Source organism: Arachis hypogaea, chromosome 9, assembly GCF_003086295.3.
Source record: "Arachis hypogaea cultivar Tifrunner chromosome 9, arahy.Tifrunner.gnm2.J5K5, whole genome shotgun sequence".
NCBI classification, from domain to species: Eukaryota; Viridiplantae; Streptophyta; class Magnoliopsida; order Fabales; family Fabaceae; genus Arachis; species Arachis hypogaea.
This window is the reverse complement of record NC_092044.1, coordinates 15,157,106-15,229,194: the sequence shown is the minus strand read 5'-3', so window position 1 is coordinate 15,229,194 and position 72,089 is coordinate 15,157,106. Positions and strand designations below refer to the sequence as shown.

Genomic DNA, 72,089 nt, shown 5'->3' with positions numbered 1-72,089 from the left:
AATTTCTTTCTTAGCATGGATTGAAATGTGCAATTGAGGTTGAGTTTGGCCCCCTCGTTGTTCGAATCATCTCGTGAATCTCTCTTCAATCTAACTCAACGTGGTTCGGTGATGGATTATTATTCAGAGTTTACTGTCCTCACCAATCGCTCACAATTCGAACCACATGAAGTGGTAAGAGACTATTTTATCTTTGGGTTACATCAAGATATTTGTCGTGAGGTGAAAGCTCAATGTCCCCATAGCTTAATGCATGGAGTGAGCTTGGCTAGACTTTACGAAGATAAAAACACACTTTCTTTCCGTCCTAACCCTGCACCTAATATTCATGCTCTAATTCACCACAATCAAACTACTACTTCCGTTACTAAAACTGCTCCCTGAACATCATCACCTCCTTTACTAGTGACCCACTTTTAGACCCACCTTAAACCCCAATTAGAACTTGAAAAAGTAACTTTATCCAACTGAGCAGTAGCAACGCCAGGAGAAGGACTTGTGCTTTTGGTGTGATGAGTGATTTTTTCCAAGCCATCAATGCCTCAATCAACATTTCATGCTCTATTAGTTGGAAGAAATTGATGAGGCAGATTCTCCATCACAAGAGCAACCACCTGATAGTACTGAGGAGAACTCATTGTTGTTAGAATTGAAAAATCAGGTAAAGACATGTACTATTTATCCATGAATGCAATTAAGGGGAAATTTGGAATGATATCTTATGTTTGTCAGCTACAATATATGGATTACCAATTCAAATATTGATAGACGGGGCAGCTCAGATAGCTTTATTCAACCTCAAATTGCTAAGTTTCTTAAACTGCACATGGGACTTGCTCCAGGTTTTTATTTGATGGTCGGTAATTTTGCTGTGATAAATGTAGAAGGGTGCATCCCTTCAGTCCAAGTTAAAATGCAAGGCCATGAAATTATTGTACCTGATGTCTATATGTTACAAGTGGTAGGTGAAGACATGGTTTTAGGATATTATTAGGTTAGAATATTGAGGGATCATATTGCATATTATGATTCTCTTTTTATTCGTTTCTTACATCAAGAAAAATTTATCATAATTTATGGTGATTCATTGCCACCCCCAACCTAAGCTCAATTTCATCACATTCAAATATAGGTACAAATTGAAGCAGTTGATAAAATGTATTCCTTGCAAGTGACTGGGTCCAAATTGGGGGCTTTAGAGGAGTTTAAATGGTCTACTAATATGGATCTAGGGATGGTTGCATTTATCACATTATAATGATGTGTTTCAGATCCCTTTTGGGTTACCTCTTCCGAGGGAGCATGATCACAGAATTCCCTTGATCGAGGATGTAGGTCCTGTCAAAGCTAAGTCATATCAGTATTTTTATAGACAGAAAGAACAAATTGAAATCATGGTGCAGCAAAAGCTTAAGGATGGAATTATCCAGCTAAGTAAAAGCCAATTTTTCTAGTTCTATTTTACTTGTTAAAAAGAAAGATGGAACGTGGTATTTTTGTATGAATTATAGGGCGTTAAATGCTATCACTATTAAGGATTCATTCCCTATACCCACTGTTAATGAATTGATAGATGAGTTACATGGTGCTAATTATTTTTCTAAACTTGATTTGAGATTGCGATATCATCAAATTTTGGTGCATCCTGGTGATAGGCATAAGACTGCATTTAGAACTCACCAAGAACATTATGAGTGGCTTGTTATGCCATTTGGCTTGACTAATACCCTTGAAACATTTTAGTCTCTTATGAATGATGTCCTCCACCCTTATTTGAGGAGACTCGTGCTTGTTTTCTCTGACGATATTCTGATTTACAACCCGAATTGGCAAAGTCATTTGGTACAATTTGAATTGGTGCTTCAGCTGCTGTAAAAAGAAACCTTATTTGATAAGCTTTTTAAATTCTTCTTTGGCACAAAGGAAATTGATTATTTGGGACACACCATTTCAGGATCAGGAGTATGTATGGATAATGCAAAAGTGTTGGTTGTAACTCAATGGCCGGTTCTAATAAACCAGAAGCAGTTGTGGGAATTTCTTGGTCTTTCTGGTTATTATCGCCATTTATTAATAATTATGCATCCATAGCAGCTCCTATACTCCCATGTACTCACATTCTCTATTAAATCTATCATCCCAATCAGTGTGTGTTTGTGTGTATATCTGAAGAGGAGGATGGATTTCTCTCCTTCCTTTGGGGATATGTAGAAGGCTAAGTATCGTCCACTTCTCTAATGTGATATAATTTGCGTCACATTGCATGTTTTTCATTTAATAAACTTGTTAGATTTAAATTTAAATTCAAACCCATGACTAAGTTTAGTTTTTATATATTATTCTTTAGTTTACTTTTTATTTATCAAGTAGCACTTAACAATTATTTTAATAATCCCACTAGGTAATCAACTAGAGTACCTGCCAATTTAAATAATTTTTTCAGATTATTAAAAAATAAAATTTTAAATTTTGAAAAATAGGATTGTAAACTTGTAATAACTTTGTCTTCAACCATTTATCGCATTGCCGTTGTACCCTCAGCCGCATCAAAATATCTCAAGTTTAAAAAAAAAAAGAAACATCCAAAGTTTAATAAAAGAAACATCCTAACTTAACAATAGAAACATTCCAAATTTTACAAAAAAAAAATTCCAAGTGTAACAAAAAAATCCCAAATTTAAAAAAAAAACATCCCAAGTTAAATAGAAAGAAACATCTCATCTTACAGTTACTATAAAAAATATAATAATCAAGCAAATTTATATAAAACATCTCATTTCGCAGACACAAGCAGCGTTACCTTGCAATCAGCGGCAAACAACGGTTATAGCGTTGCTTGTTTTGTGCACCAGGCACGAGGGTGGGTGCCGACGGACGTCGGTTTGAGGTCAGCATCAAGTCGTGCGGCGCAATGATGCTGTCAAGGAGCTTCTGTCGTTTGTGTTGTGCATGACGATTTCGGTGCTAGGCGCGGTAGCCCTTTCGTGTGATAGAACCTTGATTTGTTCGGTTGGGTGTGGCGGTGATGTCTCTTGACAACGAAACTAACTGGAGAAAATAAAGTACGACATGGATGGAGATAAGAGAAAAAGGAGAGGTGCAACTGTGTTTTTTTATTTTGAGTAATAGTGAAAAATCAAATTAGGATTATGTTTGGATAATGTCATGAGATTTTTTTGTGTTATTAGACCTTTTTGTTGCGATCCACATTGTAGTTAATAAAATTATCTAATATCCTAGTTGATTTCCTAAACTTTCTCTTATTTTAATTTAGGGTGCAAACAAGCCTATTTGCAATTTACCTCAAAATGTAATCATTTAAAATCTAGCCATAAGAATAAAAAATTTAATAATCAAGCAAATTTATATTAAATTAAGCTTAAGTATTTTCTTTAATGAGAGTAAAAATATCACTAAGCCTGGTTAAAAGAAATAAATTTAAATTTTTATTTAAAATTATCGTTCTTAATCCGATCATGTAAAGACATATTCTGTTGTCTTCTAGCGCTATAAATACATCTAGTCGGTTGTATCATGCAAGAAAATAATATGATTCTAATCAAATTTTAACGGATAAATCAGTAAATTCTTTATTATGTATAAATTAAATAGCTGACTCATGAAAATCTAACACAGTAATATTATAAAAAAATTAATTCGATACTTATCAAATTTTAACATACAAATCTCTACCGTATAAATTATTTATAAATTAAAAAAGTCACATATAAAAGTCTAGTACATACATTAACAACAAAACTAATTCGGTTCTAATCAAATTTTAATAGATAAATCACTGAATTTTTAATTATTTATAAATTAAATAATTAACAGATAAAAATTTAACACATTACTTAAACAAAAAATTAATTAAATACTAATTAAATTTTAACATACAAATGACTATACTATAAATTATTTATAAATTAAATAAAGCACAGATAAAAGTATAACACATAAATTAACAAAAAAATTAATTCGGTACTAATCAAATTTTAACATATAAATCAACTAACGCCTATTTAATTTTTTATAAATTAAATCATTCAAAGAAAAAAGACTAACACATAAATTAACCAAAAAATTAATACAATACCAATCAGATTTTAACATATAACTCACCAACATCTTCAAATTATGTATAAAAATACCCTAATCACACATCAAAGTGACATAAGATATGAACGGAACAACAAACAACTAACACCTAAAAAAAATAACATATAAAGAACTAACCTCTTCCTTGATGCTTCCAGCCACGTGAGCAACACCATTTAATCGATACAAATAATCTTGGTTTTTCATGATCTTACCCCGCTAGAGTATCCCTGTCACTGGATTCTCTCCCAAATCCTCTCAATTCCAACTACTCTAACACCCAGAAATGCAATCCGTCCTTTGATCTCACGATTTATATATTTACTTAACTCCTTATAAACCGTGATAGGGGTTTCACGGTTTATGCATAAATCCACTTCATAAACCGTGGTATGGGTTCTATAGTTTATGTGTTTTCTTAAAAAGCAGTAAAGGTTTCCACGATTATATAGAATTGTAATATGACAAACATATATTTAGTTTTCAACTGTTACATTTGCGTAAATATGTCAATTGTTTTATTTAGATAAATTTCTCTTATTTACATGTTGATTTAATTTGCTATATATGCTACACCAATAGTAAATTTTGTGTTATACCTTAATTCGATTTATTACTTTTGCAGCATATATAGTAAATCAAATCAGTTTGATTCAATATACTACTTATACAATTTTTTAAAGTTAATTGTTTGTTTATTATTCTATATTAACTTTAAAATATAAATATCAATAAGAAAATACTTTTATTTGAATTAAAAAATATCAAAAAATCAAAATAAATAAGAATAGAAATTCAACTTTTATGTTTTAGTTCAAATTCTAGAAAATCTACTTTATAAACTTGTGAATTTAAATCGGAACAATAAATAATTTCTAAAAATTTATTAAAAAATAAAAATTATCATTTGATTCATTAGCATCTAAAAAAATTATTATCAAAATATTTTATGTTAAAAAAATATAAAATATAAATTTTTAAGATGACATAAAAGTTAAAATTTATTTATTGTTTTTAAATTTAGAAGTAATAAAAAGTTATATAATATAATATATGTGTATGTATAGTGTATCGTATTATACGAGTATCATTAGCTAATAACCTTTTTTTCTTGAATTATAAATTATTGTACTATTCTGTGTATGTATAGTGTATTATAGTACACGAGTATCATTTAATTTAATTATAAATTATTGTACTAATGTATATGTATGTATAGTGCATTCAAAATTTAAAGTAATAACTTTTATACTTAATTTTATAAATTAAATGATAATTTTGTTAATATAATATTTTAATTATTTTTTAAATTACATATTATATAAATATAGTTGATGATTTTATATTGTATAATTTTTTGTTATTTTTTATTCTAAAAATATTTAAATTTTAATTCTTATGTTATCTTACAAAATTATATTTTATATTAATTTTTTAACAAAAAAATTCTGGTAATAATTTTTTAGATGTTAATGAATTAAAGGATAATTTTTAATATTTTTTAGAAATCGTTTATTGTTCTGTTTTAAATTCAAAAGTTTATAAAAATATAAATTTTCTAGAATTTGAACTAAAACACAAAAGTTAGATTTCTATTCTTATTCGTTTTAATTTGTTTATATTTTATTTGAATCCAAATAGAATAATTTCCTTATTAATATTTATGTTTTAAAGTTAATATAGAATAAATAAACAATTAACTTGATTCGATTTACTATTGATATAACATATATAGATTTACATGTAAATAACATAATTGATTCAATTTACATAAAGATATTCCAGGACAAACATATAACGAAAATTGATTAGGATATTTGCATAACTTTAAACCCCATTCAGTTTATTAATATAAATTAAATTTATTAATATGTATGTGACGTTACGTAATTAGTTATTGAGTAAATAGCTAAATTAGTCCCTCAAAGATTACACGATCTTGAAATTGGTCCCCGAAAGAATAAATTAATCAAAATTGTCCCCCAAAAATTTAAAAATGGTAACGTTAGTCCTTCCATCTATTATTTGACTAACGGCGTTACCATTTACTTACCTGGCTGTTAGTGTGACATGTCAGCCAATGCTTAAACGACGTCGTTTTCTTTGCTCACCCCTTACAACGCTTCATTTTCCATCCCTGTTTTGTTACATCTTTCTAATTCCATCCTTCTTCTGAAAACAAATCATCTATGTAATTCCTTCGTCTTCGGTTCTCACCTCCACAAAGATGAAGCATTGAACGGTGACTATCAGCCTAGACCGACGACAACATTGTGTTGGAGTTGAAGGTGACCGGTTTGCGACAACCTTGGTCAACCGAAAAGGGTACACCATCGTTTTGCGTAAGAGGTAGGTTACCTTTTTTGTTATTTTCTGAGATTGATTGTGGTTTTATCTCTTGATGAATGTGCTTCTATGATCGTTGGAAATCTATTGTTACTGTTTGCAATGTTAGGGTTTGAAAAAATATGTTCAGGCTTAGGGCTTTCGTGGTGATCCATGAATGACTCTGTTTTTTAAGATTTGAGAACAATGTTTGCGCTCTGTATAGCTGCATGTGTGTGTTTTATTTTCTTTTTTTGTAGTTGATGATGAATCTGCTTTGCTTGTTTATGAAAAAAATTCCAATAGTTTAGTGTTTTGCTGTTTTGGTTGCAGATGGAAGGTTCCCCTATGACCTTTGTATTTCACCATGGTGGGAAGTTTAAAAAAGATGAATCAGGATATCTGTTTTATGAACCAGATAATACTGAAGTATTAATGGGTGTAAAAGCAGACACTCTAGATGTGTTTTTTGTGAAGGGATATTATAAGGAGTTAGGATATGCTGAGATGAACAATTGCTTGTGGAAAGTTCCTGAAACACTTTCGGATAATGGCTTGAGGAGGCTAGAAAATGATGTTGATCTGTTGGCATTGGTTAAGGACTGCAGGAGGAATCATCACCTCATAAACATCTATTTTGAGCATGTAGTTTCTAAGCCACACGTGGTTGACTGCATGAGCGAGGATGATGATGATGTACTACAGTTGCCAACCATCCCTGAACCCCCAGAGAAATTGAATAAGGGCCACAATGAAGCAATGTCTCAGCCTTATTGTAAGACCATAAAAAAATCACCTCAGTCAAAAAAGAACAAATCTCAGCCCACCAAGTTACCCTCTCCTCACCCCACACCTGAACTAACACCTAAGCCCACACCTGAACTAACACCTAAGCCCATACCTGAGCCACACCTAAGCCCACACCTGAGCCAACTCCTCAGCCCACACCTCAGACCACACCTAAGCCAACACATTAGCCCACACAGAAGCCCATTTCTCAGCCCACATCTAAGCCCATAAAAAGCTCATCCATCAGTCCAACCTTTGGACTAAACCCCAGGCTGCTAAAGTTTCTGCCAAGCCTACACCAGCCAATAAGATCAATAAGAAGGTGAAAGATACAAGCAAAACAAGATCTAGAAGACAAGTAAAGACAACTCCAGTTGATAATGATAGTGACTCTCATGATTCATATGAGAGTGCTGAAAACAGTTTGTACAAGCCTCCAAAAGTTGTAGGAGATTCTATATACAGTAGTGACAGTGACAGTAGAGTTGATGGAGGACAGTCTTTTAGGACCAAGAAAGTAGATCATAAAGAGAAGCATAGGCCTGCTGCTGATAAAGCAAGGGACAAAGCTATTGACACTGATGACTCTAGCTACGAGGATGTCGAATCTGATGAATGCTCTGATGCAGATATTATTTATTTAATTGTCTATGAGTTATTCAAATTGCTTGTTTTATAGATCTTTGTGAATTATTTGCTTATATTACAATTTTGTGGTGAATTGATGTAATTTCAGATTTAGATGATGATTTATTGTATGAAGAATCATTAGATGGAGATGAATGAAAGTCAAAAGATTCTGATCAAGAGTTAGACTTTGAGGACGAAGATTCAGTTGTGCATCTACAGTATAATGACAAGGCCAAATTTGGTGATCTGAAATTTGAGGTAAGCATGGTTTTCAAGTCCAAGAAACATTTTATGGCTGCCACTAGAGATTATACTATTTAATGGAGGTAGGAATATAAGGTTCTCTAAGAATGACAAGGTTAGAGTGAGGGCTGTTTGTAAGAGTGAAGACTGTCCTTGGGTAGTATACTGCAAGGTTGCAAGAACTGGACCGGTCAAGTGACGGGTTCAATGATTTAATGGTTCAATCGGAGTTGAACCGTGGTTGAACCGGTTTAATTAAATATAGAGTAAAATTACAAAAAAATTCAATACATAATTTTAAAAAGTTAAATTTAATAATTTTTAAACTAATAAGATTCAAAATTTAACAATTTCACAAAATGAACAATACATAATTTATCATTAAAAGGTCATAAACAACTTCAAATATCAAAATTTATAACTAAAGATATTAAAACGCACTTAAATGACAAACACAACGTTTTGCAACCAAAAGAAACAATATTCAACAAACAATACTTCAACTAAACAAAGACACTACTCATCAAAAATCATAATCATCATTAAGTGTTCCGATGTCTCCATCATAAACAGGTAATCCAAAGCCAGCATCTTCAGAAATACCACCAAAAGAAGTATTTGAGGATTCAATTACAACATCAAGCATATCCACTTCAACTTCCATGTCTCCATGATGAGCAGATAATTTATACGCTTTTTGGCATTGTTTTTAGGTAGTTTTTAGTAGGATCTAGCTACTTTTTAGTATATTTTTATTAGTTTTTAAGCAAAATTCATATTTATAGACTTTACTATAAGTTTTTGTATTTTTCTATAATTTCAGGTATTTTCTGGTTGAAATTGAGGGACCTGAGCAAAAATCTGATTCAGAGGCTGAAAAAGGACTGCAGATGCTGTTGGATTCTGACCTCTCTACACTCGAAATGGATTTTCTGGAGCTACAGAAACCCAATTGGCGCACTCTCAATTGCGTTGGAAAGTAGACATCCTGGGCTTTCCATCAATATATAATAGTCCATACTTTGCTCGAGTTTTGATGATGTAAACTGGCGTTCAAACGCCAACTTTCTGCCCTATTCTGGCGTTAAACGCCAGAAATAGGATAGAAGCTGCAGTTAAACGCCCAAACTGGCATAAAAGCTGGCGTTTAACTCCAAGAAAAGTCTCTACACACGAAAGCTTCAATGCTCATCCCAAGCACACACCAAGTGGGTCCGGAAGTGGATTTCTGCATCATTTACTTATTTCTGTAACCCTAGTAACTAGTTTAGTATAAATAGAACTTTTTACTATTGTACTCACATCTTTGGACGTTTAGTCCTTAGACCTAGGTCTTGGTTATTCTTGTTCCCTCTCTGGTGCCGAAGCCAATGAACACCATTATCACTTATGTATTTTCAACGGTGGAGTTTCTACACACCAAAGATTAAGATGTAGAGCTCTGCTGTTTCTCATGAATTAATGCAAAGTACTATTGTTCTTCTATTCAATTCAAGCTTATTCTTATTCTAAGATATTCACTCGCACTTGAACCTGATGAATGTGATTATCCGTGACACTCATCATCATTATCCCTTATGAACGCGTGTCTGACAACCACTTCCGTTCTACATGCTATGGCTTGAGTGTGTATCTCTTGGCCTCCTGGTTTATGATGCATGGTTGCCTCTCTTGACAATAGAGCTTCCATTCCATGAGATCAAAGTCTTCGTGATATAAGCTAGAATCAATTGGCAGCATTCTTGAGATCCGGAAAGTCTAAACCTTGTCTGTGGTATTCTGATGAGCGGATAATTTATACGCTTTTTGGCATTATTTTTAGTATGTTTCTAGTATGTTTTAGTTAGTTTTTATGATATTTTTATTAGTTTTTAGTTAAAATTCACTTTTCTGGACTTTACTATGAGTTTGTGTGTTTTTCTGTGATTTCAGGTATTTTCTGGCTGAAAATGAGGGACCTGAGCAAAAATCTGATTCAGAGACTGAAAAGGACTGCAGATGCTGTTGGATTCTGACTTCCCTGCACTCGAAGTAGATTTTCTGGAGCTACAGAAGTCCAATTGGCGCGCTCTCAACGACATTGGAAAGTAGACCTCCTGGGCTTTCCAGCAATGTATAATAGTTTATACTTTACCTGAGATTTGATGGCCCAAACTGGCGTTCCAAATCAGCTCAAAACTGCTCGGCGTTAAACGCCGGAACTGGCACAAGAATGGGAGTTAAACGCCCAAACTGGCACAAAAGCTGGCGTTTAACTCCAAGAAAAGTCTCTACACATGAAAGCTTCAATGCTCAGCCCAAGCACACACCAAGTGGGCCCGGAAGTGGATTTTTATGTAATTTACTCATTTCTGTAAACCCTAGGCTACTAGTTCTCTACAAATAGGACATTTTGCTATTGTATTTTTCATCTTTGGACATCTAGTTCTTAGATCAGATCTTGGTTCTTCTGGTTCCCTCTCTGGGGCCGAAGGCAATGATCACCATTATCACTTATGTATTTTCAACGGTGGAGTTTCTACACACCATAGATTAAGGTGTGGAGCTCTGCTGTACCTCGAGCATTAATGCAATTACTATTGTTCTTCTATTCAATTCAGCTTATTCTTGTTCTAAGATATTCATTTGCACCCAAGAACATGATGAATGTGATGATTATGTGACACTCATCATCATTCTCACTTATGAACGAGTGCTTGACAACCACTTCTGTTCTACAAGCAAACAAGGATTGAATGTTTATCTCTTGGATCCCTTGATCGGAATCTTCGTGGTATAAGCTAGAATTGATGGCGGCATTCAAGAGAATTCGGAAGGTCTAAACCTTGTCTGTGGTATTCTGAGTAGGATTCAATAATTGAATGACTGTGACGAGCTTCAAACTCCTGAAGGCTGGGCGTTAGTGACAGACGCAAAAGAATCACTGGATTCTATTCCAACCTGATTGAGAACTGACAGATGATTAGCCGTGCCGTGACAGGGTGCGTTGAACATTTTCACTGAGAAGACGGGATTGTAGCCACTGACAACGGTGATGCCCAACATACAGCTTGCCATGGAAAGGAGTAAGAAGGATTGGATGAAGACAGTAGGAAAACAGAGAGACGGAAGGGACAAAGCATCTCCATACGCTTATCTGAAATTCTCACCAATGAATTACATAAGTATATCTATCTTTATGCTTTATTCGTATATCATCCATAACCATTTGAATCTGCCGGACTAAGAATTACAAGGTGACCATAGCTTGCTTCATACCAACAATCTCCGTGGGATCGACCCTTACTCACGTAAGGTTTATTACTTGGACGACCCAGTATACTTGCTGGTTAGTTATGCGAAGTTGTGATAAAGAGTTGAGATTGCAATTGAGCATACCATGTTGATGGCGCCATTGATGATCACAATTTCGTGCACCAAGTTTTTGGCGCCGTTGCCGGGGAATTAAATGTCCTAACTACAGTTTCGCATTTGTTCCCTGCAATAACAGTGCCAAGTTTTGATCCGGCAACAACACCAAGTTTTTGGCGCCGTTGCCGGGGATTGTTTGAGTTTGGACAACTGACGGTTCATCTTGTTGCTTAGATTAGGTATTTTTCTTCAGAGTTCTTAAGAATGAATTCTAGTGTTTCAAGGTGATGTTTTTATCATCACCAAAGCTGATTGATTCTCATCAATTTAGCTCTTGAATGCAATGTCCTGCTGAAGCTTGGCTAGCCATGTCTAATTCCTTTAGACTGAAGCTTTAGACTAACATTGCATGAATCCTAGAATTTTCATTAAGAATTTTGATATCTTTATTTTCTTTTCCACTTAATTTTCGAAAAATCCAAAAAAATTACAAAATCATAAAAATAAAAAAATATTTTATGTTTCTTGTTGAGACACTAGTCTCATTTTAAGTTTGGTGTCAATTGCATGTTTCTATTCTTCTTGCATTCATGCATGTGTCTTCATTAATCTTCAAGTTGTTCTTGATGATTTCCTTGTTCTGATCTTTTAATTCTCTTGTCTTGAGTGTTTTGTTATTTTTCATATCCATTCTCATTTTGTTAGTGTCAATGGTATACAAACTGCTAAGTTTGGTGTCTTGCATGCATTGTTATTTGATTTTAGTTACATTTTGATTATTAAAAATCCAAAAAAATTTTTAATTTGTGTCTTTTCAAGTCAATACTACAGAGAATTGAAGATTCAGAACATTCAGTAGAGGAATTACACAGAAAAAGCTGGGCGTTCAAAACGCCCAGTGAGGAAGGCAAAACTGGCGTTTAAACGCCAGCCAGGGTGCCTGGCTGGGCGTTTAACGCCCAAAAGGGTAGTGTTTTGGGCGTTAAACGCCAGAATGGTGATTCTGTTTTTAATTCAAATTTTTTTCAGGTTTTCAAAATTTTTCAAAATCAAATCTTTTTCAAATCATATCTTCTCAATCACATCTTTTTAAAAACCATAACTTTTAAATCATATCTTTTTAATCACATCTTTTTCAAAATAGTTTTCAATCATATCTTTTTACTTTCTAATTTCAAAATCTTTTTCAAAAATCACTTGATTTCTTTTCCACTCTTGGTTTTCGAAAATCAATTAGTGTTTTTCAAAATGTTTTTAAAATCTTTTACTTAATTTTCGAAAATTTCTTCCCCTCTTCTCACATCCTTCTATTTATGGACTAACACTCCTCCTTAATACACAATTCGAACTCCATCTTTCTTGATAAGTTCGAATTCTTCTACCTCTTCCTTCTATTTTTCTTTTCTTTTCCTCTGACACTTCAAGGAATCTCTATACTGTGACATAGAGGATTCCATACTTTCTTGTTTTCTTCTCTTTCATATGAGCAGGAGCAAAGACAAAAGCATTCTTGTTGAGGCTGACCCTGAACCTGAAAGGACCTTGAAGCGAAAGCTAAGAGAAGCTAAGGCACAACTCTCTGTAGAGGACCTAACAGAAATCTTCAAACAAGAAGAAGACATGGCAGCCGAAAGCAACAACAATGCCAACAATGCAAGGAAGGTGCTGGGTGACTTTACTGCACCTACTCCCGACTTCTATGGGAGAAGCATCTCTATCCCTGCCATTGGAGCAAACAACTTTGAGCTTAAGCCTTAATTAGTTTCTCTGATGCAACAGAATTACAAGTTCCATGGACTTCCATTGGAAGATCCTCATCAGTTTTTAGCTGAATTCTTGCAAATCTGTGACACTGTCAAGACTAATGGGGTTGACCCTGAGGTCTACAGACTTATGCTATTCCCTTTTGCTGTAAGAGACAGAGCTAGGATATGGTTGGACTCACAACCTAAAGAAAGCCTGAACTCTTGGGAAAAGCTAGTCAATGCCTTCTTGGCAAAGTTCTTTCCACCTCAAAAATCGAGTAAGCTTAGAGTGGAAGTCCAAACCTTCAGACAGAAGGAAGGTGAATCACTCTATGAAGCTTGGGAAAGATACAAACAATTGATCAGAAAGTGTCCCTCTGACATGCTTTCTGAATGGAGCATCATAGGCATCTTCTATGATGGTATGTCTGAACTGTCCAAGATGTCATTGGATAGCTCTGCTGGAGGATCTCTTCATCTGAAGAAGATGCCTACAGAAGCTCAAGAACTAATTGAAATGGTTGCAAATAACCAATTCATGTACACTTCTGAAAGGAATCCTGTGAACAATGGGACAAATCAAAGAAAGGAGTTCTTGAGATTGATACTCTGAATGCCATATTGGCTCAGAACAAAATATTGACTCAACAAGTCAATATGATTTCTCATAGTCTGTTTGGAATGCAAGCTGCACCAGGCAGTACTAAGGACGCTTCATCTGAAGAAGAAGCTTATGATCCTGAGAATCCTTCAATAGAAGAGGTGAATTACATGGGAGAATCCTATGGAAACACCTATAATCCTTCATGGAGGAATCATCCAAATCTCTCATGGAAGGATCAACAGAGACCTCAACAAGGTTTCAACAACAATAATGGTGGAAGAAACAGGTTTAGCAATGGCAAGCCTTTTCCATCATCTTCTCAGCAACAGACAGAGAATTCTAAGCAGAGCCACTCTGACTTAGCAACCATGGTCTCTGATCTAATCAAAATCACTCAAAGTTTCATGGCTGAAATAAGGTCCTCCATTAGAAACTTGGAGGCACAAGTGGGACAGCTGAGCAAGAAAATTACTGAACTCCCTTCTAGTACTCTTCCAAGCAATACAGAAGAGAATCCAAAAGGAGAATGCAAGGCCATTAACATGACCCACATGGCCGAACTTGGAGAGGAAGAAGAGGCAGAGATTGCCACTGAGGAAGACCTCAATGGACGTCCACTGGCCTCCAATGAGTTCCCTAGTGAGGAACAATGGGAATCTGAGGCTCACACAGAGACCATAGAGATTCCATTGGATTTACTTCTGCCATTCATGAGCTCTGATGAGTATTCTTCCTCTGAAGAGGATGAGTATGTCACTGAAGAGCAAGTTGCTAAATACCTTGGAGCAATCATGAAGCTAAATGACAAGTTATTTGGTAATGAGACTTGGGAGGATGAACCCCCTTTGCTCACCAAAGAATTGGATGACTTGTCTAGGTAAAAACTACCTCAAAAGAGACAAGATCCTGGGAAGTTCTCAATACCTTGTGCCATAGGCACCATGACCTTCAAAAAGGCCTTGTGTGACCTAGGGTCAAGTGTAAACCTCATGCCTCTCTCTGTAATGGAGAAGCTATGGATCTTTGAGGTACAAGCTGCAAGAATCTCACTAGAGATGACAGACAATTCAAGAAAACAAGCTTATGGGCTTGTAGAGGATGTTCTGGTAAAGATTGAAGACCATTACATCCCTACTAATTTCATAGTCCTAGAGACTGGAAAGTGCATGGATGAATCCATCATCCTTGGCAGACCCTTCCTAGCCACAGTAAAAGCTGTGATTGATGTTAACAGAGGAGAATTGACCATTCAAGTGAATGAAGAATCCTTTGTGTTTAAGGCTCAAGGATATCCCTCTGTCACCATAGAGAGGAAGCATGAAGAGCTTCTCTCAAAACAGAGTCAAACAGAGTCCTCACAGTCAAACTCTAAGTTTGGTGTTGGGAGGCCACAACCAAATTCTAAGTTTGGTATTGAACCCCCACATTCAAACTCTAAGTTTGGTGTTGGGAGGTTCCAACAATGCTCTGAGTATCTGTGAGGCTCCATGAGAGCCCACTGTCAAGCTACTGACATTAAAGAAGCGCTTGTTGGGAGGCAACCCAATGTTATATTTATCTAATTTTCCTTTGTTATTTTATGTTTTCTGTAGGTTGATGATCATGGGAAGTCACAAAATCAATTGAAAAAGCAAAAACAGAATGAAAAATAGAAAAAAAAAATAGCACACCCTGGAGGAAGACCTTACTGGCGTTTAAACGCCAGTAAGGGCAGCAAATGGGCATTTAACGCCCAGTCTTGCACCATTCTGGGCGTTTAACGCCAGAAAGGGGCACCAGACTGGTGTTAAACGCCAGGAAAGGGCAAGAAGCTGGCATTAAACGCCAGAAATGGGCACCAGCCCGGCGTTTAATGCCAGAATTGGCATAGAGAGCATTTTTGCTCGCCACTTGGTGCAGGGATGACTTTTCCTTGACACCTCAGGATCTGTGGACCCCACAGGATCCCCACCTACCCCACCATTCTCTCTCTTCTTCACCCATTCACCAATCACCTCAACCACTCTTTCCCAAAAACCTTTCACCTATCAAATCCCATCTTTCTCTTCACCACTCACATCCATCCTTCATAAAACCCCACCTACCTTACCATTCAAATTCAAACCATTTTCCCTCCCAAACCCACCCTTACATGACCGAACCATACCACTCTCTCCACCCCTATATAAACTCATCTTCACGCCTTCATTTTCACACAACCTAAACACTACTTCTCTCCCTTTGGCCAAACCACAAAGCCATCTCCATCTCCTTCATTTCTTCTTCTTCTACTCTCTTCTTTCTTCTTTTGCTCGAGGACGAGCAAACCTTTTAAGTTTGGTGTGGTAAAAGCATTGCTTTTTGTTTTTCCATAACCATTTATGGCATCCAAGGCCGGAGAAACTTCTAGAAAGAGAAAAGGGAAGGCAAAAGCTTCCACCTCCGAGTCATGGGAGATGGAGAGATTCATCTCAAGGGTGCATCAAGACCACTTCTATGAAGTTGTGGCCATAAAGAAGGTGATCCCCGAGGTCCCTTTCAAACTCAAAAAGGGTCAACTTTGATCAAAGGTTGGACCAAGTCCTCATAGACATTTGTGAAGAGGGCGCTCAATGGAAGAGAGATTCAAGAGGGAAGCCAGTTCAACTAAGAAGGCATGACCTCAAGCCCGTGGCTAGGGGATGGTTGGAGTTTATCCAACGCTCAATCATTCCCACTAGCAACCGGTCCGAAGTTACTATAGACTGGGCCATCATGATTCATAGCATCATGATTGGAGAAGAAATAGAAGTGCATGAGTTGGAGTTGACATAGAGGGAGACATCCTCATTGATGAGGACAAGCCCATCACTAAGAAAAGGATGAAGAAAACAAGAGATCCCACTCATCATGAAATCCCTGAGATGCCTCAAGGGATGCACTTTCCTCCACAAAACTATTGGGAGCAAATCAACACCTCCCTAGGAGAATTGAGTTCCAACATGGGACAACTAAGGGTGGAGCACCAAGAACATTCCATCCTCCTCCATAAAATTAGAGAAGATCAAAGAATCATGAGAGAGGAGCAACAAAGGCAAGGAAGAGACATTGGGGAGCTCAAGCACTCCATAAGATCTTCAAGAGGAAGAACAAGCCGCCATCACTAAGGTGGACCCGTTCTTTAATCTCCTTGTTCCTTATTTTCCTGTTTTTCGAATTTTCATGCTTATGTTTATCTATGTTTGTGTCTTGTGATCATTAGTGTCTTAGTGTCTATACCTTAAAGTTATGAATGTCCTATGAATCCATCACCTTTCTTAAATAAAAAAATTGTTCTTAATTGTAAAAGAGAAGAATTGCATGAATTTTGAATTTTATAACAGATTAATTATATTGATGTGGTGGCAATACTTTTGTTTTCTGAATGTATGCTTGAACAGTGCATATGTCTTTTGAATTTGTTGTTCATGAATGTTGGCTCTTGAAAGAATGATGAAAAAGGAGACATGTTACTGAGGATCTGAAAAATCATAAAAATAATTCTTGAAGCAAGAAAAAGCAGTGAATACAAAAAAGGGAGAAAAACGAAAAAAAGAGAGAAAAAGAATAAAGTTGTGATCCAAGGCAAAAAGAGTGTGCTTAAGAACCCTGGACACCTCTAATTGGGGACTCTAGCAAAGCTGAGTCACAATCTGAAAATGTTCACCCAGTTATGTGTCTGTGGCATGTATGTATCAGGTGGTAATACTGGAAGACAGAGTGCTTTGGGACACGGCCAAGACTCATAAAGTAGCTGTGTTCAAGAATCATCGTACTTAACTAGGAGAATCAATAACACTATCTGGATTCTGAGTTCCTATAGAAGCCAATCATTCTGAATTTCAAAGGATAGAGTGAGATGCGAAAACTGTTCAGAGGCAAAAAGCTAAAAGCCCCGCTCATCTAATTAATACTGATCTTCATAGATGTTTTTGAAATTCATTGCATATTCTCTTCTTTTTATCTTATTTGATTTTCAATTGCTTGGGGACAAGCAACAATTTAAGTTTGGTGTTGTGATGAGATGATAATTTATACGCTTTTTGGCATTATTTTTAGTATGTTTCTAGTATGTTTTAGTTAGTTTTTATGATATTTTTATTAGTTTTTAGTTAAAATTCACTTTTCTGGACTTTACTATGAGTTTGTGTGTTTTTCTGTGATTTCAGGTATTTTCTGGCTGAAATTGAGGGACCTGAGCAAAAATCTGATTCAGAGACTGAAAAGGACTGCAGATGCTGTTGGATTCTGACTTCCCTGCACTCAAAGTAGATTTTCTGGAGCTACAGAAGCCCAATTGGCGCGCTCTCAACGACATTGGAAAGTAGACATCCTGGGCTTTTCAGCAATGTATAATAGTTTATACTTTACCCGAGATTTGATGGCCCAAACTGGCGTTCCAAATCAGCTCAAAACTGCCCGGCGTTAAACGCCGGAACTGGCACAAGAATGGGAGTTAAACGCCCAAACTGGCACAAAAGCTGGCGTTTAACTCCAAGAAAAGTCTCTACACATGAAAGCTTCAATGCTCAGCCCAAGCACACACCAAGTGGGCCCGGAAGTGGATTTTTATATAATTTACTCATTTCTGTAAACCCTAGGCTACTAGTTCTCTACAAATAGGACATTTTGCTATTGTATTTTTCATCTTTGGACATCTAGTTCTTAGATCAGATCTTGGTTCTTCTGGTTCCCTCTCTGGGGCCGAAGGCAATGATCACCATTATCACTTATGTATTTTCAACGGTGGAGTTTCTACACACCATAGATTAAGGTGTGGAGCTCTGTTGTACCTCGAGCATTAATGCAATTACTATTGTTCTTCTATTCAATTCAGCTTATTCTTGTTCTAAGATATTCATTTGCACCCAAGAACATGATGAATGTGATGATTATGTGACACTCATCATCATTCTCACTTATGAACGAGTGCCTGACAACCACTTCTGTTCTACAAGCAAACAAGGCTTGAATGTTTATCTCTTGGATCCCTTGATCGGAATCTTCGTGGTATAAGCTAGAATTGATGGTGGCATTCAAGAGAATCCGGAAGGTTTAAACCTTGTCTGTGGTATTCTGAGTAGGATTCAATGATTGAATGACTGTGACGAGCTTCAAACTCCTGAAGGCTGGGCGTTAGTGACAGACGCAAAAGAATCACTGGATTCTATTCCAACCTGATTGAGAACCGACAGATGATTAGCCGTGCCGTGACAGGGTATGTTGAACATTTTCACTGAGAGGACGGGATTGTAGCCACTGACAACGGTGATGCCCAACATACAGCTTGCCATGGAAAGGAATAAGAAGGATTGGATGAAGACAGTAGGAAAGCAGAGAGATGGAAGGGACAAAGTATCTCCATACGCTTATCTGAAATTCTCACCAATGAATTACATAAGTATCTCTATCTTTATGCTTTATTCGTATATCATCCATAACCATTTGAATCTGCCTGACTAAGATTTACAAGGTGTCCATAGCTTGCTTCATACCAACAATCTCCGTGGGATCGACCCTTACTCGCGTAAGGTTTATTACTTGGACGACCCAGTACACTTGCTGGTTAGTTGTGCGAAGTTGTGATAAAGAGTTGAGATTGCAATTGAGCGTACCATGTTGATAACGCCATTGATGATCACAATTTCGTGCACCATATTCCTAGTAGGATCTGGGATGGGATGACTTTGACGAGCTTCAAACTCATGACTGTTGGGCATAGTAACAGACGGTGATCCCTAACATACAGCTTGCCATAGAAAGGAGTATGAAGGATTGGATGAAGGCAGTAGGAAAGCAGAGATTCAGAAGGAATAACGCATCTCCATACGCTTATCTGAAATTTCCACCAATGAATTACATAAGTATCTCTATCTTTATTTTATGTTTATTTATCTTTTATTATCAAAACTTCATAACCATTTGAATCCGCCTGATTGAGATTTACAAGATGACCATAGCTTGCTTCAAGCCGACAATCTCTGTGGGATCGATCCTTACTCACGTAAGGTTTATTACTTGGATGACCCAGTACACTTGCTGGTTAGTTGTGCGAAGTTGTGAAAAAGAGTTGAGATTACAATTGTGCGTACCAAGTTATTGGCGCCATTGAGATCACAATTTCGTGCACCACTCCACCATCTAATAAAATAGAAAGAAAACTCAATAAGAAATCAATATTAATGACGTATCTTTATGGAAGAAAACAAAGTTTGCTATGTCACTCACCATTAGGATATGAAGGCATAACATTATCAGTGTGAATTAAACTTTCAATGCCTTCAACATCTCCAGTAGTAAATTCAGGATCATCCTCATCTGCCATTACCCAAAAATCTACCGTGTCAATGCTTTGAATGTCAATTGGATCATAATTCCTCTTCTTTCAATGCAACCTAGATTGAAGGCGTAGGTTATAGGTGACATAAACAATGTCACTTAGCCTTTGATACTCTAACCGGTTCCTCCTCTTTGAATGGATTTGTTCAAAAAGGCTCCAGTTCCTCTCACATCCAGATGAAGAAGAGGTTTGATGAAGAAGACAGACTGCCATTTTTTGCAAATTAGGAGCACTCCCACCGTGTAGCCTCCACCATTCACCTACGTAGCTATAAAAATCAAATACAAGTGTTTATCACCCAACATATTAAACTTTAAAACTAAACTAAACTTGGATATGAAATAAGTCAAATAACTTACTAGGTTCAAGTCTTGATGCCGCTCTCTTAGCACTTTCCCTCCCAAAACTTTCTTTACAATCTCGATACAGCTATATCTCTTGTATTGCAGCAACTGAGTCATCACAAAATGTTTCACCATTAAGCAAAACAAGTAAAGATCTCAGCACATTTTCCTTCTCAACAAAACCCTCACTATAGAAAATGCCTGGATTTAAAAAGTACGCTACCGCATGGAGATCATGCTTCAAATGCTTATCCCACCTCATTTTTAAGATACTCGTGTATAGCGTATAAACAGCTTTTCGATTTCTGAACATTGTCTTGATAGCATTTTTTACTCTTTACATGCCTTCATACACGATTCCCAAAGAGAGTTTTTCATCAGTATCAACAAGCCTCAACAACTTAATAAGAGGACCAACAATTTTCACAGTAGTAACACAGTCTTACCAAAACTTACTGTACAAGACAATTGAACTAACAATCTTTCCATTAGCACTTTTGAATAACTTATGAGAAGTGAAATATTTGTCCACCATCAATGATTGCAAGTCTTCATTGTGATCATATATACTTTTCAAAGTAATAAAAATAGTGACAAAATGTGTGACTCCTGGTCGAACAATTTCTGCCCAACTTTTTCTTTTTCTAAGCCAAGGCAATAAGATCATATGATTGTAGACAAACACAGTCACTTTTGAAGCACGGGAAGCAAGATCAGCTATGTGAGGAATACTTGCAATATCTTTCAAAATAAGATTGATACAATGGGCAGTACAAGGAGAACAAAATATATTTGGGTATTTTTCATGAATAAGTTTTTCAGCAGATACATAATTAGCAGCATTATCAGTGACCACATGCACAATGTTACTAGGCCCAACCCACTCAATAACATCAGCAAACAAATTAAACAATGCACTGGCAGTTTTTATCACATCAAAAGTATCAACAGTTTTAACAAATGACATACCAGCAGGACAATAAACTAGAAAGTTAATTAAAGTTCGTTGCCTTTGATCAGTCCACCCATCTGCCATCAGCGTACAACTGGTGCTTTTCCATGAGCTCCTGTACTTTTCAACCAGCAACTGACACTCTCTCTTCAGATCAGCCAGCAAATAAACTCTCATTTCATCATATGACGGTCCCTTAAAACCAGGTCTAATTGCAGCAGCACCATCCAATACAGGTTGAAAGTAAGGGGATTGAATTGCATTGAAAGGAATACGTGCAACAACAATCCATTTGGCAAGTCTCAACTTAGCCTTGTGCACAATTTCTTTACTAGCTAAAACACTTTTCAAAGTCGGTTGAGATCCTGGAGTAGTCCTTTCTTTAAAGTAACTTCCAATTTGTGTAGCTACTACAGCTCTTTTCTTTCCTTTGTCTCCCGTTGTTGTAGGAACAACAGCTTGTACAGGGTTAGGCGATTCAGCCTCTTGTGCAGGTGCTTTCCCACCATAAGACTCCTCCTCAAAATTTTTTTCCATCTTATTTTTTTGTTTTCCATCGGAATTCTTTTGAATTGAAGTTCAACTTCTTCAGTGACTTTGCTACATACTTTAATTTGTCCAGGAATTTTCGTAAGATGATATTTCATACTATATATCCTCCCTCCATTATAAGTATTCAAACAAAAGATACATATATATTGTGCCTTATGATTTTTATCATATTTCACAGTGAAATATTTCCAAGCCAGGTCATATTTTTCTCTAGAGGAACCTATCTGAGATTCTTGTACAGTATTATGTTGTTGTTGCTGATCATTTTGTGACTGTTCTATTTAAATTAAACAGAGCAGAATTAAAAATAGAACGAAATAGAAGAACAGAGCAGAGCAAAATTCTCAAATTCAATATACATCAAATTAATTTTCAAATTCAACATACAACAAATTTATTCAACATTTCATTAATCAATTAAAAATTTATATATTGAAGAAGAACAAAAGCCAGGAATAAAAATAGAATATGAACACAAGAAGTCAAGAACAGAAGCCCAGAACAAAAAATGAACAGAAGAACAGAAGCCAGAAACAAAATAAAAAAATTATAAGAATATGAACAGAAGATCAGAAGCCCTGAACAAAAAATAAAAATAGCAAGAAGCCAAGAACAGAAGAAAGAGCCAGAAACTAGAACTTACCGCAAGATGAAGTAGAGAACAGAAGGCCAGAAGCTCGAGCCTCGAAATAGAGAACAAAACCGTGAGCAACGACCCGAGGCGGTGGGCGACGACCCGCGGCAGTGAGCGAATACCCGCGACAGTGACCCTCGATTCACGGCGTCAGTTCTCCTTCGTATGCAGAAGCTCTAGCCTTGAAGAGCTTAGGGTTGGGACTTTGGGAGTGGGAGTGTTCTTGCCTTCTTGGAAGAGTTTAACTGATTAGTGATTAGGGATTTAGTGTTGGCTGCAACGCGTTCTTCACTCTTCAGCGTTTTTAAAAAAAAAAAACCAAACGACGTCGTTTTCATTGCCTGGGGGGAGGGGGAACCGGTACTTGAAGAAACCGGGCCGGTTTGCCGATTAACCAACGGTTCGATCGATTTTTTGACCAATTTTTTGCAGTGCAGTTTGTTGGGTGGACTGGCTAGGTGACCGGTTTTCGGTTAATCCGGTTGAACTGGCCAGTTCAGTCCATTTTCAGAACATTGGTATACTGTGCACACAACCCAAGTGATGGTTTGACAATCACACTTGCGCAAGAAAGCGAAAAAATAGAGTTGCAACTCAGGAATGGACTGTGAATAAGTTATCTCCAAAACTTAGGAAGCACCCTAAAATGAAGCACAGGGAGGTGTATGAGTGGTTTGTTAGGAAGTGCAATGTGAAACTGAATAGTTCATGCATTACCAGAGCTCTTAAGAAAGCTAGGAAGATAGTTGAAGGGGATGAGATTGCACAGTATGGGTTGATATGGGATTATGCACATGAATTACTTACTGCCAATCCAGGTTCCACTATTCAAGTGGGTGTCATTCCTATTACTGATAATCCACCTCAATTCGAGAGATTTTATGTCTATCTTGATGCTTGTAAGAAGGGTTTCAAGGTAGGGTGTAGGCCATTAATAGGGTTAGATGGAGCATTCCTGAAAACCTTACATGGAGGACAGCTTCTCACTACATGTGGATAAGATGCAAACAATCACATTTTTGTGATTGCATATGCTATTGTGTATGTGGAGAATAAAGACAATTGGAAATGGTTTCTGGAGCTGCTCCTCTCATACCTGGGAGACTACGAAGCAAAGAACTTGTGTTTCATCTCAGACATGCAAAAGGTGAGAACTAATTTGACTCGCGATTTAATTTTTAAGGACCATTCTGATTTAATGATGATTCTTTTAAGGACTTAACTGACTAAATATCTTTTCGGGATTCATTGTTGGTGCAAGGGTTAATACCTGCTGTGAAAGAACTCCTGCCATCAGTTCCACACAGATCTTGTACAAAGTTCAAGGATGGCCAACTAATATGGTGGTAGACTTAGGTAACCATACTTGCTCCTGTAGGTTTTGGCAATTGACAGGTTTAAATCTGAACTCATTTCAAGTTGTAGATAGATACCATATTTGATACTTCACTAACTAAAATTTGTTTTTGTGAAATTTAAAGGAATGCCTTATATGCACGCAATATTGACCATTCAAGAAAAAAAAATGATAAGAGGCCTGAGGAGTATTGCCACGAATGGTTGACAATGAAGGCGTACAGAAGAACGTACCAATACAATGTGAATCCCATCAAGGGACAAGAACTATGGGAGAAAACTGGTTCTCCTGCACCTGTTCCACCACCAATAAAACCTAAACCAAGAAGACCAACAACAAAGAAAAGGAATGACAAGGCTTAAGGACCCACTGACACAAAGACAAAGATAAAAAGGAAGTATAATCGAATTCGGTGCATGTATTTTGGAGAGGTAGGCCACAACAAGAGAACTTGTAGCAAGAAAAATCAAGACAATGCTCAAGAGAAGGCAAGGCTAATGCAACTGTAGCTTGCAGTTGTGCCACTACCACAAGGTACTCCTGGTCCGGAAGCCGATGACGTAGCTGACACTCAGCCCATTCAGACACTCCCTGCAGTCCCACCAGCTACTCTAGATGAACAGACTGAAATTTCTATTAGTTAAGATGCTCAAATTCTACTGACACAACAATCACACACCTCAACCAATACTACTCAGGTTATCTTGTATTCAGTTTTAAATTGAACATTAGTAACTTGCATCTGCTGAATATTACCCTTTGTAGTTGATTAAGAATCTGTTTTGTTTGAGATAATGATGAAAATTGTTTGTTGCAGACTAGAGTTAAAGGAAGGCCTCTAAAACTCCATGTCACCAAGGCCAGGGCAAAGGGAAATGCCTTTCCAAAGCCTGTTGCTCTAGGACCAGTTGCTGTATCTGCTAAAACCATCAAGGGTAGTAGCTCCACAACAGCCAAGAAACTTGCTAGTTTCATGACATTTGTTCCAACTCCGGGTTTCAAACCTCCCAGAAAAAAAGACATGGAATGACTTGAAGACTTGAAGACATGAAATATAGGGCAGTTAGTATTTGTTATTTTGTCAGTGCCAAAATTTGCCATTTGTAACCAATGTGGTAGTTGTGGTATATTGGATAGCCCGACTTTTTGTATAGCCCTTTAGGTAAGAATAGCTTTAGTACAAACTGATGTTAGGCTTTTTAAGCTTACCCTTTTGATTATCAGCTTCTACTTTTGTGTTATTATCATCTTAAAATAGTGTTGCTATTTGAATTTGAAACAATGGAAACTGGTAGACCATTGGTTATGTTATGCTATTCCTAGTTCACTTCACTTTAATTCTGTTTCTTCTGATTTGCTAAAATTATGTTATGATCAAGAAAAATAGTGCATGTAGAGACTTTGTAATAGTAAAAAAAGATGAACATGGCATATCAACAGGTTTACTCAAAAGTTTGTTCATATACAATAACAACAAACTAAGAAGGTTCACAATATCCACAATTTCACAATAACTGCTTCACTTGCCACTAAAGAACATACACATAATTATAAAAAGCACAATCACAACTATTAATCCAAAATACAGTTGCATCCTAAGTGCTCTAACTTCAGCTTTTAAGCTCATCATTCTCCATGATAGGTTATGGTTCAAGACAACAACATCACTCTCCATTTCTGCATCAGTTTTAACATTTCTCTTTGCACCATCTAATCCTTCATACTCATCATCCTCAGCCCACCTAAAGTAATTGCAGTGGCTGCCCTTTTGCAAAACATTAGGTTACAAAAATCTCAAAATTCCACACAAATAATTAAGAACTTGAAGAAGACTATATTCAGCTTCTAAGCTCATCATTCTCCATGATAGGTTATGGTTTAAGACAACAACATCACTCTCCATTTCTGCATCAGTTTTAACATTTCCCTTTGCACCATCTAATCCTTCATACTCATCATCCTCAGCCCACCTAAAGTAATTGCAGTGGCTGCCCTTTTGCAAAATATTAGGTTACAAAAATCTCAAAATCCCACACAAATAATTAAGAGCTTGAAGAAGACTCTATTCATAACTCATCCGGTATCTTGGACAAGCATGGAACAATCTATCTGGATTCTCTATTGTCCCAAACTTCTTGATCACTGTCTTCAACCCACAAAAGCACACTTGGTCCGTGTTCTTCCTCTGCCAGTGCAATGAAGAGTTCGAAGCATTGCTTCCGTGTGATTGTGATAGTTGTCGACTGCGACCCCCACTTACGCTACTCATGATGCAGTTCAACAACAATTTCAGCCTCTGCAGAATCAATTTGATGCTGCAGCAACAATGGCATTTAACAAGAAGAAGGGATTAGGGTTTACATATTTAGGACTAGTTTGACATAAATATCAAAACATATCTTGTCATCAGCCATTCTGCACTAACCTGGCATGCTAATATGACACATTGACGGCCACATAAGCAAGATTTAACGGCGTCACTGACGGAATGAATAGAAGAAAGACGAAAGGACTAATGTTACCATTTTTAAATTTTTGGGAGACATTTTTGATTAATTTATTTTTTCGAGAATCAATTTAAAAATTGGGTAATCTTTTAAAGAGTAATTTAGTTATTTATTCATATATATATAAAATTATTTTATACTAATAATATATTAAAATTAAATTCATATAAATTATCCTAATATTAATATGCATCTATAAAATACATATTAATTAAACCTTAATTTTTTTTTAATTTTCTACGGCACAAAAAAAAATCGAATCCCGTTTAACGAGATTAGTAATTTAATAATTAGACCAAACTAACTTTGTTATTAAACCTTAACTTTTATTTTATGGTTGTTGGGGAAATAACTTGAGCTTCATAAAGCGCGAGTAGAGAATGTAATGGCATTCTTGAATGGGGGCGACTTAAATTTCCACTGAATCGGACCCTAAAAGTTATCACATTCAAGTTGCCATTATTGTGACCCGTTTTTTTTTTCCACGATCAAAATAAATATTCTTATGTTCACAAAAAAAATTAAAAAATGTAAAAAAACCCTATAAAATTGTACCCTCAATCCAAACTCGTCCGACCAATACATTTCACCGTCATCTGGAACCTATAAGTACCCTCAGCCTTGAATCACAGATTCTAAAAATCACAGAATCAAAAGCCCTAACACTTAAAATCTCCTATAAATATTCCATTCGGCCATTTCTATTTCGTCAAAGTCACCATAAAATCATGGATGATCTTGACAAAGCCATTCTCATCAACTTCGATGAATCAGGAACCATAGATGACAGTTTAAAAAAGCAAGCTAAAACCTTTTGTGAACAAATAAAGGCGAAGCCATCGATTTGCAGCATGTGCATTGAGAAACTCTGCTTCTCAAACCTAATCCAGGTTCAGTTTTGGTGCTTGCAGACTCTGCACGAGGCCATTGTGTCTCGCTACTCTTCAATGAACCCTCAAGAGAAGCAATTGATCAGGCATTCAGTGTTTTCCATAGTGTGCCTCGAAGGTGTTGGCGCCAATAACAGCGCGACTAGGGTTTTGGAAGGACCCCCTTTTGTAAAGAACAAGCTTGCACAGGTTCTTGTTACTTTGATTTACTTTGAGTACCCTTTGATTTGGTCGTCCGTGTTTGTTGATTTCTTCCCGCACTTAAATAAAGGGAAGATGGTTATAGATATGTTCTGTAGGGTTTTGAATGCGCTTGATGATGAACTGATTAGTTTAGATTACCCGCGAACGCCGGAGGATATATCTGTTGCCACACGGGTAAAGGATGCAATGAGGGAGCAGTGTGTAGGTCAGATAGTTAGAGCGTGGTATGAGATTGTTTCCATGTATAGGAACGTTGATGAAGAGGTTTGTGTTGGGGTGTTGGAATCCATGAGGAGGTTTATTTCTTGGATTGATATTGGATTGGTTGTGAATGATGCTTTTGGTGCTTTGTTGTTTGATTTGGTTTTGGCTGCTGGAGTGGGCGACAGGCTTCGCAGTGCGGCGATTAAGTGCTTGACGGCAGTTGTTTCCAAGAGGATTGAACCGCGGTCAAAGCTGGCATTGTTGCAGAGCCTTCAAATCAGTCGCCTGTTTAGGCTCGTGGTTGACGATGCCAATGCTGAATTAGTCTCTGATATTGCTGTCTTGCTTACAGGATATGCCACAGAGTTGTTGGATTGCTTTAAACGAATAGATTCTGAGGGTAGAGGAATCTCCATGGAGCTTTTGGATGAAGTTTTGCCCTCTGTTTTCCATTTAATGAAGGACAGTGAGTTGGATGCCACGTTCAATGTTGTACAGTTTCTTTCAAGTTATGTTGCTACTATGAAAAGCATTACACCTTTGGGGGAGAAGCAACTGCTTCATGTTGGAAAAATATTAGAACTCATCTCTGTGTTGATTCGTTATGATCCGGAATACCGTTCTAATATTGACATGTTGGACAAAATTGGGAAAGAGGAGGAAGATAGAATGGTTGATTTTAGGAAGGACTTGTTTGTTCTACTTCGTAGTGTTGGCCGTGTAGCACCAGGTGTGACCCACTTGTTCATCAGAAATTTGTTGGCAAATGTCATTTCAACTTCATCCAACAGTAGTAATGTTGAGGAGGTGGAAGCTGCACTTTCTCTATTATATGCACTTGGGGAATCACTAACTGATGAGGCCATTCGGGATGGTCAAGGATTGCTGAGTGAGGTGGTGCCAATGCTGCTATCCACAAAGTTTTCTTGCCACCCTAATAGACTAGTTGCTCTGATGTATTTGGAGACAGTAACAAGATATGTTAAGTTTATCCAAGATAATACGCAGTATATTCCTATGGTTCTTGCTGCATTTCTCGATGATAGAGGTATACATCATCCAAACATTAATGTAAGCCGTAGGGCCAGTTATCTGTTTCTGAGGTTTGTAAAATTGCTGAGGGTGAAGCTTGTCCCCTTCATAGAGACAATTTTGCAGGTAGCAGTTAAACTCCTTTTATTTTATTTTATTTTGTTTTTAACTTTTGAGTTATCCAACTTTGTACTTTTTATCTGCAATTATTTTATGGCCTCTGTGTGGATGCATTTTGTGTTGGTTATTCCATCCTCTACCTCTAGCTTTCTTCTCTATTCATTTGACTGTAATATTGATTTCCCAGAGCCTGCAAGATGCAGTTGCCCAATTCACAAGCATGAATTACACAACCGAGCTATCAAGATCTGAAGATGGTAGCCATATTTTTGAGGTAATCAGATTTCCTAAGATTTCAGAGATAAGGATATTTCTGCAAAATTTCGGGTTGTTTATCCTCTTATTTATTAACGAATGTGACCCTTCATAGGCAATTGGCTTATTGATTGGAATGGAAGATGTTCCACCAGAGAAGCAATGTGATTATCTATCTTCTTTGCTCATTCCTCTTTGTCAACAGGTTACTTTTCTTTTCCACCTAATATTGTGAGAGTTTTGTGTCCTCAAGAAACAACATAGCTGAGCTGGATGGATGCCTTTCTAAAATGAAATCTGATTAAAATAATAAGCATTGGTATTTGATGTTTATATTTTTCATGTGTCTAACTCAGGTTGAAGTATTGCTCGTTAACGATAAGACCAATGTGGAGGCTAATGTCAAAGTTGCTGCCATCCAGCATATCATCATGGCTATTAATTCTCTAAGCAAGGTGCTTTTTTTAAGGTTCTTTTTATGTTCAATTAGATAATTTTCCCTGTTGAGAACACTAAAAAATCAATTGGTCATGCCATAGACTATAGAAATAAGGTCTATACTTGAAAATGTTTGTAGCACTGATTTTGAAGTATAGAGTCATAGACTTGACAGGTACATTCACATTGTTTAGTTATTTCAAAACAACTCTATACATTTCAAAGAAGCAATTGAGCATAAACTATAGAGTTATCTTTAATCAGTGCTATTAATTCTCTTTGTTAAAAACATAGCTATTTCAAAATGTTTAGAGCATTGATTTTTAAGTAGAGTCATAGATTTGACAAATACATTCACATTTTTGTTTCCCTCCTGTATAATTTTTGATGAACTGATCCAGGGTTTCAATGAGCGTCTTGCAACCTCCAGTCGCCCTACAATTGGTCTCATGTTTAAGCAGGTACTTTATGGAATTTTTTTCGGTCTTTACTGACTGCTATATTAGATGTGTATCCCTATCCTCTTTTTGGATACTATGCTATAGAAAAGATTTTGGCTTAAAAATTTGTAGTTTTGGTTTGGATGTCTGAAATCTATATTTCTTCCAAAAAGGAAACATAAAAATAAAATAAAGGAAAAGAAAAATAAATGCAGCATGGGAATTCTCTCAATTGGAAAATTTACTTCACTATGTCGAATGTGAAATTCCACCATGGTTTTGGAGGTGGACCCTAAAAGGATCCCACTAGAGTATTCAACCAATGTTGGAAATCCACATTTGACCGTTTTCCAATTGAAATTGTTACCATGCAACATATAATTGATGGTTTTTATTTGTTATTTCTTTGTGCTTTGCCAGCCCTTATGATGTTTATGACCTGAGTGAATGCTGCAATTAATAATACGAAGAGGAGAGCTATAATTATATTGATGTACTTTTGTACCTATTCAACATCTCTCAGACATTGCCTGCTCATGCCATTGCAAATGCCACTGTTGACTTCTGTTACTGTAGTATGCTTTGTCCTGTGCTTCTTTTTGTTTTGATATTGCTAACCATGACCCGATGACAGTTATTATGAAATTGTATAAGATGATATGGAATGTCAGTCTTCTTATTTGTTTGATGCTTTTATCTGTTTGTTGTATTCATTGAATCTTTAATTTTGGAACTTCTGTGTTCATGTCTCTAATTTTACTCTTGCTAAACTTTGAATTTTTTCCATGTAGACGTTGGATGTGCTTCTCCAAGTTCTTGTTGTATTCCCAAAAGTAGGATCATTGCGAAGCAAGGTATGCATTAGGTTTCCTTTAAAAAAAGTAGGGAAAATAATTTATTTATTAATTTATGTTGGTTGATTCATCAGTATCATGATCTAATTTCATGTCATTTATGGCATGTAGGTGATATCCTTTATACACCGGATGGTAGATACACTAGGTTCATCTGTCTTTCCATACCTACCAAAGGCATTGGGACAGTTGCTTGCAGAAAGTGAGGTACATATATTATTTGATTTTATTATTATTATAGATCAAATATTCTAAATTCCATATTTGCATTGCCATTGGTGTTTATTCATTCATTGAGATTGATTTTTGGAAGTTTACACACACACACACACACATATATATATGTAAACAGTATGGTGTATAAAGATGGCAATGGGAATAATGTTCCATTGCCCAAGATGTTAAAATTTGTTTTGGGGCTTTATTAATGTATGATCCTGTTTAGCCACATATGTGTATGTCATTTATGGTAATCCAAGTTTGGGTTCTCAGTGTCAAAGTATGAATGATACTTTGCATTTACAACCAACATTTTGGTACTTCGTTTTGTATATATATATCTTCAAGATTCTTTGGCACTTGCAAATGATTGTTTTCTTTAATTGTGGGCTTTTTGTTGAAGTTCTTAATTGGCAGTTGGCCTTTAGTACATTTCATGTTTCAATCGTATTATCTTTGTTTGTGACTACTTATGTGCTTTAGTTCTTCTCTAGTTGATGTGTGTTCAATACCTGAATTTTAATATGTATTTATTTATTATTAATTATTTTTTCCATGAATGCAAAAATCTGCATTGTGCATTTCAGCATACTGCCTTTTGTCCTTTTTTTAAGGGCAACTTATTTCCTAGTTCCTTCCTGCATAACATATGAGAAAGAATTGTGATAATCTCAATTTTCTTATGCAGCCAAAGGAGATGGTTGGGTTTCTTTTGTTACTGAATCAACTGATGTGCAAGTTCAATACGTCAGTGCATGACATTTTGGAAGAATCATTTCCAGCTGTTGCTGGTAGAGTACTCAGTGTTATTGCAGGAGATGCATTACTTTTAGGCCCTGGTGCTGTAACTGCAATAACCGAGGTATGGACAAGTTGATGAGTTTCCCCTAAAAGTAATTTCTCCAATCATAAGTTTGTGCACTGAGCTGCTTTTTTGTATATTTGTATTTATGCCTGGTAAAATTGAGGACAGAAATGTTAGTTTGACATTCAGGAACATTTTTAATTGAATCAACATGGCTTATAGAGAATATACATTTTAGCATCCTTATGATAGTTATTGTAGTTTCTTTAGAATTCCAAGAACCAGGTCTTAATCCAAGTCATTACCTTAGAGTCATGTTGTAGTATCAAATTATTCTTACTAGCTATATTCTGCTGACTTGAATGCGAAATCCAATGCAGAAATGTATTTTTTTGGATTTCTAATTTAACTTTTTTCCCCCTGGTGGTTCTAAAACACTCGCGTTTAGTGTATGTGTGTGATATGCGATACAATGAACTTATTATGCATTAGGTTTGGTATGTGTGATGCAATGAACTTATTGTGCACCTTTGTTTTCCGTAGGAAGTTCGTGAGTTGCAAGAACTTCAGCAAACATTCCTTTCGTTTCTTCATGTTGTTGCTACACACAATCTTTCTTCTGTTTTTCTTTCCCCCCAAAGTAGAGAATACCTGGATCAAATAATGCAGTTGCTTTTGTACTCTTCCTGTAATCATAAGGATATTCTTGTTAGAAAGGTATGCATATTTATTTCTTCTTATTTTCCTTGATTAATGCTTATGAGATGTATAATCTAAAAGTATGGTTCTCACTTTTTGTTTTCATAACTTAGGCTTGTGTACAGATTTTTATTAGATTGATCAAAGATTGGTGTGGCCAGCCATATGAAGAAAAGGTTGATTCCATTCACTCCTACTTATTCTGGAGTTTGACTTAGAATTGCACTCTTGTTGTCGTATTAAGTTATCAGTTGTTTACAGGTACCTGGATTTCGGAATTTCATGATTCAGACATTTGCAATAAATTGCTGCTTGTACAGTGTGCTAGACAGATCGTTTGAGTTTCATGATGCCAACACTGTAAGACTTCATACATTCTTTTGGTAACTCATTTAATTGTTATGATCTATTTTCCAATATGATGATTTTTGCTACTTAGTTACTTGTATATAATGCACAGATACAAGCCATATGTCTAATAAAAAACTCAGTTCAGCTTCTCATCTCATGATTGTGGACAGAAATATTCGTTTATCATTTGCTTTTAGATTTATTGTTTTAACTTTTCAACATAAAACTGGAAACTCATGATTATTATCAGGGCTTTTTTCTATTAGACTCATTTTGCAGATTGCATGTTCAAGTCGCTCTGTCTTTGTTGTTTGGAAAGATTTCTCATCTCCCGTCCGTCTTTTTTTGTGGCTTGTGAAAGGAAAGTTTTAATTTAGAAAACAAAAAAAAACTGTTCATGGGATAATTACTTAATTAGTAGATTTTGTGTTGTGGTACCTAGCATTAACATTTTATGCTTACTTTACGTATTCATTTTCATCTTTTACCCTTTTGTATTTCAGCATATTTTGTTTGGAGAAATTGTCTTGGCTCAAAAGGTTATGTTTGATAAATTTGGGAACGAATTTTTAGTTCATTTTGTCTCAAAAGGATTCTCCTCTGCACATTGTCCTCCACACTTGGCAGAGCAGTATGGCCAAAAGTTGCAGGTAAGAGAACTTTTGATTTTTTTTTGGTTGCTTTTTTTTTATTTTAAACATTTTGTAATTTTGACAATTTGTTTGTAGGAAGCTGATATTAAGGAACTCAAATCATTCTACAAGTCTCTAATAGAAAATTTGAGAATACAGCAAAATGGAAGCCTTGTTTTTAGATAGCATCTTATGCATTGAAAAATTTTGCTAGTTTTTGCCATCCTACTGGGTTTCTTTTCTGTTGATCTCCTGTACCGGGCTATCCATCTACAAAAGGTAAACTAGAGCTGATCTAAAATGATATATCTAAGATCAGGATTAATCTTTATTTCTTTTAATCTATATTTCTGACTCAAATAGGGTAATCTTGATTTGATATTGCAGGGTTGGTGTATATAGCTTTTGTGTGCCCATTTTGTAGATAAAGAAATCTTCTGTGATCAAATTTTGACCAGCTTCTCAGCATTTTACCACCATAGCTTCTCAGCATTTTACCACAATGTAAAGTGGTTTTGAATCCTCTGCTCTGTAGTTAATTATTTTTTAGGAAAATTATAGTTAAATAATTTTTCGTTGAAGCTGCTCGATGTGATACCAAAAATTGCGCGTTTCTTTTATGCATGTTTTTTTTTTGTCATAAATGTTTTCTTTTCTTTTGGAAACGTAGTTTTGTTTTTCAATTCAATCTTCATTCATTTCATTTTCTTTAAATCTTTATTCGTTTGTGTACTCCTATGAAATTAAGATATTAATTTTGTATGATTAAACTAATCTTTTGGACGTTAATAGAAAAACAAATCTGTTGAGACATTGTATATTATATCATCTTAATCTATGTTAGTTTAGTGTATCTATTTTCTTTTTTCATTTTATTCTAAGTTAGACAAGTTATTCTATAGCAATGTAGTTGAATCTCACTTCATTCTGTCACTTGTAAGAAATCCTATGCAATTTTTTTTTTGAAAATTCCCAAGTGGCTAATACTTTTTTGTCTTATTTTTAAAGGAAAGACTAGCTAATTTTCTCTAGCATTTCTTTGGAAGATTGATAAATGAAATATACTAACGACACTTTTCTTGGGTTTTTTTCTCAAATGTTTTAACTTCTCTATTAAGTTTTTCATTCATCTTAAAATATATTATTTTTTATAATGGTCTTGTGGATAAAAGATAGAATGTAAACTAGTAATATATACTCTTATGTAATTATCTGGAAAGTCTAGAAATGCATGAACAGAATTATTTTTCCATGATAAAGGTGTAGTGAGAGTAGCTGCCTGGCGATTGTTCAAGTTCAGAGAAAGAAGAGAAAAGAAAGATAAAGATGTGCCTTGAATTAGAAAATGGCAAAACTCAAGCCTTATATCCCATCATAGATACAATGTGTTAAACTTAGGTTCACGCACATACTATATATTAGTTTAGCAGCTGCTGATAAGATACTTTCTAACCACTTTGTGATAAATATTTCCACTAACAGTAATATCTTGAATAAACAACAATTTTGGAGGATGCTCTACAGCTTGACCTAGTAAAGAGTGAGGTTTAATTATTACTTCACTTAAAAGACATTATGAGGTGGATGAATGATAAAAGTAAAAGTAGGTACGAGAAAAGTTTCCTGAGAAATAAATTCCTAGAGACCCAATATATGTAAGTGTAATATAACATAACATATTCATTAGGTGATTGATTCGTGTATAATGTAAGGATAAAAATAGTAGTAGGCATTGCAAGAACATGTGATTTGTGGTATCATAAGTCATTTTAATCTTCTCACTAGTTGGGTGAAGATATAGCACAAACTTCAAGAAGAAAGCGTGAATTCTCGGAACATGCGATTTGTAGAGTCATGAATCATTTTAATCTTAGTAATTGGATTTTAAGATATAATATGAACTTTCTAGGAGAAAGTGGGGGTTATCTAATTCCAGCAGAAAAAAAAAAAAAATGCGAACCGAGGCTCCTTTATTCTAAAAATTCAGCCTTCAACTTCACTAAAAAATACTAAATAAATTCTATAGACCATCTGAGAAGCTATTTTGTTTTGTAGGAGTACATTAGAGACGCTCATTCTTAACTATATTGGCCAATCTAGATCTTAGTAAATTAATTATAAATTAGATTAAACTCGTACAAAAAATGCAAAATATAAATAAGGATAACTTTTTGTTTAAAAAAAAAACTAACTGCCTTTTTTTTTTTACTCATTTTTGTTTGTTAGAAGAATAGAAAAGCTTTAATGGATAAGATCATATGTTCTAATATTTCAGAGTGTTTTATTTCCATTTTGTTTAGACTAATATTTTTTAGAAAAAATTATTCTAAGAGGATCGTTAAGATTATTAATACTAAATTATTCTAAAAATTATTAAAAAATTATTAATACTAAAATTATTAAAAAAATAATATTTATAATGTATAAAAAGACCAAGCTTTTTTTATAAAAAGTTAAACATATCTTTAATTATTTTTTATTTATTCATAATTTTTATAACAATAATTTTCATTGTTTCTAAAATTTTGGCCATTTTTATAATCATTTATTTTTTTTCATTTATGCGGTTTTGGAGGAATAAAAGGAAGTGGTTGTGATTCTAAACTCTAAGCAACCTTGGAGAAGAAGAACATCTAAGAAGTAACATTATGCAAATTCAAATGTAATGAATTCTTCTACATATAAGAGATTTATTCCAGTTCTATTTATACTGTTGTGTACTTTCTTTTTCGATTAATATTGACTATGATAGATTTAAATTAACAAGTTAACATAAAAATTAACATAAGATTGGTTAAGTTCATTATCTTACTATTTGAGATTTGTGATTCTTGAATCTATAGTATTATAGTTTTTTTATCCAACTGTTGGTGATTTTAGTTGTATATATATCCACAATAAATTTAAGAAGTATCATTTTTGACAAGATAATACTTTTAAAATTATTATTAAAATTTAAAATAGTATAAAATTAGAGGTTATATATTTGATTGAAAATCTAAGTATCACATCTAATTAGTATACCCCCATGAGAGGAAGAAATGATGGAACACTGCATAAATGAAAAAATAAATGATTATAAAGATTGAGATTTTAGGAGAAATAGAAATCATCCTTATAAAGATTATGAAAAATAAATAAGAAAATAATTAAAAAATAATTTTTTTTATAAAAAAATTTGATATTTTTTTAAAATATTATAATCATTAATATTTTTTAATAATTTCAGTATTAAAAATTATTTTTAATAATTAAATCTTTCCTAACGGTTATTCAGAATAATTTTTCCTATTTTTTAAATACAATTAACCTTAGCATATTCACTTTTTACCATTGGTAATGATGGGATTTTTTAAGAAAATGCAATTTGCACACAATAAATTCCTTTTTCAAATGCATTTGGAAACTACAATGCTTCTCAACAAATTCATTTTTTAAAAATATTTTTTTAAATAATTAAAAATAAAAATATGAAATTTGTTTCCGACAGATTCACTTTTCAAAAATTACCAAGAAAATATAAAATTTATCCCAATCTTTTCTAAATTTTGAGCGCTCCTCTAAATTAAGAAAAAAAAAACATGAGAAATCTCATATTTAGAATATCACTCAAATTTTTGGTATATAAAATTTTGTCCCGAAATAAGGTAATTATTTTTATATGACTCTCGTATAAGTGTTATACGGATTAAGGCTTGGAGCATTATACTGATATGGGACTGAATAATAAAGAGTTATGGTTGAGGCAAAGCAACTCCTTAATTTTATTGTGTGAGTTTGGCAGAAATTAATTTATAAATGGATTAGAAAATAGTGAATTGGTAAAAAATGGATGTATAGTGTGTTATGCATGAATGTGGAGTTGGCATTTGTCAGAGAGCACAAAACACAAGTAACGTTTTGGCAGGGACGAAAAACAAGGAAGAAGAGTACACTGCAAAATGCAGCCTGCATTTGTCAGGCCCAAGCAATCAAAGAACGAAATGTAGTTCTGTGTCCTCTGCATGAAAACAGCTTCATTTTTGACCAATTTTGGAGTAGGCAAAACGCAGGTTGCGTTTGTCAGCCTACTGTAACACCCTACCATACAGAGTCTTATGCTTAAGTCATAATTCAGAGATGGCAAGGTATTACGACCTCTAAAATAAAAAAATTAGTACGTATAGTAGTATGAATGATTGATTATAACTAGGAGCCTTTGTAGAAAAAGGAGTAAACAAAAAATCGCAACTCAAAAGCGCAACACTCTGATCGATAACGTAACGAACAAGGATAAACCAACGCGAGATTATATATATACAAAAGAGTGTCAAAGACAGGAATATCAAGACTCAAAATCCGGCTGCGAAGATAACCGGTCCGAGCATAGCAATATATACATATGATAAAATAAGGAAAACCCCAAAGAAAACCCAAAGGGACACAAATACAGAAACCTATTCTCCAAAATCTCCCATAAGAGGAGTCATCACAGTTTGTATTATTTAATAGAGATAAAAGTATCTAAGCAAAACATATAACCCAAAACATAGTCCCGAGAACAAAGGATCTTCACAAATCTAGAAGTCTCCAGCATGCCTCAGCGGAAAACCTCACGTCCTGCATCTGAAAACCACAAAATCCGCATGGGTGAGAACCAGAGGTCCCCAGCATGGTAACAGCTTCCACATATATAATACATAATAATAGAGGAAAGCCAAAGGCAATCCTAGAACTTCCTCCAGAGAATTCAAAGCTTATAAACAAGCTAAACCATAAAAGGACATACGACTAAAGATTCTTCAGTCTAACTAATACTTTCCTTTCTAATTCCTTCACACCTCCCAACCACCAGCAGGAGTATAATGTAGCAGACGCAGTTATATCAAACAAGGAATATACAATTAGGAACAAATAAGGCATTTAGACAATTAGCAAGTAATATGCAGGCAAATAGGCAATCTCAAACAATTCATATAGTATGCATATGATGAATGCCTGTCCCTAGTGGCTGATGATATCATCTGTCGGTTATAGAGCCAACCCGACAAGTCCTGGCAGTTAACCATTGGACTGTCCCTCTGTCGTGTCTCCCAAACTCGAGTTATACTCAATATAAACTTGATCATAATCATGATCCATATCCATCACCCTCACTGGTGAATATTTTTGGGGGTGAGCTCATCCGGGACTTTCAAAGTGCCCGGCCACCCTGACAATATAGGGTCAAAAGAGTTTCGAGTCTCAACCTGGAGCACGTGGTGGCTAGCCACTGCTTCCTCCCAGGAAAACTCTCATCTCCAACAGTGGAAGTGTAACATTCACAATTCATTCAACAGCATTTATATGCATTATACTTGGCCATAATCATGGCTCCGCCATAACACGGCAATAATCTAGCCATCCGGCTCACGGTTAAATCCATAACCAGCCACCCGGCTCACGGTTAAATCCATAACCAACCGTTTCATTAACAATTACGGCCTTTCGGCCCATGGCATAACAAGCACTTCCACCACCATCCTCCGCCTCTCACATAATCACCTTTGATCCTCATTGATCATTCATTTTTTTTCCTTGCTTCACTCGCAAGTTACCACATCCCCTAGCTCCTTTTCTAATTGCTAGGCATATCATAATGATTTAAGACATAAGTGGTGAGATCAGAGGCTTAAAAGTATGAGATTTGGCTTTTAAAACTCAAAAATCAACTTTGGAATGAAAACAGGGCCACGCGTATGCACACTCCACGTGCACGTGCGGATGGCCACAAAAACACATCGGCGCGTAGGCGCCCTTCACGCGGACGTGCACATTCAAAAATAGTCAATGGCGCGCACGCGTCAACCACGCGTACGCGTGGGTACTCTTGTGCCCCAGGCACAAAACTGGCACAACTCTCTGGAAAATAGCTGGGCATTGGGTGTAGCCCATCGGCGCGCCCGCGCACATCACGCGCACGCGTGGATGGCGCTTTCTGGAAGAACGGCGCGTATGCGCCAAGTGCGCCTACGCGTAGGGGGTCGTTTTGCTAAAAAATTTTCTAAGTTAAAAGCTGCAAAATTCACAAATTCAAACCCCAATCTTCCGACAGACATAACTTCCTCATTTTAAATCATTTTTCACCCGTTCTTCGAACGGCATGGACATCCCGGATTCAATTTCATTTCTAAACAGATTTGGCACAAAACAGAGATCCGTAGTCCAAGTTATGTCCCGTCAAAGTATGCCCAAAAACCATATTTTTATACACAATCACAAAGTGCCATTTTCAAAACAAGCCATTTTCAACTCTTTTCAAAATCAATCAAAACATGCCAATTTCATCCCTTTTCTTTGAAATCAATCAAAATATATCAAATTCAACATCAAGCCTCCTCAACTCACACATGGACACTTTACCACAATTTACAAAAGCACTATCCCATCATTTTAACCCACTTCACCCAAGTGGCTCAAACCCAAACACATTGACATATCACATACTCTTCCTCATGCCAATTTTCAACTACACCAATTCCAATAAATCATCATTTTACACAATCAATATCATACTCACCATCAACATGGTTCCACCCACAATTCAACCATAATCAATCATCAAGCATATATCACAACATGCATATTTCTCATACATCGTACCATTAAGGCATCAATAATCATCATCACATATATGACCACATCATATATATCAACCATTCAACAACATCAACAATTCAATGCCTATCTTAGGGCCTCTAGTCTAAGTATTTCCTACCACATTACATATTAGATACGGGAAACCGAGATCATACCTTAGCCGATTTCCCAAGCTCAACCGGAGCACTTCCAAACCACTTTTTCCTCAAGCTCTCAAAGCCTCAACACCTCCAAGAACAGATTTTTCACCACCAAACCCTCTTTAAGCTTTTTAATACCACCAACCAAGCTCCAATATTCACACATATACAACCTAAGCCACAGTCATCACACCCATACACAACATCTCAAAACCCAAACATCATAGAACCACAAATAATACTAGGGTTGAGAATCTTACCACACCCAAGGTCCAAGGAGACAAGATTAACCTTCTCCTTCAAGAGAGTTGGGTCCTATAACATCAAAGAGTCCAAAATCTCAATATTTTTGCTCATGAAACTCGAAATCAAGGCTAGAAATTCGAAGAGCAAAACGTGACTTACCTCAAGATTAATTGTATGGGTTTTGTAGAGCTTTCCGCGGTGAACGCGTGGCCGGAAACTGTGCGGCAATCAGAGTTCTAGATCAAAAGTTATGGTAGTTTGAAGATCAAGTGAGAGATAGAAGTTTGAGAGAGTATTCTTCTCCTCCCTCACTCCATTTCAGCGTGTGTGTGTAACAAATGAGGAGAGAGAGTGCTGAAAACTAGGGTTTTGGTTTAGTTTAGTTGGGCCAAGGGCCCACTTTGGGTCCAGTTGGCCCGGTTTGGCCCGTTCGGTCCAATCTAGGTCCGAATTCTATAAAATTGGTACCGAAATTCTCGTCTCAACCTCCTCTATCACATTTAGCCATAAAAATCACATTTTGAGCTTTCTAGAATAAATTCTCATTTATGGGTTAATTAGCCGTTAATTAACCGGGTCTTACACCTACCAAAACAAATCGGAGGTTGTGTTTGGTAGCCACCTTAGCTGCATGTGTGACACGCGTCATGGAGGATGGTAAATTTGTTTATAAAAACGAAAACCAAATGCAGATAGGAGTAACGGGAGTGAAACGAGAGTAAAAGGAAAAAGTTGAAGAAGTAAAAGTGAAGAATCAAGCTAGCTCGGATAAGCCAGTCGCACGTGTGCTTGCCATTGTATCTCCTGATCTCCCAACAAGCTTTTTTTTTGAATCAAGCTAGCTCAGATAAGCCAGTCGCACCCTGCACCATACCCCTTGCATTTCGCATAGAATGTCTGCGGCTCAGACTCATACACAGTGTAATCAACTCCTCTAGATATGGTGTAACTTTTGATTGCAGATATCACCGACTCTCTCGAATCAAATTCCATTCCGACACTAAACTCGCCATCTTCCGACGCAACGTTGCCTTCACCTACGATATGCGCACCGCCATCAGTCAGACAAGGCAAATAAAATAAGCACTATAGAAAACTTCAATTAATAATTATGACATACCTGTATTTGCATACTCAGGAAATTCCGGGAGCATGCATGGCTTCGAGATCTAGAGTCTGCATAAAAGACGGAACACCAAACGGGTGCTGGCTTACAATCGCATTCGTTTCATGTTGCACCGCCGGATTACCTGCTAAGTCTCCGTCATCGTTTTCGTCATCGACTTCATAGTTAGCTTCAAATTCGTCTTCACTGTCATTATTATCTTCTTCCCAATCTATATCCCCGAGCTCATCAACATTGATCTCATCGCCGATCATACTCATCCCCGACTGCTGTTCAAACTCAACATACAACTCTATCATCGGCACGTGAGATCGGGTTTGTTGATAAATATACAACATCTGCTGTATACTAGCATCGTCAGTGATGGGTATTATTTGAAACTGTATTAACCCACCAAATACTTGCACAAGACTTCTGTATAAAAGATTGCTCTCCCTTTTCAAAATGTGGCTTTGAATGTTATTACAAAGACCATTTTGCAACTCGACAAAACTCATGGTACATGGAATGACAAATGACAACGGACATTCACAAACAAAAGTCACTCCTTCATGTGTGTTTCTTATAACCTCACCGTTATAATATACTTGCAAGTTTGCAACACCTTCCATAACTTTAGTCTTAACTAACTTTATTTTTTTGACACAGTTATCTGCCAAAAAAACACCCCACTAAGGACTTTATGCAAGAAAGAGCAAGAGGAGAAGTGAAGACGAACATGAATAAAACCGGACTTCGTATTTATAGGCAAACTTGTGAATTTAAATATTATTTTGTGTACAAAATGCAACCTGCATTTTGGGGCTTCCGAGAAAAATTTTCTGACATTAACAAAACGTAAGTTACGTTTTGTGGGTTTCAAAAAAAATTTCTTTTTTTGACTTGTTAAAACGCACCTTGCATTTAGTCTTAAACTGAAATTAAAAAAAAAATAAAAAACCCAAAACGTAAGCTACGTTTGGTGTATTTTAAAAAAATAAAAAAATAAACATACAAAATGTAAGTTGTGTTTTGTCTCTGACTCATAGCAGTGCAATATTAGGTGTTCCTTCCATTTCATGGTGTATCACTTTAGTTGTTTCCATAAGCCAAAAAAAAAAGCCTGAGTTTGGATGTGAAGAGAAAATAAATAAGATGAAAAAGAGAGAGACTTCAGTAGAGAAGGAAAGGAGAAATGGAGCTTGAAGTGTCAGAAGTGAATCTGAATGTTTGTATTCTATTTTAAGAGAAAAATGAATTATTCACTAACTAATGTTTACAATTATCTATAAATACAACACTACATTACTAAGATTTTGTTTGATAAAAAATTTGTGAGGAGGTGCTTGAGCACACCAGGTTTTATATTTGGTAAATTAAAGCTACGGGTGTTTTAAAAATATTCAAGAAAAGTTTTTTAAAATTGATTTGTATTTATAAAAATTAAAAAATTTAATATATTTCATATATTAATTAATATTTAAATTTAATTTTTATATTAATATTTATTATAGTATTTTTAAATTTTAAAAATTATTTTATCAAACAGACATGTTGCTTATGCTTATTAAAACTAATTTGATAGAACTTTAAATTTTTAAAAGTAGTTTATAAAAATTCATTTTTAAAAGATAACATTTTAAAAGTTATAGTATCTATATTTGGTAAATTAAATTTAAATTAAATTATACCGTTGGTTCCTACACTTTTAGTGAAATTGCAAATTAGTCTCTACACTTTAAAAGTTTATAATTTGGTCTCTAAAGAGAATTAAAATTTACAATTTAGTCTCCGTCGTTTAAAAAGTGTTTGATTTAATAGAATATTGTCAGCATATTGTCTATTTTAAACATGTGAGCTACACATGTTTGACAATAGGGACTAATTTACAATTTTAGTGAAAGTATGAGACCAACAGTGTAATTTAACTATTTGAAAATGACCAAAAACTTCCTAAGCTATCTGAACCCACCCCGCCCTTCCCCAGCTCTCTCACTCTCACTTTCCAAAACGACACTCCAACCCCAGCACTTTCTGTCTCTCACCTCGGTTCACCATCGCCGCGCCGAATCCATCGTATCTGTGCTCAGAGTTGGGTCTCGCCTCCTTTCTCCATATCGCCTCTCTCATGCTAGGACTTTTTCTTCTTTTCCAATCTTAATACTGAACACCGATAAATGGAAGAGAACAATTCCAATCCCAAACATGCTCAAAGCAAACAATTCGATGTCTAAAAAGAAAATAGCAACAAATCAACATAAAAATAGCAACTCAATTTATCAGTGGATTCGGCGCGGCGACGGAGGCGAGAGGCACGGTAATGGTGAGGCGAGGTGAGAGACAGAGAGCACTAGGGTTGGGGTGCCATTTTGAAAAGTGAGAAAGTGAGAGTGAGAGAGTTGGGAAAGGGGCGGGGTGGGTTCAGATATCCTAGGAAGTTTTTGGTCATTTTCAAATAGTTAAATTACACATTTGGTTCCCATACTTTTACTAAAATTATAAATTAATCCCTATTATCAAACATGTGCAGCTCACATGTTTAAAATAGAGAATATGTTGAGAATATTTTGTTAAATTAAACATTTTTTGAATGACGGGGACTAAATTGTAAATTTTAATGCTCTTTAGGGACCTAATTACAAACTTTTAAAGTATAGAAACTAATTTGCAATTTCACTAAAAGTATAGGACCAATTGTGTAATTTAACCTTAAATTAAAAATTAGCTTTCAATAAGTACAAACAACAAGAAATACATTTGATAAAATAATTTTTAAAATTAAAAAATACATTAATGTAAAAATTAAATTTGGATAACAACTAATATATGAAGTTATATTTGACTTTTTAATTTTGATAAGTACAAGTCATCTTTAAAAATTTCACCTTAAGAGCTTTCAAAAGTATTTTTATTTTTAAAAATTACAAGTACAAGCACGTGGTCTTCTTTATTTACCAAATACAAAATAAGAAAAAACACAAACACTTCTTTAAAAAATTTTACCAAACCAAATTTAACTTTATTTTACTTTACTTTTTGTTTGACTACCTTTTTTTCTCTTTGACTACAAACGTGATTTGTAATATAACACGCTCACCTAAAGCTAAAAATTCTAGTTTTTTATTTCACTTTTATCTATTAGATCATTAATTAAAAAATTTATTTTCTATTTACTAATTTTATTTTATTATTTATGAGATGAGTTTTGTTGCTTTTTTCTTTTATAATATTTTTTTTCTAATGTTCTTGCATGTTAATATTTTTATTTATGTGAATTTTTTTTACTGTTCTTGTTATTTTTTTATTTTAGTAATTTCTAGAAGGACAAAATTAAATACAAAAGCTAATATAAAAGTAATAAAAAATTAAAGCTAAAACACTAGAAGAGATACGTCGAATAGCGGCAATTTTTTTAGAGATTTGCGGCGGTTTTTAATCGCTGCGAAACGAAATTCCAGCGATTCTACAAGCGTTGCCTATTAGGGGGTGGAGATTTGATTTTGCGGCAGTTCTAATGAACCGCTGGCACAACCGTAGCAAATCAGATAATTGATTTTGCGGCGGTTGCAGAACCGCTGCTATTTTGGTGAGTGAATTTTTAAAAAAATTGCGGCGGTTTTAAAACCGCCGCAAATTTATGTAGTTTTTTTTTTAAAAATGTGACCGTTTTGAACCGCCATAATTTTATACAAGAACTTAAAAAAAAGCTGATTAACTACTCAAATAGTTTATACCATTTCTCTTTATTATAAGCTATTTTCTTTACATCATATTTATTAAACTTGAGATATTAATATAAAAAATACTAAATAAACAATAGATAGATATGTAATCACAAATTTAAACAAATCAAGAGACACATAAGTCATTAAACTGTAGAGCCAGATTAAACCAATTCAATCCCATCCCATTCACTTGATTCTTGCAAATCTCCTGTTAGCATATACTGCAAGAGTATTTGCCACCTGCCAATTACAGAAAAATTTTCAGTTACAAAAGAAGAAAACTAAGCCAACACATATCTTTACATATTAGGTTGCTGAGAGGAGAACAAAAAAAATTAAGATTACCAGCTGAGCAATCATGAAAGAACCCAGTAAAAGAAGATCAGGTCTTTCAACATAGGACCAGTTGCAAGACCCAATGACAAAAATTAGTGCCAGGCTAATAATACTGACTTGTAGGTAAAAGGCTGCCAACATTTTTGCAAGGCTATATCTCAGAGACCTTACACCAAACTTATCCTGCAACAACAGAAAGTTAGTGGTCATAACTGTCACAATTTTCACTAGTAGGTGATAACATGTGAACTTTTCATAGATGAATCTAATGTATAAATTTATAATAGAGTTCATCCCCTGATTTCTACCTACAACCAAATATACCGAAAGAAATGTGAAATTAAATTGATTACCAAGAAGAAGTCAGTGTCCTTCATAAGCCAGAAAAATACCACTGTCATTAATGCCAGGTAAATTCCAAGCAAAATACTAGTAGCAAATATCTCCCTCAATTTTCAGCTATCAGGTTGTGGGGATGATTTCACTCTATCCTTGGATATTGTCATAATGGTACCTAAAGGGATAATATTAAAGGAAAATATCATTGAAAAATCACACAACAGTCCAAGCAAACTATATGAAGGTCATTCAGTAAAATATTATCTTACCATCATTTAGTATGGTAATGATCAACACCATAAAGGGTACAAAATCAATCTTCCAAATCAATGCAATAAACATGAAATCAAACTGCAAAATAAAAAGTAGATCAAATAAAATTATATGAACTATTTAATTAGGTATGTAAAAGAATTTTTTGGTTGTTCACATATTTTCTACACTTATCACAATACGAATGATGATTGACATTGCATATATTTGGCATACCCAAAAATGAAAAAATTTTGAGGTGTTAGAACACTAAAATATCAAAAAAATTGCTGCGATGACATGAGATCAGAGAATTAGTGAGTAGAGAAGATGAGATTAAACTAGATTGCATGAAATGAAGTGTATTATTATTAATGTTCTTATTAGTATGAGTAGCAACAATAATATATATAAATACATCACAGACTTGTCTTACAAAAAAAAAAAATCAAAAATGGTAAAGATTAACTAACTAATATAAAACTGTAACTACTCTTTAACTATTCACAATGCCAAAAATTAAAATAGAAGTATATTCCTATACATGTTGATCTACTACCTGGATATCTACTGAATTTTGTGTCCTTTTCTTCTATTTTTAGAACCATAAAAAATAATGAATAGATTCTGATGCACATTTATATGTATATATTACCAAATATAAGCTTTTTAACTAAAAACTTCACTACAAAACACATAATAAATCAAAATAGTAGTATAAGTTGATCAACAAGTACATTCAAATTCTTAACAAGAACATAATTATTTATTCATGCTTTTTGTGTTAGCACAATCACAATGACAATTGAAGATTTAGAGATTTTGTTCTATATAATAAAGCATATAACAGACATAAAACTAGAAAAATTAAATATTCAAATTGCTTCTATTTATATAATGCCATTTTATAAACAGAGAACAATGATGTCCTACTATAATTAAGTGTGGTCCGTGCATGAAAGAGATAGGAAGATTCATATTATCCATTATGTAATTTGTTTAAATGACCAAATCTACTACATTACTTTGATTGAGACGAGAACTATTACATTGTGAAAATTTCAAAAAAAAATTATTTGATTTTAAAGTCTTTTAGTTTGAGGGTGAGGGGTGTCCTATAGAAAGAAAAATTAATCATGCGTACTATAAGTGTCATTTAAAATTATATTTTTTACCATTATCAAAGGGAAAATAAAGAGAAATTACTGACAAATAATCAAGAATCTTAGAAGTTGAATACAATCTCATGTCAATCTAATTTATCATTACTTTGTGATGATAAATTAGCGTGAAAAAAATTACTCTGCCTTGGTATACATACGAGAATTACACCTTAAAACATGCATAAGTCACAAACCTGCACTGTTCCATGTTAACAGCAAGTTTGCGGTCATTGTGATCATCCAGGAATTCAACCAATTTGTCAAAGTGGCTATACTTTTGCAAGGCCATTTATATTCACTGGAAGTATCTGAGTGAATCATATATAATTAAACATATTAATGTGACATTCGCTATCTCAATTTTTTTTAAAAAAAGAATCATTTACATCATTACTAAGTTATCGCTACTATGTACTTCAGACATTATAAGCCAAGGAATAGGTCCAACACCTAGAGAGTAACTAATCACCATAGTCTACAAAAAAATAATTCATCAAGCTGGTAAAAATTAAAACACGTTTTATCAAATGAAAATAAATTTAAATGTTCAATGTAGACCACAAAACATGCTTTGCCTCTTCTAAATTAAACACAATTCAGCATGGTTGTCTTTATAAGATAAGTAATTTGTGATCATATATAAGTCCAACCTTGCTGGTTGAATGAAAACATCAGCAGATTGTCTCAAAATAAATAAATGTATTGCAATATATATATTGAGCCCCATGGAGTATAATTGCAATTTTTGCAAGTGTGCACATGTCTAAATTAAGGGGTCAGTGACCCTATATTGCATTAAGTGACTCCATAGTCCATATCATTGAAGCAAAATGTGGGGTCTTTTTTTCTCTAATTGATTTGATTGGGTCTTAGATCTGTGCACCACTGCTCCTAAGTCACTTCAAATATATAATAAAGAAGAATTGAATCTAGCTAGCTTATGATTCAATCTTAGATGCTTATTAAGGCTTCTAACTACCACTAGGCACTACTCACTGGATTGTGTAATTAGTAATCATGCATGATCACTTTCAATAATATATGTAATTTATATAGGTTTGGTCTCAGATTTACTATTGAACCAAAAAGGGTTAATTTACTTACTGACTACTATTACAATATAATGTATGAGTTAACGAACTAAACAATATAGAACTAGAAATAAGTGAATCAAAGAGATAAAATAGATAACATGAAGGATAGTTTTATGCTTGGAAACACCCAAAATAAAAGTATGAAAATTTGCTGGTATAGTTCTTCAAACATTCAATGTAAATATAGTTAGCAAAACAGAACTGAAAGCCATCTTGATCCAAAAGATGCTCTCTCAATTCACTCCTAAAAAGCCAAATGAACTAAGCCAATATATAACCATAGAAATTTTGGGATTCACAAAGAAGCATAAAGGAACTCAACAACAACAAAAAAATCTGAGATAGTTACACTGAAAGATCAAGATGCATATCTTAAATTGGGACTATGGTTAAAACAAAAATAGCAACCGAATTGGGAACAAGCAATTAAACTAAACTGGTGCAAAGAGATTCAATTAACAATCAAAATGATTCAATTCAAACATGCAAGAGGACAAAAGATGAAATTGGAAGATAAAGAAAAGGGGAAAAAAGCGAACCAGTAAGCAGGGAGAGGATACGTTCGAGCGGCGAACAACAGGACAAGGGGGAAGGTTGAGGACGACGACACCGGGGCGGTTGGGAAGCCACGCGACGACACCGGGATGTCCATTCAAAAACAACTAAGAAAATAGAGGCGGTTTTAGAACCGTCGGTAAACATGACGAAAATTGTGTCACTCGCATTTGCCGGTGGTTTTTTGCGTGATGGTCGCGAAATATTAATTTAGTGGCGATTATACCGGTAGTTACTAAAAACCGTCACCAAACCTAGTGCCGGCGCCAATATCCTTGGCGGTATGATGAACCGCCGGTCATTGATTTTGCAGCGGTTTAAAATCGCTGCTAATAAAATAAACCGCCGCCATTACGCGCCTCCCTTATAATGATTTATAATGTAATTATTATTGAAGCATTTTTCTATATAAATACTAGCGACTCAACAGGTACAATATTAGTGTCTGTTCAGCCACTTTTTTTATTTTTTAAGGAACCAATTTTATTTTTAAAAAATAAATTTCATATTAATATTTAAGAAAAATTAAATAATAAGTTATTCAAAAATAAAAATTTCTTAAATTATTTAACATTTAAATTATATAGAATAAATAAATTTGAATTAAATTAAGTGTAATAAAAAAATCATTATGTTATTAGTATGTATAACAAAATCAAGATAAAAACTTATAAATAATTAATATGTGAAACAAAATCCAGAGAAAGAAAATCATTATGTTATTAGTATGTATAACAAAATCAAGATGAAAATTTATAAACAATTAATATGTGAAATAAAATCAAGAGAAAGATTTATAACAATGTAATTATTTATATATGTTATGAATTTTATTTAATTTAAAATAGATATAAATTTCTTTTTATACCGAACATTTTTTATGTCTATACATAATTTTAGTAGATAAAAATTATGTTTTTTTATTTTTTTTATATTCAACATCTTAAATCATCTTTAATTTTATTATTTTTTTAAAAGTATTAAAATTTATTTTTATTATCTATTATATTCAGTTGTTCCTCTTTTAACAATTGCAGGATAAAATCATAAAAGAAAAATGTTACAAATTTAGTTTTAGGTCAACTTTTTAATTTAAATAATATTATTAATTATTTGTAATTAAAACATATTCCTATTTTTCAAATAGACAAGTTGTTAATTGGATTTAGTTTAAATTTTATTTACTAAATTTCTTTTAACCTAAAATCAATATAATAAAGTAATTATTTTTGTTTTTTCTTTACTCTCTCTCTTTCTCTCTCGTACAGTAGGGATTCTCTTCTCAAATAAAACTTTCTGTTATTAACACATCTAAAATTAATACAAATAACATCAACACATTTAAAATTAGATATTTGCATATTTAAATTACATTAATATTTTAAACCCCAAATAAATAGAGTAATATAAAAAATTCTCAACACAAACACATAAAAAAACACTATAAACATATCTAATATTATGTATATAATAGAAAAATAAAATTTTTTATTATTAAGAAAAAAGAAAAGAATTTTACTAATCCAGACATTGTGCAAGAAGTAATAAATTCTAAATCAAACAGAATAGTACACAAAAAGAATATTCTTAACACAAACACATCTAAAATAAATACCACAAACACATATAAAATTATACATAAATTAAAAAGATAAGCTATTTTATTAACTAGAAAAAAAATATATAAGACACAAAAAACTCTACAAACCACAACATACAACACATCCAAAATTCGAAGGAGGTGAGGTTATTGAGATTTGTTAATGGAGGAGGTAGTGGGTCGACAAAGAAGGCGTGCGACGCAAAGGAGAAGACCAAGGATGAGGAGGCAGTGGGTCAATGAAGGAGGTGCAGCAAGGAGACCAAGGATGGGGGAAGTCGTGGGGTCGACTGAGGAGGTGCAAAGAAGTGCGCGTTGCCGGCACCGATGGATGTTATCGTCGCGGGGGAGGTGCGCGACCCGAGAGAAGATGAACGTGGTGACAGATAAGGAGGGAAAGATGAACACAGTTCTGAATTTTTATTGAGAAAAAGTTTTACGATAAAAGTTTGATTTGGAATATTTTAGGATTTTGCTTGAGATGTGTTATTGTCTTCAAAATTTAAATTTTATATTTTGAATTTTAATAGTTAATCTATTTATGTAGATTTGTATTTAAAATAAAAAATAATAAATTTATTTAGATGTTTTTATTTTAGTTTTTTTAAATTAATATAATAAAAAAATTGAATAAAAAAATATTTTAAAGAATACCTAATAACACTAATAAAAAAATACAAAAAATTTAGCAAATTTTGAGATAAAGAAAGACTAAGACTCACCATAAACTTATAAAAATTGTAACATAGTAACAAAATTTCTTCCTTGTGTTCTTGATTAATTAAGGTTAGGATTTGAATGTGAACATTTTTGATAAATTATATGAGAAATTTTTGATTAATTAAATAGAAAAAGAAGTCTTTTTATTTTAAAAATTAATTTTCATATTTTTTAGAATTATTCCTCACATACAAGCATTTTTTTTTCATACAAGTCTTTACAAGTCATTTATATTCATGCATTTTGTACTGTTATTGCACGTTCTTCTTCTTTTTCGTTATCGTCGTTATCAACACCACCTCTTTCTCCTCCTCCTCTTCCTCCTCCTTTTTTCATTGAAATTTCTTCTCCTATTTTCTTTTTCTCTTTCTCCTCCATCATCAGTTATCTCGTTATTGAAGATAATGAATAATTCAGGTTCAGATTGTCAATTGAACCAGAACAAAATTGATTATTATTTTGAATCCAATCAAGTGGCTGAGGCGTGGTTCAATTCAGAAGAAAAAAATGTAGTATTAGAGGAAATATTATTCTGTATTTGCAGTAAATTTGGGTGTAATACGAAGATATTTGGATATAACTCGAAGATATTTGGGTGTATTTTAAGAATTTTGGGTGTATTTTTATTCTGATAAGTTTTGCATAATTCAAAACTCTTCATCTTCCTCCTCCTCCTGATCTTCTACTACTTCTTCTTTTTTTCATCATCATCATGATAAACCCCATTTGTAGGGTTTATATTGTGCTTGATTTAGGGGATTTTATAACCTTTTACCCACATTTATCCATTGAAATAGCATGGTTTTATAACTTCTCCTTTAATTGTGCTTAAGAGTGAAAACATGCTTTTTAGGACTTAAAATAGTTAAATTTAATTCACCTTGATTCTATTAGATGCCTTGATATGTTTGTTAAGTGATTTCAGATTTAGGAGGCAAAGATTGGATCAAGGGAATGAAGAAAGAAAGCATGAAAAGTTGGAGAACTCATGAATAAATGAAAGAACCGGAAAGCTGTCAAGCCGATCTCTTCGCACTTAAACGACCATAACTTGAGCTACAGAGGTCCAAATGATGCGGTTCTAGTTGGGTTGGAAAGCTAACATCCGGGGTTTCGAAACGATATAAGATTTGACATAGTTGCTACACGTATGATGGCGCGCACGCGCATAGTACACGCATGCACCGTTGCTGCCACCTGGTTCACTTAAAGCAAAACGTGGCCAGCGATTTTAGAAGCCTTGTGGGCCCAATCCAACTCATTTCTGATGCTATTTAAGCCAAGGATTGAAGGGGGAATGGAGATACTTCTCATACTTTAGAAGTTAGTTACCATTAGTTTAGTTTAGTAGTTAGAATTAGTTTCTAGAGAGAGAAGCTCTCACTTCTCTCTAGGATTAGGATTAGGATTAGGTTTAGTTCTTAGATCTAGGTTTTAATCTTTGCTTTCTTCCACTTCTATCTCTCAATTCTTTGTTGCTACATTCATCTTCTTCTACTCTTTTGTTGTAATTTCCTTTATGTTGTTCTTATATTTTGTTGTAGATCTAGTATTGTTCCTTCTACATTCTTTCAATTCAATAAGAGGTAATTCATACTAAATGTGTCTTCTTTGCTTTTCTATTGTTGATCTCTTGTTTTTGTAGTTGTAGATTCCTTTAATTCTTGCATTTAATAATGATTACTTCTATTGCACTTTATGTGTTTGTTGAAATGTCTCTTTTAGTTTTAGTGTAGATTTTGTTCCTCTTGGCCTAGGTAGAGTAATTAGTGACACTTGAGTTATCTAATTCCTTTGTTGATTGATAATTGGAGAGATTGCTAATTGGTTTGGAGTGCACTAAAGCTAGTCTTTTCTTGGGAGTTGGTTAGGACTTGTGGCTCAAGTCAATTCATCTACTTGACTTTCCTTTATTTAGTAAGGGTTAACTAAGTGGTAGCAATGAACAATTCCCATCACAATTGAGAATGATAACTAGGATAGGACTTCTAATTTTCATACCTTGCCAAGAGTCTTTTATAGTTGTTAGTTTATTTTCATTGCCATTTACTTTTCATGCTTCTTATCCAAAACCCCAAAATAACTCATAACCAATAACAAGACACTTTATTGTAATTCCTAGGGAGAACGACCCGAGGTTTGAATACTTCGGTTTATAAAATTAGGGGTTTGTTACTTGTGACAAACAATCTTTTGTATGAAAGGGTTATTGTTGGTTTAGAAACTATACTTGCAACGAGAATTCATTTGTAAAATTCTATACCATCAAAAATCCAATCATCAAAAATGGCGCCGTTGCCGGGGATTGCAATGGTGTTATGTTATTGGTTATTGTATATATGTGAATAGTGTGAATATCTTGCTTTTTGCTTTAATTGCTAGTTGTAGAATTTTGTTTCTCTTGTTTTCTATTAGCTTTTGTTTTTACTTTCTCTTGCTACCATGAATTCTCACTTCGGCTATGAGTGTGATTACAACTATGTTGTAGGTGATGAGGACTATAATGAAGTTGTGTATCAAGGATTAGATAATCAAAGGTGGGAAGAGCCATATGCTTATGATCAATCCTCATGGCAACAACCCCCACCAATGCACTATGAAGAAGAGCCATTTTTTGATGCATATCAATCCAATGGCTATGGTGAATCTCCTTGTGATTTTCAAGAACCACCACCATATGCCTATGAGTCATATCCTCACATGAACCTCAACCACACTCACAAGCCTATTTTCAACAAACACCTCCATATGACCATGATCCTTACCCACCATACCAACCTCCTTTTGAACCATATGAGCCATACATGGAACCACAATTCCAAGATTACTACTCCCAAGAACCACCTCAATACACACCACCACCTTACCAAGAAGAACCACCTTCCTATAATGAACCCTTTCTCCAAAATGATGAACCCTCCCAGCCACCCGAATCTCTAATGGATGAAACCCTCGGTGTTCTTCTTCAAGGACAAGAGGAGATGACAAGGGATGTGCAATAATTCATGACCGCCTTGGATGAGGTGGTAAACCGGCTAGCATCCCAACTTTTGGACACTCAAGGAACTCCCATGGTCACATGTGGAGAATCAATTAAAGAGCATAGCATGAAGGAGAGATTGGAAACTCCGGTGGAAAATGAGGAATGCCACTTTGTATTAGAACAATTGGAGAAGCCTATGATTATTGAAGAAAAGGAAGAAGTGGTTGAAGACTTAAGAGATGCGGAACCTCCTTGGGAAGCTAAAATCATAGAAAATCCCTCCAAAAAGATTGAAGTTGATGTTGAGGAGGAATGTGCACAACCTCCAAGGCATATCCCATATGAAGACTTGGAAGGAGTAAAGCAAGAATTGAGTTCCCTTGGTGATGAAGATCATGCATCCAATCTTCTTGGTGAAGAATCCTTTGAATTTGAAGAACCTTCTCCCAATGAATTTGAAAGTGATGTGGAGGTAGATTTCTCTCAACCTCCCATTTATGACTTGAGTGATGGAGAAGAGTTAGAGGAAGTTGATGAACAAAGGATTGAGAATGAAGAAGTTTATGAAGAGGTGGAGATTGACAAAGAAGCAAACAAGGGAGTAGAGCTTGCAAGCACATTGGAGATACTTCTCCCCAAGCCACCACCATCCATTCTCTCATTCAAGTGGGTAAATTCCTTATACTTAAGCTTTGTTATTCCCCTTAAATATGGTTTGCTTGAGACGGATGGTCAACTTAGAAAAATTAGTGGCTTTAAGAGTAAAAAGGAGATGGTTAGTGGTTGGAAGCATCATTCTAGGCTTATTATGGTCACATGTCCAAAGCTTGATAGCAAAGGTTGGTGTATAACTAAAGTACATGGGTTTAGAAGGATGTTTGGTCACTTTGTTGAGAATTCACCTTGCTCACCACCCACATGGATTAATGATAATCAACTTGGAGATGGGTGTGAAGACAAAATATGGGATCCGGGAACACATGAGGATCAACATTGGGAGCCCATGGTTTGTGAAGAACTCTATCAAAGCTTGGAGATATTAATCTTGAATGATGGAGCTCATTGGAAGTCCAAGCATTGGTGGAAGTTCCAAGATGAGTACAAGCACAAGCCACCTTGAGAGAAGCTCCCCAAAAGTCCAACTTAAGGACAATAAATAAAAGTGCTAGGTGGGAGACACCCCACCATGGTAAACTCTTTCCATACTCTTTTAGTTTGTTAATAAGTGAATTGAGTTGCCATTGTAGGTAGATTCTCATTTTCATTTTTATCTTTTGTAAATATTGGTAGAATTAGTTTAATCTCTTGTTTTTATTGTTTTATTGAGTTTAGTTAGTAGTATAGTATGTTGAATAAGGTTCTAGGGTGTTTTGGTAGCTGTCTGGAGGATTGAAAGGCTTGGATTGGTGTAAGAACTTAGAAAAAAATTTTGAAAAACAGAACACCATAAGCGCGTGTGCGCACATAACGCGTACGCGCACCTGAGCATTTTTCGACCATCCACGCTGACGCGCACTGTACGCGTACGCGTGGATGCAAAATTTCACCTCCAGCAAAAAACCCGAGAGTTAGGCCTGCACTGTGCGAACATTGGGCCTAAGGCACAAGTCTATGCACGCGTGAGCGCACCTGGCGCGTACGCGCACATGAACTTAAATTGGCAATGCATGCGCACGCACACTGTGCGCGCACGCGTCGATTGCACGATCCACACTCCTGGTACTTTTACCCAAAAGTTGTGCCAGACTTGGGCCGACATTATGCCTACGGCCTAACTCGATGCACGCGTGCGCGCACTTGGCGCGTACGCGTCCTGCAACCAATATACCCATCGACGCGTAAACATGCATGACGCGCACACGTCGGTAAAAAAAAAAGAGTTCTTTTTCTCCCCTTCCATTTTCTTTTGCTTATCACACTCGCATACTTCTACTCTTCCCATTTTTATTTAGTTTTTGTAGCATGTTTTCGTTTTTTTTAAGTCATTTTAATAATGGTGTTGCATCTTCCTACTCAATTGTTGAGGATTCCTTGCATTATTTTGGTGCTTCTTGACTTGTTTGATATTGTTGGGTGATGAAACTTTTAAATCAATGCTTCATCTTGTATGACTCTTATTCTTTGTGCATTGATATGACCTCATATTGTCTTTCATGACCCACTTCTTCTTATGTGAACTTGATGTGCCATATGCTCTTCATGCTTCGATTTTACTCTTGCATCAAGTATTAGTTAATATGCCATTAGCTTATATTGTTTTCTCACCTACATGCGTAGCTAACATGTAGTGAGAACCTTACTCTTATTTGGCATTAGCCCAGGCCTACGTTATACTTGTTTTGATATCTTTGTTGTAGGCCTAATTGTCGTTCTTCTTTCCTCCCCTTTTAGGTTGGCCACCAAGAAGGGAGAAATGAATAGCTTTAAATGGGACAACAAACAAGTCATCCGCACAATCTTTTGACGGAGCTCATCAATTGTAATAACCCGTCCACCTTGCTCTCCCTTGAGTGCACCGAGGACGGTGCAAACTTTTAAGTGTGGGGAGGTCGTCCGACCGGTCGGTGATTTTGGGTGACAAATTTCTAATCTCAACACTTTTGCATTTCATTTTAGGTTTTTAGGATTTTTGTTGCATTTTCTTACTTTTTGCATATGTATACACAATAAGCTTAGTCAAAATAATGAAAATTTTCAAGATTTCTATCTATAGGGCACCTCAATTGGTTTGAGTGAAAACTCTTCATAGAACTTGCTTGAAATATATATATATTGTGGATCATATTTTTGAGCTAAGAACACAAGCAAGTGAGGTTTGAGCCTAATGGTGTGGTTACATCTTATAACCACTTATTTTTTCTTCTTGTGTGCATTATTCTCTTTCTATAATTGTAATCTTTGATTTGTTTGATTCTTTATATCCATTATTTAGTGTATTCATGCATTTATATGATTGAGGCCATCATTTCATTAGCTTACTTACCCAAATAGCCAACCTTTTATCATCCATTGTTAGCCAATTTGAGCCTACGCTTAACCCACTTCGTTCTTAATTTAGCACATTACAAGCCTTAAAGCGGAAAACAATAAATGTCTTTATTTGGATCTTTGATTAGCTTAGGCTAGTGTGTGTGAGTATCATTCAAGTGTGGGAACCTTGGGACATTAGGTGAATAAAAGGGTAGTTTTGTATTTTTATTGAAAATATTGGGAATTGGGTACATACTCATGTATTGATCAAATGTAAAACCTTATGCATTGAGGTTCTTGTATATAGAAAGAAAAAAAATGAGAAAAACAAAAGAAAAAAAAAGAAAAAAGAAAAAATATAAAAAGAAAGAAAAAGAAGAAAAAGAAAGAAATAAAAAGGGGACAAAATGCCCCAAAGTGAAGCTCAATAAGATCAATGCATAAGTGTTGTGAAATGAAAAAGAAAATGCATGAGTATGTGAAAAAGTGAAGAATGGGTAGTTAGATTAGAACTTAATTGTATAGGATGTCATAGGTTAGGTGGGAAGTTTAAGCTTATCAAAGATTCAAATTTCAAGCTCACTTAACCATATATGCATCATACCTTGACCCTAGCCCCATTACAACCAAAGAAAATACCTCATGATACTTGTATGCATGCATGAAATATATGTTGATTGTTAGAAGAAGAACAAATCTTGGAAAGCATGATTAGGGGAGAATTGAGAGAATCAACCCTAAACACTTGAGCGAATAGAGTGCAAACACTACCGGTGAGGGTTCGATTGCTCAATTACATGTTTCCATCTATAAGTATCACTTTGAATGCAAGTTTGTAAAAATATTTAATAACTCTATTCAATTGTGGATTAGACTTGCTAGTCCTTAGCCCTTGTGCATATATGCTTCTTGGGAATTGATTTATTTTGACCAAGCAATTGCATTCATTTAGATAGTTGCATATAGGTAGATTGCATTTAGTTAGTTTCCATTGAATAAATGCCATCCCTTACTTCATTCTTGGTTTAAGCATGAGGACATGTTTGGTTTAAGTGTGGGGAGGTTGATAAACCCCATTTGTAGGGTTTATCTTGTGCTTGATTTAGGGGATTTTATAACATTTTACCCACATTTATCCATTGAAATAGCATGGTTTTATAACTTCTCCTTTAATTGTGCTTAAGAGTGAAAACATGCTTTTTAGAACTTAAAATAGCTAAATTTAATTCACCTTGATTCTATTAGATGCCTTGATATGTTTGTTAAGTGATTTCAGATTTAGGAGGCAAAGATTGGATCAAGGGAATGAAGAAAGAAAGCATGAAAAGTTGGAGAACTCATGAATAAATGAAAGAATCGGAAAGCTGTCAAGCCGACCTCTTTTCACTTAAACGACCATAACTTGAGCTACAGAGGTCCAAATGATGCGGTTCTAGTTGGGTTGGAAAGCTAACATCCGGGGCTTCGAAAAGATATAAGATTTGCCATAGTTGCTACACGTATGGTGGTGCGCACGCGCATAGTACGCGCATGCGCCGTTGCTGCCACCTGGTTCACTTAAAGCAAAACGTGGCCAGCGATTTTAGAAGCCTTGTGGGCCCAATCCAACTCATTTCTGATGCTATTTAAGCCAAGGATTGAAGGGGAAATGGAGATACTTCTCATACTTTAGAAGTTAGTTACCATTAGTTTAGTTTAGTAGTTAGAATTAGTTTCTAGAGAGAGAAGCTCTCACTTCTCTCTAGGATTAGGATTAGGATTAGGTTTAGTTCTTAGATCTAGGTTTTAATCTTTGCTTTCTTCCACTTCTATCTCTCAATTCTTTGTTGCTACATTCATCTTCTTCTACTCTTTTGTTGTAATTTCCTTTATGTTGTTCTTATATTTTGTTGTAGATCTAGTATTGTTCCTTCTACATTCTTTCAATTCAATAAGAGGTAATTCATACTAAATGTGTCTTCTTTGCTTTTCTATTGTTGATCTCTTGTTTTTGTAGTTGTAGATTCCTTTAATTCTTGCATTTAATAATGATTACTTCTATTGCACTTTATGTGTTTGTTGAAATGTCTCTTTTAGTTTTAGTGTAGATTTTGTTCCTCTTGGCCTAGGTAGAGTAATTAGTGACACTTGAGTTATCTAATTCCTTTGTTGATTGATAATTGGAGAGATTGCTAATTGGTTTGGAGTGCACTAAAGCTAGTCTTTCCTTGGGAGTTGGCTAGGACTTGTGGCTCAAGTCAATTCATCTACTTGACTTTCCTTTATTTAGTAAGGGTTAACTAAGTGGTAGCAATGAACAATTCCCATCACAATTGAGAAGGATAACTAGGATAGGACTTCTAATTTTCATACCTTGCCAAGAGTCTTTTATAGTTGTTAGTTTATTTTCATTGCCATTTACTTTTCATGCTTCTTATCCAAAACCCCAAAATAACTCATAACCAATAACAAGACACTTTATTGTAATTCCTAGGGAGAACGACCCGAGGTTTGAATACTTCGGTTTATAAAATTAGGGGTTTGTTACTTGTTTCAAACAATCTTTTGTATGAAAGGGTTATTGTTGGTTTAGAAAATATACTTGCAACGAGAATTCATTTGTAAAATTCTATACCATCAAAAATCCAATCATCACATCACCTTCTTCTTCTTCTTCTTTTCTTATTCATCTTTTTCTTTTTATTCTATCTTTTCAAGTTTCTTCTTGTTTTACTCTCTTAATAAGAATAAAAACAAAAAAATCAAACAAAGAAAAAGAAGAAACACATAATGCTACAAAATCAGTTGGAAGAGGACGAACTTACATTCATTTAACTAAAAAAAAGAAAGAAATAAGAAAAAAAAAGAAGAAAAAAATGCAGCATTAGAGAAAATATTTTTCTATATTTGTAGCAATTTGGGTGTAACATGAAGATATTTGGGTGTATTTTAAGAATTTTGGGTGTATTTTTATTCTGATAAGTTCTGCATAATTCAAAACTCTTCCTCTTCCTCCGATCCTCCGCATCTTCTACTGCTTCTTCTTCCTCATCTTCTTATTTCATTTTCTTATGATTCTTCTTGGGAAAAAAATCAAAGAAAAAAGAAAAAAATACATAATGTTGCAAAATCAATAGAAAGAGGAGAAAGAAAAAAATGCAGTAACAACAATAAAAAGAACCACGATGAGGATGAAACACGCGAAGAAGAAGAAGGAATGCGAAAAAAACACAGGGGCTGAAATCAATTTGATTCATGATCACCTCTGTGCATAAGCTCTTTGTTCCAATGGTCATGCCTTATGATTTATGATCTGATATGTTGAAATGTTTGCTGCATTATCATTGGAACTTAGTATGTTTTTATAATTCCCTTGTGCTCTGATATGTTGAATGAATGCTGAATAATTTTTTTGTACTCTGATATGATTCTGCTTGATTGATAATATTTTCCTTGCTATAAACTGATAATTTTTTGCTGTGATATGATTGCTGAAAAATTTTGTCTAATTGATCAAATTAATTGGAAGTAAAATTTTTGGAAATTACCTAATGTGTTTTTTTTTGTTGCTATGTACTCTGTACTCAAGCATTTTTAATATTGAGCAAAAAATCATTTATATGATAACAAATTAGTTTTGTTTATCACTTTACTTCTGCTCATAAATCAAGCTGTTCAACATTTAAAAAACCCATATGTTGAATACATGGTGGCTTTAGACTTGATAAGAATGTCACAGGTGAAAACTTCCTTAAAAGAATGGTACATATTAAGGGGGAGCTATGAAACAATTGGAAAGGGGGAGGAATCCTAATCTTCAAAGGAAGCACCCTAAACTCTAATCCCTTTCTTTTCAATTTTTAATAATGTTTGTCATCAAGGGGGAGATTGATGAGTTTGAAAAACTCCAAACAAATTTGATGATGATCAAACATTATTAAAATAATTAATTACAAAATTATTAATTTGATCTTCAAATTATATTTGCTCATTAATAATTTTGTTGTTTTGCAGATTATGTATATTGGGCACAAAAACAAATCAAAGCCTAATTGTGTTAAGAAAACACATTCAGCCTTGTGCAATATGTTATATAATATGTGGCTGAATTGTTATTTTTTTGGGTTAGGAAAACCACTTTTAAACCCAACAAGGTGGTTGGTTTGAAATTAAAAAGGAAATGGGGGCACAATGGTTAAGCTACTCTTTTAACATGGTGAAATTCAATTTTTGTTATATGGCTGCATGTGTCCACGGACACCACCCTCTCTTTTAATGGATTTCAAAATTTAATTTACTTGCATTAATAGCATTGGAAACATGAAAGAGAAAGTAGAATTGATTTGATTGCCTTTAATGAGCTACACGCTACTAGGCATGGGAGAGTGTAAACTTAATTCATTTTTACTTCCTTTCATAATCCCTTGAAATCTTTTTTTGCATTCTCTCTCCCCTCTTTCTTCTCTATTCGGTTGTCACTTTATAGGAAAAATGGAAGCAAAAATAAGTTATCAGAAGAAAGAAGAAGAAGCTAGTTGCAAGCATGAAGCCATTGTAATGATGGCATCAAAAAAAATCTAAAGTATGGTGTGGCTGAGATATTTGCCACTAAAGGTAATATGTGGTGAGCTAATCTCAAGCTCTCCATACCCAAAAATAGAAGAGATCCACTTTGGATAGAGGAAGAAGATCCCTTGGAAGCATGGCTCGTCTCTACTTTTGATCTACCACCACAGGAGTAGCTACTGTAGCTACGTGGAGGAAGAGGCAGAAGATTAGAACAGGAGGAGCTGTCAAACATCAAGGACTCATCAAGGGCTAGGAATCCATCTTGGGAAGTAAGTCAAGATGGAAGGCCCGACTTGATGAAGCTTGGTGTGAAGGGATAACACCGAGGCAATTGCATGTTGGCTTTTACATTCAGTTTTCTCTCCTCTCTCTCTCTCTAGCCGAACCGGTTTTGTTTGAAGAGGAAGAAGATTAGCTCGGTTCAATAGTTTCAACCTTGGAGGCTTCCCCTTCTATAAATAAGGGAGAATAACCAAGGCTTGAAGTAAGGAGAAAAGAGTGAAAGCACATAATTCTCATAGCTTCCCAAGCTAACAGAAGTTCTTCTCCTTCAATGTTTTCCATTTTGTATTTTTCTGTTTAGTATTGTCTATCTTGAGTCTCATGAAAAAAGGCAAACAGTGAGGTTTGTAAGAAAAAGCCATAGAGCGAAAAAAGGCAGAGTATACAAAATGAAAAGAAAAAGCCATAGATGTTCTTAGAGGTCCTTTGTACATCTGTGTTGTGTTTCATGATTTTGTGGGAATCCCCTTGAAAGTTGGGTTAGCACTTAGTAGTTGAAAGCTTGGTAGGTGACCAAGTCAGGTTCAGGATTGGGGTTAGATTCTGGACTTGTCCCGGATAGGAAGGGTAGTTCCTAGGGAGAATTGGTGTCTGTAATCAAAGATGATTATAGTGAAATTCCATTATTGTTGTGATGGAGACTTGATGTAGGCTGCATTGCACTTAGTAGCTGAATCAGGATACATCTTAGTGTGATTTTCTCTCTCTTCTACTCTATTTCTATTTCTGCTGCACATGAGACAAAACTGAAAAATATCTCTTGCCTGGTTACGAGACAAAAAAAAGTCTCTTGGCTAGGTACGGGACAAAAAGCAAAAATATCTCCTAAAGGCAATCTAACAGACAGCAAGCATAACTCAGTAAAAAGGGGCTAAGATTCAACCCCCCTTTCTCTTAGCCACTGATTACCATCAATTGGTATCGGAGCACAAGGGAATTATCAAAACATACTAAGTTCCAATGATAATGCAGCAAACATTTCAACATATCAGATCATAAATCATAAGGCATGACCATTGGAACAAAGAGCTTATGCACAGAGGTGATCATGAATCAAATTGATTTCGGCCCCTTTTTTTTTTCAATTTTTCCAACTTTTCGTCCCCCTTTTGTCATCAATGGGGAACCTGCAAAAAAAACATATGATAATGGTATGCAAACAAATAGAACCAGAGCCAGAATATCCAAGAGTTTAATACAATAACAGTGGTCCAGAGTATCCAACAGCATACAAAATACCAAAATAACAAAACATAACCAGAGTTCAACAAGAGACAAATAGATCAATCATCAGAAAGGTTATACTCAGAGCCAGATGCATCATCCTCATTTACAGCCCCCATTTCTTGTTCAAGATTCTGAAGCATCAGATTCACTCTTTCTTTGCATTTGATTCAAGCTTTTTCATTCTCATATGCTTGCTTTCGAGCAGCTTTGTAGGATTGTACCATAAGTTGTGACATATTAGAGAATTCAGTGAGAACCTGTTTGATGGATTCTACAACCTTTGCTGGCTCGTTAGGACGACTCTCAAGATCACTCTCAGATGGTTCAGAGGGCATGGAGCGTTTTCCTTTTGTACTTTTTACGGACTCGTCGACTCCTCCTCCTTTGATACTGGAAACTTTATTTTTTACATCTTCATTAGTTAACTCAACATTGAAATATTCAAAGATGCATGTACAAAAGATTCCATAAGGAAGATTAGCTTTTTTGTCACTTTTAACACACTTCCACATGTGTTTCACCATGAGATATGCAAAAGAGATAGGAGAAGAAGTGATAATTGCAAAAAGTACTAAAGTATCAGAAACAATTACTCTATGATATAAACCACTATGAGGCATTAGAATGTGGTTGATGATCCGGTGCAGCAGTGCTCTTTCCGGACCAAGAGCCTTGTGGGTCAAAACCGTGCCATCCAGACCAGAGAAGTTCTCGCAGGTTTGGTTCAGAGCTATCTAATATGTGACCCCAACCTGCAAATCCCATTTTTCCGTCATATAAGCGGCTGCTCCTTCATCAACATATCCCAGGGCAGTACGGATTGTTTCTTTATTCAGGGACATGTGAACCCGCTTGACGTATGAATGAATTGCGCCATCAATAAACCTCATGTTCGCATAGGACTCACGAACCAGGGCTGGATACATAGGTTTCTGAATGCTGAACAAGGGAGTCCATTTCAGATTTTCAAAGAGAGTGATAAAGTTGATTCCTTTTGCAGCAAGGGATTCCAAGTTCACTATGTGGGATGCACATAAGTGACGCTTCTTCAGAACTTCATTATGAAACTCATATGAAGCACACGAGTTAAATCTTCCAGGATCAAAGTGTGAGTGACCTTTGTTGCACTTATTTTTGAAATCAAGTGATTCCAAATTCGGTGGTTCCCTGGTGTTACGAAGGACGTAACCTTTTGCACGCTGTGCACTGCGGCCAGAAGCATGAGGAGTTGATTTCTTTGGTGGTGAATGAGGTAGAGATGATTGTGATTCTTCTTCCTCTTTGACCACGGGTTCCTTTTTCTTTCCTTTCTTGCGAGATGAGGACCTTGGCTAAATAACCTTTTTTCTCATGGATTCGGTTTTTCTTGGAAGAGAGTGAATGAGATGAACAAGAGGTAGAGTGAATGTGAATGTGAGTATGTGTTTGAGGAGAGGAAGTAAATGGAGGATTTTTGGAGAGGTGAGTTCAACTACTTCTCTTGGGAGCCACTTTTCTTTTTCATGTTATGAAAATGGACAATGGAGGGGGAAGATGAAGAGAGGCCGAAGAGATTGGAGAGAAGTGGGAGGTTATAAGAACATTTAATGCTAAGTGGTGAGAGAGGGTTAACTGAGTAATGGACCATTAAGTGGCGCGGTTATCAACAAGGAAAGATTTTAAAATTAAAACTGAAAGGTTAGCTCCTAGAATCAAGGGATGAGGGAAGGAAACAGATTTTGATTTGACAACTACTTCTTCCTACAAAATTTGATATGACAACTTCCTAAAAAGTATGATTAAAAAATTGAGGATCAAAAGGAAACAGGCCAGAGTTATGGATGGTCAAAGATGATTTGGTTGGACCCATGATCACTAAAAACATAATGAGTCTCCCCCTGTATCAATGCCAGTTCATCACGTCCTCAAATTTGTCTCTTCCCTACCTACGAGACAAAATCACACAGAATAAAAAAAATTCACAAATTATCAACAGATTTTAATTATAACATTCCCAAACTGTTTCTCAGAGTATAGAATCTATCTTCACACAAGGGTTTAGTAAAAATGTCTGCAAGTTGTTCTTCGAATTTTACAAATTGAACATCAATAGTTCCCTTTAGCACATATTCTCTAATAAAGTGATATCTCACTTCAATGTGCTTAGTTCTAGAGTGCAAAACAGGATTTTTGGAAATGTTTATTGCACTCATGTTGTCACAAAATAAGGGTATGCTATTAATTTTCAATTTGTAATCTTCCAACTGAGTTTTCAACCAAATTAATTGTGAACAACAAGCAGAGGAAGAAATATATTCAGCTTCGACTGTGGATAGAGCAACTGTGGCTTGTTTCTTGCTTGACCATGTGTTAAGTGAGTTTCCAAGGAAGCAACACATTCTAGAGGTGCTCCTTCTATCTACCTGATCTCCCGCATAATTTGCATCACAAAACCCTACTGCACCAAAATGATTAGTTCTAGGATACCATAAGCATAATCACAAGTTTCCTTAATGTATCTTATGATTCTTTTTACGGCTGAAAGATAGGATTCTTTTGGGTGAGATTGAAATCTTAAGCACACACCCACACTTTGAACAATGTCCAGTTTAGAGGAGGTAAGATACAAGAGTGAGCCAATCATTCCCCTATACCATGTTTCATCCACTTCTTTACCATTTTCATCTTTTTCAAGTTTAGTATTTGGATGCATTGGTGTTCCCATTGGTTTAGAATTTTCTAGGCCGAATTTCTTGATTAACTCTTTAGCATATTTTCCTTGGTGAATGAAAATGCCACTAGGAGTTTGTTTAATTTGGGAGACCAAGGAAGAATGTTAGTTCTCCTATTAAACTCATTTCAAACTCACTAGTCATGAGTTTTCCAAACTCTTCACACAAGGATTCATTGGCCGATCCAAACACTATGTCATCCACATAAACTTGAACAAGAAGAATATCATCATTTGATACTTTTATAAATAAAGTTGTATCGGTGGTTGACATGGCGGAAATTGGCGAGTTAAGGATTTATTAATAGGGATACGTTGCAAGTACAGTCCTTAACCAACCAAAAATCCGCTTATCAATTTAAAAGGGGTTGTCACAATATTGAAAATTAAAATACTGGGAGTATGAATCCCAGGTCGTCTCCCAACGAGTTGCAGAGAGATGTGCTATTTCATCAATTGGGTGTTTTTGAAAATGGTTGAGTTGATAAACAGAAATTTAAATCAGAGAATTTAATTAATTCTAAATAAAAGCCTTGACTGGGGGTAGATTAGGCGGAAGCCCTATTCTTGTTGAAATACTCTCAAGATTAATTAATAATTGGAAGTTACTTTGCTTAGTTAACCCTTACTAGGTAAAGGAAAGTCAAGCAAGTTGGAAATCTATTTCTAGTCATAAGTCCTAATCCTCTCCCTTGGGAAGGACTAGAGTTAATGATTAGAGGGTGATTCAACAATAAACCCAATTATAATTTTTCTCTTGAGTAGTTCAACTCAAGGGTTCCTTTCAATCATCCCCAATCAAGTCATGGAACTACTCACTCATCATAATTATAAAATTCACAGAATAATGGTGAAAATAAAAGAAGACATGATAAACAATAATAAAAGGATTAATTGAAAATAAAAATAGTCTATATTAATAACTTGTAAAAATAATCCAAAGTCAACTCTAGAGAGATTAAGAATATGGAAGAATAAATATAAAAAGTAAATAACAAAATAAGATTACTAGTACCGGAGATAGACTCTTCTCAAAAGCTAAAGCCAAAATCTTCCAATGCTAATTATGAATGCTCAAGTGAGTGAAAAACCTAAGGGAGGAGTAAATCCAGATCTAAAACTAAAAAAATTATGCAGAATGAATTGTGTCTCTCGTTTCTGCATGTTCCCTGACTCTAGTCTGTAATTTCGGGCCGAAAACTGGGTTGAAATCCGGTCCAAAAACTCTGCCAGTGACTTTTGAAATTCTGCAGATCGCGCACGTCACGTGGACGCATCATTCATGCGGATGCGTCATTTGGCGTTTTTCTTTTCAATGCGGGCGCGTCGTCCATGCCTCCGCGTCGCTTCTGCTTTTCCAATCCGCGCGTCCGCGTCACTCATGCGGCCGCGTCACTGCGAATTCCTTTCTTCCGCGCGGTCGTGTCACTGACGCGTACGCATCACTTCTCGCTGGTCATCTGGTGGACGAAATTGTGATAAAAGAGTTCCAGGCACTGTTAGAGAAGCTCACAACTCCGTTCAACTTAACCAGCAAGTGTACTGGGTCATCCAAGTAATACCTTACGTGAGTAAGGGTCGATCCCACAGAGATTGTTGGTATGAAGCAAACTATGGTCACCTTGTAAATCTCAGTTAGGCAGATTAAATTAGTTTATGATGATTTCGAAAATTAATAATAAACAGAAAATAAAAAGGGATAGAAATACTTATGTAAATCAATAGTGGGAATTTCAGATAGGCGTGTGGAGATGCTAGAATCCTTTCGAATCTCTACTTTCTTATTACATTCATCCAATCCTTCTTACTCCTTTCCATGGCAAGCTGTATGTAGGGCATCACCATCATCAATGGCTACTTTCAATCCTCTCGAGAAAATGGTCCTATGCGCTGTCACTGTACGGCTAATCGTCTGGAGGCATCACCCTTGTTGATAGCTACATCCCATCCTCTCAGTGAAAATGGTCCAAATGCTCTGTCACAGCACGACTAATCATCTGTCAGTTCTCAATCAGGTTGGAGTAGAATCCATTGATTCTTTTGCGTTTGTCATCACGCCCAGCCTTCAGGAGTTTGAAGCTCGTCAGAGTCATTCAATACCAGAATCTTACTCAGAATACCACAGACAAGGTTAGACTTTCCAGATTTCCGGAATCCTACTCGGAATACCACAGACAAGGTTAGACTTTCCGGATTCCCATGAATGCCGCCATCTATCTAGCTTATACCACGAAGATTCTGTTGGGGAATCTAAGAGATATGCGCCCGGCCTAAGGTAGAACGGAAGTGGTTGTCAGTCACGCACGTTCATAGGTGAGAATGATGATGAGTGTCACGGATCATCACATTCATCAAAGTATTGTGCAACGTATATCTTGGAATAAGAATAAAAGAGAATTGAATAGAAAGTAATAGTAATTGTATTGAAACTTGAGGTACAGCAGAGCTCCACACCCTTAATCTATGGTGTGCAGAAACTCCACCGTTGAAAATACATAAGTGAAAGGTTCAGGCATGGCCGAATGGCCAGCCCCCTGAATGATCAAAAGACCGAATGATCAAAGACTAGAACAGTCAAAGATTAAACTATCAAAAGATGTCTAATACAATAGTAACTTATCCTATTTATACTAGACTAGCTACTAGGGTTTACATGAGTAAGTAATTGATGCATAAATCCACTTTTGGGACCCACTTGGTGTATGCTTGGGCTGAGCTTGATCTATCCACGAGCTGAGGCTTTTCTTGGAGTTGAACTCCAAGTTATAACGTGTTTTGGGCGTTCAACTCCGGATCATGACGTGTTTCTGGCGTTTAACTCCAGACAGCAGCATGTACTTGGCGTTCGACACCAATTTACGTCATCAATTTCCAAATAAAGTATGGACTATTATATATTGCTGGAAAGCTCTGGATATCTACTTTCCAACGCCGTTGAGAGCGCGCTATTTGGAGTTCTGTAGCTCCAGAAAATCCATTTCGAGTGCAGGGAGGTCAGATTCCAACAGCATCAGCAGTCCTTTGTCAGCCTCCTTTTCAGAGTTTTGCTCAAGTCCCTCAATTTCAGCCAGAAATTACCTGAAATTACAGAAAAACACACAAACTCATAGTAAGTCCAGAAATGTGAATTTAACATAAAAACGAATGAAAACATCCCTAAAAGTAGCTTGAACTTACTAAAAACTACCTAAAAATAATGCCAAAAAGCGTATAAATTATCCGCTCATCACAACACCAAACTTAAATTGTTGCTTGTCCCCAAGTAACTAAAAATCAAATAGGATAAAAAGAAGAGAATATACTATAAATTCCAAAATATCAATGAATATTAATTCTAATTAGATGAGCGGGACTTGTAGCTTTTTGCTTCTGAACAGTTTTGGCATCTCACTTTTTTCTTTGAAGTTTAGAATGATTGGCTTCTCTAGGAACTTAGAATTTTGGATAGTGTTATTGACTTTCCTAGTTAAGTATGTTGGTTCTTGAACACAGCTACTTATGAGTCTTGGCCGTGGCCCTAAGCACTTTGTTTTCCAGTATTACCACCGGATATATAAATGCCACAGACACATGACTGGGTGAACCTTTTCAGATTGTGACTCAGCTTTGCTAGAGTCCCCAGTTAGAGGTGTTCAGAGCTCTTAAGCACACTCTTTTTGCTTTGGATCACGACTTTAACCACTCAGTCTCAAGCTTTTCACTTGAACCTGCATGACACAAGCACATGGTTAGGGACAGCTTGGTTTAGCCGCTTAGGCCTGGATTTTATTTCCTTGGGCCCTCCTATCCATTGATGCTCAAAGCCTTGGATCCTTTTTACCCTTGCCTTTTGGTTTTAAGGGCTATTGGCTTTTTCTGCTTGCTTTTTCTTTTTCTTTCTATTTTTTTTTCGCCAATTTCTCTTTCTTTTTTTTCACAAGCTTTTGATTTTTCACTGCTTTTTCTTGCTTCAAGAATCAATTTCATGATTTTTCAGATCATCAATAACATTTTTCTTTGTTCATCATTATTTCAAGAGCCAACAGTTTTAACATTCATAAACAACAAGATCAAAAATATGCATTGTTCAAGCATTCATTCAGAAAACAAAAAGTATTGTCACCACATCAATATAATTAAATTAGATTCAAGGATAAATTCGAAATTCATGTACTTCTTGTTCTTTTGAATTAAAACATTTTTCATTTAAGAAATGTGAAGGATTTATAGAATTTATTCATAGCTTTAAGACATGGTTACTACATACTAATGATCATGAAGTAGAGACACAAAATATAGATAAACATAACATAGAAACCGAAAAACAGAAAGAAATAAGAACAAGGAATGAATCCACCTTAGTGGCGTCTTCTTCTTGAAGGACCAACAATGTCCTTAAGCTCTTCTATGTCCCTTCCTTGCCTTTGTTGCTCCTCCCTCATTGCTCTTTGATCTTCTCTTATTTCATGGAGAATGATGGAGTGCTCATGATGTTCCACCCTTAATTGTTCCAATTGTGGCTCAAATCTTCTAAGGAAGTGTTGAGTTGTTCCCAATAGTTGTTAGGAGGAAAGTGCATCCCTTGAAGCATCTCAGGGATTTCTTGATGATAAGCTTCCTCATGCATCTCTTGAGTCTTGAGAACCGTGGAGGGTCTCTCTTGCTTGCTCCATCCTCTTCTTGGTGATGGGTTTATCCTCTTTAATGGGGATGTCTCCTTCTATGATAACTCCAGCTGAGTAACATAGATGGCAAATAAGGTGAGGAAAAGCTAGCCTTGCCATGGTGGAGGGCTTGTCGGCTATTTTGTAGAATTCATTGGAGATGACTTCATGAACTTCTACTTCCTCTCCAATCATGATGCTATGAATCATGATGGCCCGATCCACAGTAACTCCAGATCGGTTGCTAGTGGGAATGATGGAGTGTTGAATGAACTCCAACCATCCTCTAGCCACAGGCTTGAGGTCCAGTCTTCTTAGTTGAACTGGCTTGCCTTTGGAGTCTCTTTTCCATTGAGCTCCTTCCACACATATGTCCATTAGGACTTGGTCCAACCTTTGATTAAAGTTGACCCTTCTAGTGTAGGGGCGTTCATCTCCTTGCATCATGGGCAAGTGGAATGCCAACCTCACATTTTCCGGACTAAAATCTAAGTATTTCCCCCGAACCATTGTGAGATAATTCTTTGGACTCGGGTTCATACTTTGATCATGGTTCCTAGTGATCCATGCATTGGCATAAAACTCTTGAACCATTAAGATTCTGACTTGTTGCATGGGGTTGGTTAGGACTTCCCAACCTCTTCTTCAGATCTCACGTCAGATCTCCGGATACTCATTTTTCTTGAGCTTGAAAGGGACCTCAGGGATCACCTTCTTCTTTGCCACAACATCATAGAAGTGGTCTTGATGGCTTTTGGAGATGAATCTTTCCATCTCCCATGACTCGGAGGTTGAAGCTTTTGTCTTCCCTTTTCCTTTTCTAGAGGATTCTCCGGCCTTAGGTGCCATTAATGGTAATGGAAAAACAAAAAGCTTATGCTTTTACCACACCAAACTTAAAATATTGCTCGCCCTCGAGCAAGAGAAGAAAGAAGAGAAGAAGAAGAAGAAGAAGAAAATATGGAGGAGAAGGTGAATGTGTATTCGGCCAAGGGGGAGAAGATTTGGTTGTGTTGTGTGAAAATGAAGTAGAATGGAAGGGTATATATAGAAAAAGGGGAGAGGGTAGGTTCGGCCATTTAGGGTGGGATTGCCTGGGAAATGTTTTTGAATTTTAAAGGTAGGTGGGGTTTATGGGGAAGAGTGGATGGATGTGAGTGGTGAATATGTGATTGGGAAGAGAGATTGAGGTGATTGGTGAAGGGTTTTTGGGAAGTGTGAC

General features: G+C 35.3%; 2 protein-coding genes and 1 pseudogene across 3 annotated transcripts; 1 reads left to right on the top strand and 2 right to left on the bottom strand.

Moving 5' to 3' along the window:
* Window positions 1-20,002: 20,002 nt before the first annotated feature.
* On the bottom strand, window positions 20,003-21,955 carry LOC112708928 (uncharacterized). Its single transcript, XM_025760845.1, has 2 exons — window positions 20,923-21,955; window positions 20,003-20,100 (listed from the first exon to the last, which is right to left on the bottom strand). Exons 1-2 carry the CDS (start codon window positions 21,953-21,955, stop codon window positions 20,003-20,005), a joined length of 1,131 nt encoding a protein of 376 aa, XP_025616630.1.
* Window positions 21,956-26,779: 4,824 nt separating this feature from the next.
* LOC112710500 (exportin-T) lies at window positions 26,780-34,434 on the top strand. Of its 2 annotated transcripts, none has more exons than XM_025762739.3 (14): window positions 26,780-28,924; window positions 29,106-29,192; window positions 29,289-29,378; window positions 29,530-29,628; window positions 30,013-30,072; window positions 30,843-30,905; window positions 31,017-31,112; window positions 31,813-31,986; window positions 32,473-32,646; window positions 32,742-32,804; window positions 32,890-32,988; window positions 33,483-33,629; window positions 33,708-33,890; window positions 33,999-34,434. In XM_025762739.3, the coding sequence occupies exons 1-13, from the start codon at window positions 27,197-27,199 to the stop codon at window positions 33,795-33,797; spliced, it is 2,970 nt and encodes a 989-aa protein (XP_025618524.1). In that variant the 5' UTR covers window positions 26,780-27,196; the 3' UTR covers window positions 33,798-33,890; window positions 33,999-34,434. The 2 variants fall into 2 exon arrangements, with proteins under 2 accessions (XP_025618524.1, XP_072058717.1); XM_072202616.1 differs by having other exon boundaries at window positions 26,859-28,924; window positions 32,754-32,804.
* Window positions 34,435-41,458: 7,024 nt separating this feature from the next.
* LOC112708927 (plasma membrane ATPase-like) lies at window positions 41,459-47,824 on the bottom strand (annotated as a pseudogene).
* Between the last annotated feature and the right edge of the window lie 24,265 nt (window positions 47,825-72,089).

Excerpts from the sequence above, each read along its gene's own strand:
- LOC112708928 (XM_025760845.1), bottom strand. The coding sequence starts at position 21,955 with ATGGAAAAAAATTTTGAGGAGGAGTCTTATGGTGGGAAAGCACCTGCA. Across the intron at positions 20,101-20,922 it reads TAGTTCAATTGTCTTGTACA|ATGAGGATGATCCTGAATTT; the intron begins GTAAGTTTTGGT and ends GGGTAATGGCAG.
- LOC112710500 (XM_025762739.3), top strand. The coding sequence starts at position 27,197 with ATGGATGATCTTGACAAAGCCATTCTCATCAACTTCGATGAATCAGGA. Across the intron at positions 28,925-29,105 it reads TCATAGAGACAATTTTGCAG|AGCCTGCAAGATGCAGTTGC; the intron begins GTAGCAGTTAAA and ends TTGATTTCCCAG. Across the intron at positions 33,630-33,707 it reads AGTATGGCCAAAAGTTGCAG|GAAGCTGATATTAAGGAACT; the intron begins GTAAGAGAACTT and ends ATTTGTTTGTAG.